The sequence below is a fragment of the Muscardinus avellanarius genome, assembly GCF_963383645.1.
Source record: "Muscardinus avellanarius genome assembly, chromosome: 22".
Classification (NCBI taxonomy): Eukaryota; Metazoa; Chordata; class Mammalia; order Rodentia; family Gliridae; genus Muscardinus; species Muscardinus avellanarius.
The window spans coordinates 15,253,111-15,323,921 of NC_137808.1; the positions used below are offsets into that span (position 1 = coordinate 15,253,111).

The following is a 70,811-nucleotide window of genomic DNA, read 5'->3' on the forward strand; positions in this document are numbered from 1 at the left end:
AGAAATAATAATGCAAAACATTAACCTCCACTAGAGGGCAGTCTAGTCACCGAGAAGATCCCCAAAGAAATTATAATGCTAAACATTAATGTCCACTAGAGGGCAGTCTCGACAATGAGATGACCCCCAAAGAAAATTAAATGTAATACATTAACCTCCACCTGAGGGCAGTCTTGTCACCGAGATGATCCCCAAAGAAAATTAAATGTTAGCCGGGCGTGGTGGCGCACGCTTGTCATCCCCGCGCTTGGGAAGCGGAGACAGGAGGATCGCGCAGGTTCGAAGCCAGCCGCGCGCTGGCTTAGGAGACCCTGTTTCCAAATAAAAATGTAAAAATAGGTCTGGGAGTGTAGCCCGGAGATAGAAGGGCTTCCAGGAACCCAGTACCACCAAAAAAAAAAAAAAAAAAGAAAATTAAATGCATTACATTAACCTCCACCAGAGGGCAGTCTCGTTCTCACTGAGTAGAAGCAAGCCTCTTCCTTCTGAAGCTCTGGAGTGGGGCCATTCCTAACAGAAGAGGCTGGTGGTCAGATCTGGGTCCCGAGAACCATCCTCCCCTGAGCATAAGAGAGGGGTACTGTAGCTTTTCCCTGATATGGCCTGGTTTCCATGTTTGCGTTGAGCTTTATGTTGTCCACATTTAGAAGGTGGAGATTTGGACAGTCCTATTCCCAGCCCTCTCTAAGGAAAGGGTGGTTTTAGCTGTTTTCAAAGCCCAGATTTGGGGCCGCATTCACTCTGGCTCTTAGTCTGATCCCATGTGAGAGGTTGTGACTTAAGTTGTGCCCAGAGCTTGTGAGACCGCCTGTGTAACCTTTGCTAAAGCATTCCCAAACAGGTGGGGACTGTCTCTAAAACCCTGAAGCTGCACTGTCCGAGTATACCAGGCAGCTTCCATGTTATCAGGATCAGATCACTCAAAAGCAAACAGGTATTATGAATTCATATGTAATGGGATGCAGAAAAAAACATCTTTAATGTCCAGCACAGTAAACCCTTTAGATCCACTTGGTATCTGAGTCAAAATAGTAAGTGGATCAGGAACTATCGCATGTAACAGAACGACGGCCCCAGCTGCCCTCAGGTCTTGAACCAGCTGATATTTCCCACTTGGTTTCCAACACTGGGAGGATGGGTTTGTTACGCAGACAGAAGCAGCGGACTAAAGGACCATATTTAAACCAGTCAGAAGCCGGGTGTGGTGGTGCGTGCTTGTAATTCCACTATGTGGGAGGCCGAGACAGGATGATCCAGGTTCGTGTCTAGCCTCAGCCACTTAGTGAGGCCTTCTGCAACTTAGTGAGACCCTGTTTTAAAATAAAAATTAGAAAAAAATGGTCTGAGTGTGTAGTTCAGAGATAGAATGCCCCTGGGTTCAATCCTCAGCAACACACACACACACACACACACACACACACACACACACAGTTGTGAGCATTTCAGTAGGGTGGTCTAACCCAGGTCATGACAAATGAAAACCATCTCATGGTTTCCTTGATAACAAAAGAAACACAGAAACCCAATATTTCAGAATGTCATGTTGTTTGACTTTCTTTCCTTTATACACTATCCACACATATCCAAATAAACAGGCCAAAGAGCAAAAACATGATTAATCGTTCTGAAGCCAGCAGGCTGGCTCATCTTAAGGGAACCTATCTATCGCCAAGTAATCAAATATCTACTGCCCTACCATGCAGCGACTTCAAAACATTGGTATGTTTTTCAGTACCGAGGAATACCAGTGGACTCATCGTGACATAGCTACGGACCACAAGAACCTGGATAAAATAAAATAGATCATCATTAACTGTAAGTAATGCGTAGGAGATACTGCCATCCAAAATGGAAACGACCACGGGGCAAGTCACGAGCACAGGATGGGCCAGGGGGCCCTTGGCTCCTGGAGAAAGGCCGGTGTGAAGATGCTGGGTCCGCCTCTTAGGCCCAGGTATCCACTGGAGAGAGCCATGAGTCCCGCCATGAAGGACCCCCTGGAGGTCAACCGTGTGGAAACGGGGTGCCGGAGGAGGTAACTCAGGGGTGAGGGAGAGCAGGATTCAGCGACGTCCATGAGATGGTCTGAAGTCAAATTGTGAGTAGCCATGATGGTGACTAAGAGGCCACTACTGAAGGATGTACGGAACGCCCATGGGAGAGGAACGCAACGCGGGCTGCGCTGTGAGGATGTCTGTTTGAACCTTGCAGAGGATGAGGGCCTGGAGGACGCAGGTACACACGGAGCGGCCCCGCATCGACCTATGTATGTGGACATCTGATCTACATGTCGTGTCACCCGCCTCTGCCCCGGAGACGTGAAGATGTCCGTATGTCTAAACGCATAGACTAGGAGCATGGCCAGGTGGATCAGGGCCAAGAGACCGATGGGCAGCTGGTGGGTTTGGGCTTGTGCCCGAGGAAAGACGACAGAACGTGGAAGAGAAGGAGGACGGTGTGGGCCAGGATTCCCAGGCCAAATTCGGTGTGTATCATTCCTCCTAGGTTAGTAACACTGGACAGTTTGTTGTTTTGACTCATCTTATGGGGTAAAACACATATAGTTAACGTCTGAGGAGGAAAGCAAGAAAAAATGTCTTTACAAATGTGACCTTCACCAATCTCAACACGACTTGCAACTAGAGAAATATGCGGGTCCATCCGGATGCACGCCCCATAGAATCTTAATTCCGCCGGGCGTGGTGGCGCGCGCTTGTCATCCCCGCGCTTGGGAGGCGGAGACAGGAGGATGGCGCAGGTTCGAAGCCAGCCGCGCTGGCTTAAGAGACCCTGTTTCCAAATAAAAATGTAAAAATAGGTCTGGGAGTGTAGCCCGGAGGGAGAAGGGCTTCCAGGAACCCCAGTACCACAAAAATAAATAAATAAACAAACAAACAAACAAATAAAAATAGGGCAGGGGGTGTAGCTTGGAGGTTGAATGCCCCTGGGTTCCTAAAAAAATAGGGTTTAGATGCCGGGCATGGTGGCCACACTTGTCATCCCCGCGCTTGGGAGTCAGAGACAAGAGGATGGCGCAGGTTCGAAGCCAGCCGCGCGCGCTGGCTTAGGAGACCCTGTTTCCAAATAAAAATGTAAAAATAGGTCTGGGAGTGTAGCCCGGAGGTAGAAGGGCTTCCAGGAACCCCAGTACCACCAAAAAAACAAACAAACAAACAAACAAACAAAAAAAAACAGAGAGAGAGAGAGAGAGAGAGAAAGAAGAATCTTAATTCCAGGCCGCGTCATCCCGAGTCCATCCCTTCCCTCAACCCTCCATCTCGGCTGGGCGAGGCTGTCAATGGCCTCGCCATGGCGCGCTCAGCGGCACACCGCTGTCTTGTTCATTCTCATAGGAAACGCTTCCCTCCTGTCACCTCACGGCTGAGATTTTCTGAGATTTCCGTCTGCCTCATCTTCGTTGTCAGGTGCATATTACTATCGCCACATCTCCGGTGGGTGTGAATGCGGCTTATTGCAGGAAGGTGTAAATGTGATCCTCCTGTGGTAGAAATGGCCACCGATATTTCTACCGATATGTTTACCCTGTTGTATTTATTTCTACATAAAATATTATTAGTATACTAACATAGCAAATACTGAGGGATGTCAGCTGTGAAGCCACACTTAACTGAATTTCCAGGCAAGTCCCCCAAGCTCCGTCTCATCCAGCCTCGCAGTCCCGGCCCAGTGCCATCTTGGGGATGTGGCGGGAGCGACGTGCTCTGCTGACCACAGAATGGTCAGGAGGTCCTCAGGGGTCACCCTCAGGGGTGGTGCACGGAGGTGGTATTTGCAAGCCTATTTGTACCATGCATTTTATTTTTAAAATCGCATTTTTTAAATTTTTTATGGTGCTGGAGGTGGAATCCAGGGGCCTTCTGTCTCTGAGCTGTGCCTCCAGACCTATTTTCTATTGTATTAGGAAACAGGGTCTAAGTTGCTGAGCGCCTCACTCAGTAGCCGAGGCTGGCTTCGAACCTGCGATCCTCCCGTCTCAGCCTCCAGAGTACAAGCGTGCGCCACCACGCCCGGATAAAGTCACATTTTCTACACTAGAAAAAAAAAAAAAAAACATCCTGTCTTCAGAAAGACTTGGCATTTTGTATATAACGGTGGGAATCTGAAAAAAGATATTTATGAACATAGGTTTGTGGAAAAGGTCTCACTTAGGAAGGCTCACAGAGTGGACAAACGAGGAAAAACAAATTATTTATGGAGTTAAAATGCAAAAGGGGAACCGACCGCAGCCTTCCTTCGTTAGAGTTGGGCGTGGAGGCTACGCTCAGAAGGATAACGCGGTCACGACGCCTTCGTCTTCTTTACTAATGCAGATTAAGGTCTAGTTGTGTTAGAATTTGTTCCAGTTCTACAATTTCAGGCCCCGCGGACCATCCTGTGAGACATAACATCATTAGATTAGCCCCGAAGTAATCATGGCAGATTAGAACCGGGCACTTGGGCTGTGATCTTTCTGTATAAAAAGGATAGTAAGTACAGCTTCAGTTTTATTCGGCTGGGAGAATATTTACCGTTGTTTCGGAATAAATCTTCAGAAATATTAAGAGAAGAGAAAGTCCTTTTTAACTTATGGAAACAGGAAATCTCAGAGATGTTACATTTCATTACCGGGAAACCCACACACTGGAGGAGAACCTCTTTCCCTCCTCAACCCCAGGGGGAAACAAGGGGCAGGCCTGGTTCTCTTGTTCAGTAGCTTTGGCCTTTTTTGCTTATATTATTTTCTGTATCTTAGCAGCAAGAAAAATTGCTGAAATAATAAAAAGAGAAAGTTTGGAGTTTTCTAAAGGAAAAAAAAAAAAAAAAGCTAACCGGAGACCAGAGAGAACAGGGTTCAATAGCCCTCCATAAAGAAAGATCTGGAGACTGTTTTAAGTGTGATTCTATTTCCTGCCTCGGTTCACAAGCTCAAAGAGGAACAATAACAACCCCACACACACACACAAAAAAAAAACCCGCCTAAACAAACGATGTTCCTGCTAGATCTGATAACCGCACTTTTATAACATAGGTGAGATATTCTGCCATGACCATCAAACCATGTCAGCTACACTGAGTGGTTCAAAGACCGAAAATTCCTTCTAATTTTTGTAATTTGTATCCACTCTATTTCAAGCAAAGACAGCGCTTTATCAACTACGAAAACAACTGCATCAATTCCCCGAGTCACATACGGGAGGAACTTAATGATAGGAAAAATAGTTATCAACATTTCTATAGCAATCATTTTGGGGGTTTTGGGGTGGTGTGTGTGTGTGTGTGTGTGTGTGTGTGTGTGGTACTGGGGGTGGAACCCAGAGGCTTTCAACCTCCGGACTACACTCCCAGACCTATTTTATACTTTATTTGGAAACAGGGTCTCACTAAGTTGCTGAGCGCCTCACTCAGTAGCTGAGGCTGGCTTCGAACCTGCGCCATCCTCCTGTCTCCGCCTCCCCAGCGCGGGGATGACGAGCGTGCCCACCGCGCCCGGCAGTGCACATGTGCCTTTGGTTTAAATAAAATACGGAATTATGCTTTTGATGTTTAACCTACTGACTGTTATAGGAATGCATGAGAAAACATGGAAAATTAAAGCCCGCGTCTGTCCGAGGTACCATGAAGGTGTTCTCCGTGGGTCCTCAAGAGTGCCACGTGAGGTGGCTTTCATTTGCCATGGTCTGGCGACCCTACTTTAAAAATGTGATGACTTATAATGCTTTCCAGTGATTCAATTTCTCACTGGAATGTATTTTCCCAAAATAGACGTATAGCTATTTATGATCACAGAATATCATCACGTAAACCAATAAACACAGACACACAGAAACCAGAAAAGGACCTCGTGTGGCGAATCAAACATTTCTGTGTACGCCAATGCCCATAAATATTTGGATTAAAAAAAAAATATATTGGAAGACAGCATCCCTCAGGAAATGTGGGCCTGCACGCAGGGCCTGGGGCGCAGCCGCGGCCTCTGGCGCCACCGTGTGGTTGGAGGAGGAAACGGCGCCATTGAGCTCAGGGAAGGAGGCGCAGGGGCAGGATGGAGGGAGCTGTCTTGTGGTTTTGGAATCGTTCCGAATGGCCATTACGGTTTTAGCCACCTCCGCGGGCTGGCGGGGGAGCATCCACCCTCCCTGTCTGAGGGAGACTGAGCCTCCCGCTCCCGGGGGCGCCGTGGACCGCGAGGGGCGGGCGATGCTGCTCCCACCTGCATCCTCTGACTCCAGGACCCCCTGGTCCTCAGGCGGCCCGCCTCGCGCCTGCGCAGTGGGCGCTGCGCGCCGGCGCCCTCGTGCGGTCACGCTGGGCACGGCAGGCGGCGGCCCGGAGTCCCAGCTCCCTGAAGACGCCTGGGGACTTCTGAGGACCCTGGAGGTTTTAAGCATCAGAGGCCAGGCCTACGTCCCAGAGAGCCTGAGCTTCGGATAAGGCCGGTGTGGGCTGCAGAGAGGGACTGAGTAACAAGAATCGAAGCCAGATTGTGCTGCCATCCCGGCGCTTGGGAGGCCGAGACAGGAGGATAGTAGTGGGGTCAAGGCCGGCCTCCGACTCTGGTGGGCACCTTGGATACCAAGAAGCAGAAAGGCAAGAGGCCTGCCTCTCAGAGCCAGTGCTTGGGAGGCTGAGACAGGAGGATGGCAGGTTCAGGGCCAACCTCCGCAACTCGGCACCGTAGCAAGACCTCGTTTCAAAATTAAAGAAAAAAAGAGAAAAAAAGGAGCCGGGCGTGGCGGTGGCGCACGCTCGTCATCCCCGCGCCTGGGAGGCGGAGACAGGAGGATGGCGCAGGTTCGAAGCCAGCCGCGCTGGCTTAGGAGACCCTGTTTCCAAATGAAATATAAAAAATGGGTCTGGGAGTGTAGCCCGGAGGGAGAAGGGCTTCCAGGAACCCCAGTACCACCAAAAAAAAAAAAAAAAAAAAAAAAAATTACAAACATGTATTCGTTCACAGTTTCTGGGAGCGGAGTGGGGGGTCACACTGGGCGGATTTGGCCAAAAGTCTCTGGGGGGAGCTGGAGCCGCCGGCCCAGGGCGGGCTTGGCCTCAGCAGAGTCCAGGCGAACACCTGAGCTTCCTGCTGACCGGACGGTGGACTTCAGCCCTGCCCCGTGGGCGTCCTGAGCGGGCTCCTGACACGATGGCTTCCTCCCCCAGGGCAGGAGGCCAAGAGCCGCGAGCCTCACCGGGCCCTGGGCTCATTCTTACTTTTTACTTGGTCCTGGGGGTTGAACCCCGGGACGTTCTGTCTCTGAGCTTCACCCTCAGCCTGTTTTGTTTTTAATTTGGAGACAGGGTCTCACTAAGTTGCTGAGAGCCTCACTAAGCGGCCGAGGCTGGCCTTGAAGCCGCGACCCTTCTGTCTCGCCGCCGGGCACTGGGATCCAGGCGTGCGCCATGGCGCCCGGCTGCTGGTCCACGCTGGCCGCGGACCCACCATGGGGGCTCCAAGACGCGGTTCCCAAGACGGGGGTCCCACACGGAGCCTCCACAGCAGGTCCACAGGAGCCCTCGTCCAGCTGCCCGTCTGCCCACTAAGGCCTGGATCCCACGGAGGCGCATCTGTAAGAGGAGGCCTCGACGCGACCCCACTCGCCGCGCAGGAGCCTGGAGCCCCGCCAGGGCCTTTCTACCTTCACACCCAGCCCTATTTTATTTCTCGTTTAAAAACAGGGTCTCAGTTGTTGAGGCTGGCCTTACACCTCCGATCCTCCTGTCTCGGCCTCCCAAGTACTGAGTTACGCGCGTGCAGTACCACGCTACCGTGAAATAGCTTGTGCCTAGAAAACATTTTTCCCAGTTTGAAAAGAGACTGCACACAAGAAGTATGGCATTGAAGACTGTATTTTAATGTGACTGGAAGTGAACATATAAAAGAAACACGCGGATTGGCTCTCAGGGGAGACGCTCCCGTGTGCAGCGGCACTGGGGACGTTCAAGGCTTCGGCTCGGCGAGTGCCCGGACTGAGCCTGGGACGGCGGTGACTGGGGCCCGAGCCAGACGCCACCACAGCCGTGCCTCCAGGGCCACCTCCGGAAAACGCCACCTGAGAGCCAACCTGGCACCGAAAAGGTGTTTGGCGGGGCAGATGTGCCAGCACCTGGAGGGTGCAGGGCGTCGGGGCGTGGAGCCTGGCGCGGCGTCGGCCCTGGCTCCCCTCGCGGCTGCGAGCCAGGGCGTCAGGGAGGCAGGCGGGCACCTGCCGCCGCTCAGGTCGGCGCACGGACGCGGGGCCTCGGCCCGGGGCTAGCCTCAGCAGCCCTTCTGGGTGATATCCAGGCCCGACGACTTGCTGATCTCCAAGGAGGTGAAGACCTGGCGGGGAAGATGGCGGGGAGGCACGGTGGGCCGCTGGAACCACAGCCTGCAGCCAGCCAGCCCGCGCCCGCCAGCCCTGCACCCGGAGGCTGAGACAGGAGGGTCGCAAGGCTGTCAGCAACCTGGCGAGGCCTTCTCAAAAGAAAAAATGAGAAGGGCTGGGGTGTACACCGCTCAGAGGTAGGATCAACCCCCAGGAGCAGCCAGTCAGCCAATCAATAAAAATGTACAGTACAGCCGGGCGCGGCGGCGCACGCTTGTCAAGCCAGGACTCGGGAGGCTGAGACGGGAGGATCGCAGGTTCGCGGCCAGCCTCAGCTACTTAGTGAGGCCCTCCGCAACTCAGTGAGATTCTGTTTGAAAATAAAAAGTAAAAGGGCTGGGGGTGTAGCTTGGAGGTAGAATGCCCCTGGGTTCCATCCCCAGCACCAAAAATAAATGCGTAAATAATGCATAATACAGTTCTCAGTAAAAGGAAAAGCCGCGCCGTGCCTGCGCATGGCCGCCCGCCGCCTACCTCCCCGCAGGTGGGGTGGATGCCCACTGTGCTGTCCAGCTGCTGCTTCGTGAGCCCACACTTCATGGCAGCCGCGAAGCCCTGCGTGATCTCGCCCGCATTCGGCCCCAGCACGTGAAAGCCCAGCACTCGATCCTTAACAAAGGGCAGAAACAGAGAGAAGGGGTGAGCGGGCCGAACAGGAAGGAAACGTCGACGGCGTTCCGGAGGGCGCGGTGGCAGGGGCCTGGAATCCCAGGACTCGGGAGGCTGAGTCAGGAGGATCACGGATTGGAGGCCAGCCTCAGCGGCTGGGGAGACCCTGTTTTGAATCTTAAAAGAAAAATGCTGAGTGTGGAAGCGCATGCCTGTAATCCCAGTGCTTAGGAGGCTAAGACAGGAGGACTGGAGGCTCGAGGCCAGCCTCAACAATTCCTGTTTCAAAATAAAAAATAAAATCGGTGTGGGGATGCAGCTCAGAGGCAGAATGTCCCTGGGTTCAACCCCTAGTGCGAGGGAGGGCGGGAGGGAGGCCGAGGGACGAGGACCACAGGTTCAAAACCAGCCTCAGCAACTTGGTGAGCCCCCATTTCGAAATAAAAATAGTAGTAACTTCTTAAAACGGGCCTGGGTGTAGTCTGAAGGTTACACACTCCTGGGTTCAGTCCTCACATAAAGGGTTCAACCCCAGGAGCACAAAACAAATAAGTGAATTAATTCATTAGATTCACAGCAGCTCCGGCGGGAAAGGGCTCGGCTGTGGCGCGGAGCAGGCGACGTGCCGTGACGGGCCGCTGGGCGGACCCGCTACACGAGCCGGGAAACGCTCGTCGGAGCTGCTTCCACTCGGATTTCTCAGAACAAGCGATTCACCCGCTGCAAGAGGGAGTTCGCTAGTCTGACGGAAATTCCTGACTTGTGCGGATCTGGATTACGGCGCAACCTGGGAATAATCCTAAGGCTTCAGGTCGAACTGGAAATGTGGACGCAGCCCAGGAAGGCCCCAAGGTCGCGCCCGTCATCCCCACACTTGGGAGGCGGAGGCAGGAGGATGGCAGGATTGAGGCCAGCCTCGGCGACTTAGCGAGACCCTGCTTCCAAGTGAGAAATAAAGAAAGGGCCGGCGTGCAGCTTGGAGAGAAGGCGCCCGGGTCCAGTCAGATGAAGCGACAGCGGCTCGGCTCCCGGCCCCCCACATACGCGGTCCAGCTTGTTGCAGATTATCTTTGCGTAACAAGTATTGTTGTCTCGGCCAGCGACTGTCCACTCGAGAGGCCAGAACAGGGTGTGGTACACCTGCGAGTTGAGAGGGGAGGGGCCGAGGTCAGTGTCTGCGGAGCCATCCAGAAAACAAAATTCTCTAAAGGCGAGTCTTCGTAAGGTTCCAGGAATTTAGAGTCTGAGGGTCCGACGTGATCGCCTGGAGGGGAGGGAGCGCTGGAGCCGAAGCTCCTGGGAGGGAGCTGCAATTCCAGTGGGCATGGCTCTGTTTTGCTCTATCATTAGTTAAAAAATAAATATATAAATAAAACTTTTACCGGAGCGGGGCACGGTGGCGCACACCTGCCATGCAGGACCTGCGAGGCCGAGCAGGGCGACCGCAGGGTCACGGCCGGCCCGGGGAAGGTACGGAGCCCCCGCTCCGGAGGCACAAGGCCCCGAGTTCAATCCCCAGCACCACAAAAAATAAAGTCAGGATGGCCTTTCAATTCCTCGTTCTTGCTTTGACCCGTTTCTGCTCCCTCCGTTCCCCAGGATCTTGGAAGGCCTTGTGCCCCGTGTACACATCTGGATTCTTGTGGAATAAAGTTCTAACTTATACCTACTACTTCTCTCGTTCCCCGACTGTATTCTTCTTCATTTGCTAGACAGACAGAATTTAATCTTTCTTTCTTTCTTTCCTCCTTTCTTTCTTTCTCTCTCTCTTTCTTTCTTTCTTTCTTTCTTTCTTTCTTTCTTTCTTTCTTTTTTTTGTGGTACTGGGGGTGGAACCCAGAGGCTTTTCTCCCTCCGGGCTACACTCCCAGACCTATTTTTATATTTTATTTGGAAACAGGGTCTCACTGAGTTGCCGAGAGCCTCGCTAAGTAGCTGAGGCTGGCTTCGAACCCGCGCGATCCTCCTGTCTCCGCCTCCCGAGCGCGGGGATGACAAGCGTGCGCCACCACGCCCAGCTGAATTTAATACCTTCCGTTCACATCTTTTGTTGGTGCCCTGTAACCCCCAGCACGAGGCTCACGGGGGCAGCATCCTCCCTCCTGGGCCTCCCGCCCCAGCCTCCCCTCTCCCGCTCTCACTGATCCGAAGCCCCTGCGTTTGCTCTCTTCCCTGCGCCCCTTCCCTTTCTCGGCCTGACGATCCCAGAGCACCTTCTCTAGAGCCTCCCATCTCCTGCCTTCTTGCTGGCTAAGGACGGTTCCAGGTGTGTTCGCAGCACGGCTGCTTTATCCCCGGCTGTGGACAGACACCGAGCGGGTCCCAGCCCGTCCTCCTGGAGGACCCTCTGCACCCGCCCACCGCCCTCACATCCTCGCCCGCAGCCAATCAGCAGCCTCCATTCTCCCCAGCCGGGAATCCAGCTTCCTAGACTAAAAAAAACCCTTGGAGTGCCGTGCAAAAAAGCAAAATAAAAAAAATGACCTCAAAGATCAACGGTTGGCGAGAAGGGCAGTCTTCAAAACGCCCAGGAAGCAATGTTACCTCGAGGTTCTCCTTTTTAAACACGGCGATGGCTTTCTCTTCGGAAAATCCACAGCAGCCGTATTCCAGAGGGGTGAACACCGTGGTGGGAATGTTAACGTAGTCACACTGGAACGCAACGGGTTACAGTCCTTGATTTACTGAGACCTTTTTTGTGGGGAGGGGGTGCTGGGGATCGAACACTGGCAGGGGCGGTCGACCTCCGAGCTACACCCCAGCCCGTTCTGTTTTCTATTTTGAAAGTTGTTGAGGCTGGCCTCCAACCTGCCGTCCTCCTAGTTGCTACACGCATGGAGACCGGTGGGTGCCACCCACCGGCTGGTCACCAGCCAGGGCAGGCACCCAGCCCAGGCTCCCGAGGCTCAACACCAGGGGCGGCAAGCGTCCCAGCTGTCCAGAAGGCTGTCTCCACCCAGCCGCGCATGGGCGCAGCCCCCGTGATCCCAGTACGTGGGAGGCTGAGCTGCAGGATTTTAGTTTGGAGGCCAGTCTCAGCAACTTAGCAGGACCCTCGGCAACTTTGTAAGATCCTGTCTCCAAATAAAAAATAAAAAGGGCTGGGGTGTAGCTTGGAGGTAGAAGGCCCCGGTGCCAAAGAAGAAAAAGGAAAGTCATCGTTTCCCTGGCCCCAAAGCAACTGTCTAGAACATTCTTTGGAGCCTAATTATAGTCGTGATTCATCTGTGCCTGTCTGACTCATGGCCTCCGCCCATCTGTACGGCCCCGGGGTGGGAACGGGCCATCCCTGATCTCGCCCGGCATAGCATCTTCTGAATGACAGAATATTTCTATCAGAAAGATGTATTCAGCCGAACGTGGCGGCAAATGCTTGATATCCCGGTACTTGGGAGACGGAGACCAGAGGATATTGGTTCGAGGACAGCCTCGGCCAGTTATTCTTTTCAAAAATAGAATAGAAAATAGTGCTGGGGGTGTAGCTCGGAGGTAGAATGCCCCAGTACCGGAAAAAAAAAAAGATATATTCACAATAATTGTTAAATAGTGAAATAGTGCCGGGAGGCTCATGCTTATAATCTTAGTACTTGGGAGGCTGAAACAGGAGGATCACAGGTTCAAGGATGGCCTCAGCAACTTAGGGAGGACCTGTTCCAAAACAAAATATAAAACAGGATGGGGGTATAGATCAGAGGTAGGATGCCCCTGGGGTCCATCCCAGTACCAAAAAAATATATATAATAATTATTATTAAATAGTAAGTTAACTGCAAATTGTAACTTTGAGCAATCTTTAGTTGGGAAAATGAGAACACAAATGCTACTTGTACTGATATTTTTCTCTCTTTCCGTGGTACTGGGGATTGAGCTCAGTGGCAATCTACCTCTTTTTTGTTGTTGTTGTTGTTGTTGTTTGTTTTTTGTACCTTGAACCTGGGATCCTCCTGCCTCAGCCCGCCAAGTACTGAGATGACAGGTGTGTGCCACATGCCCAATTGTATGGATTTTGATATTATCTCAGGGCTAGTGATACAGCTCAGTGGGACAGCACATGCTTAGCACACATGTGGCCCAGGGTTTAAACCCCAATACTGGAACCAGCAAGGCCGGGATCGGAGCTTGCCATGAGGCAAGGCCGGTGCTGGGGCCTCCCAGGCCGGGATCAGAGCCTGCTGAGGGGTCAGGCCGGTGCCAGGGCCAGCAAGGCCGGGATCGGACCCTGCCGTGAGGCAAGGCCGGTGCTGGGACCTCTGAGGCCGGGATCAGAGCCTGCCGAGGGGTGAGGACGGTGCTGGGGCCAGCGTGGCCGGGATTGGGGCCTGCCATGAGGCAAGGCCAGTGCTGGAGCCAGCAAGGCCAGGATCAGAGTCTGCCAGGGGGCAAGGCCAGTGCCAGGGCCGTCAAGAGTGGGATCAGAACTTGCAATGCGCCATACACCGAGACATATCATAGAAAATAAAAAACCAGATGCTTTCCCTAATACGCAAAAACTAGGAATAAATAGGTAATGGAAGGAGATCTAATTGTAGAAAGGGCCCTAGAGAGGAGCAATTAAGGTGACCAATCAGAGGGGGTGGGAGGCGGGAGGATGGAGCCTCTTTAAAACTCATGATGTGCGTAAACAAATGTATCAAAGTTAATCACCAAACAAGCATGGGATCGAGGGAGGGGGAGGGAATGGGATGGGGGCTGGATGGGGGCTGATTGGATGATGTGTGCTTGTATATCCTCTCAGGTCTTGTATTCCAATGTGATGTATGATTACAATGCACCAATAAAAATATATATATAAAGAGAAATATATATGTGCAAAGAAATAAAAAATAAACCCCAATACCACACACACACACACACACACACGATGATATATCAAGCCAGGTATGGTGCGCACGCCTGTAGTCACAATATTTGGGAGGCTGAGACGGGAGGATGACAGTTCGAGGACAGCCTCAGCAAGTAGTGAGACTTTCATCAACCTAGTGAGACCCTGTTTCCAAATAAAAATTAAAAATAGGGCTGGGGGTAGAACACCGCTTGGATCAATCCCCAATAACACACACGCTCACACACGCCGGTGGATCAGCACAGTGGGCGCGTACCTTCTCTAGGGAGGCCCCAAAGAGCCTGCGCGCCAGCAGCTTGCCTGCTTGTATGGCGACCGGAGTGAGCTCGGGCTTTCCCTCCAGGACATCCCCGATGGCGTAGATGTGGGGCACGCTGGTCTGCTCCGAATCATTGACTGGTATTTTGCCACTCCTAGTAGTGTTGAGGAAATATATATATTACACAGACACACACATATCATGACTAAGGGCAGTGCTGGCCAGCACTATCCTAAGACTGACCACATGTTGGAAAAGCCTCCTTCTAAGAACTCACGCACCACAGATTATCCGAATGTCTAAAATCGGTGTCTCAAAATAAAAAATAAAATAGGGCTGGAGAGCTCGGTGGAGTGGGTACACGCCTAGAATCCCAGGACTAGGGAGGCCGAGGCTGGAGGGTCGCAGGTTCAAGGCCAGCCTCAGCAACTTAGTGAGCCCTCGGCAACTCAATGAGACCCTGATTCAAAATAAAAAATAAAGCCGGGCATTGTGGCACGGGCTTGTAATTCCAGCATTTGGGAGGCTGAGACAGGAGGATCACAGTTTGAGGACAACCTTGGCTACTACTTAGTGAGGCCCTTTGCAACTATTTCAAATTAACGAATAAAAAATTGGCCCAGGGTGTACCTCAGAGGGTAGAATGCCCCTGGGTTCCATCCTTAGTACTGCAAACAAACAAACAAACAAACAAACAAACAAACAAATAATAAAAAGGGCCAGCAGTGTCGCTCAGAGGTAGAATGCCTCTGGGTTCATTCCTCAGTAACATAAAATAAAATAAAATAAAATAAAATAAAATAAAATAAAATAAAATAAAATAAAATAAAATAATATGGGCTCCTGCAGTTCATAACGATTTATCTTTCTGGTAAAAGCATGAATATTTCTTGGACACCTCGTGTTCTCTCCAGACAAGAAGAGGAGGAGAAAAAGGAGGAGGAGCCTTGGAATTGTTCTCTGTGCCTGACCAAGGACATAAAAATTCACCCCAAGCCACAGGTGTGGGTGGAGACACGCCACAGTTCTGCTTGGACCGCTGTGCGTGCAGGAGCTCCTTAGGGCAACAGTCAGAGCCCTGGAGGACGGATGGAATGACTGACTCAGAGCTGGCACCCACTTCTCTACGAAAAACTTAAAGCATTAAGATTTTTTTAATTTTTTATTTATTTGTTTTTTATTGTGGTACTGGGGGAGGAACCCAGGGTCTCTGCTACCTCTGGGCTATATTCCCTTTCAAAAACATGACACCCATTTTCCATAGTACCAGCTTTCTATAGGATATGGAAATTCAAGATTAATTGCTCAAAGAGTTGCAATTACATGTAGATAACTTGTTTTTTTTGTGGCACCGGGGATAGAATCCAGGGGCTTTCTACCTCTGGGCTACACCCTTAAACCTATTTTATACTTTAATTGGAAACAGGGTCTCACTAGGTTGCTGAGAGCCTCACTAAGTAGCTGAGGCTGGCTTTGAACCTGCGCCATCCTCCTGTCTCTGCCTCCCAAGCGCGGGGATGACAAGCGTGCCCACCACGCCCGGCAACCTGTTTTAAAATAATAAATAAAAATGTCTGGCATGTATAGCCTGGATGTAGAATACCACAGGATTCAGTCCCCGGCAACACACACATGCGCGCGAGTTTCCTGCCCCGGGCTGCCCTGTCTTGCTCTGTGCGGCAGCTCGCAACACCCACACCACTTACTTCTCGTTGATTTTGACACCGATCTTCTCCAGGCCGATTTTCCTGGTACAGGCATCCCGGCCAATGGCCAACAAAACCTGTTTAGAGAGAGATCAAAATCACCAATTAGCCGGGCACGGTGGCGCACGCTCGTCATCCCCGCGCTGGGGAGGCGGAGACAGGAGGATCGCGCAGGTTCGAAGCCAGCCGCGCGCGCTGGCTTAGGAGACCCTGTTTCCAAATAAAAATGTAAAAATAGGTCTGGGAGTGTAGCCCGGAGGTAGAAGGGCTTCCAGGAACCCCAGTGCCACCAAAATAAATAAATAAATAAATAAATAAATAAATAAATAAATAATAAAATATAAAATAGGTCTGGGAGCGTAGCCCGGAGGTAGAAGGGCTTCCAGGAACCCCAGTACCACCAAAAAGAAAAAAAAAATCACCAATTATTCACATGAAGAATGAAACAGGGGCCATCACTACAGACCCTGTGGACGTTAAAAGGGCAGTAATGGGACACGAGGAGCAGCCCGTGTGTGTGTGTGTGTGTGTGTGTGTGTGTGTTTTGCTGGGGACTGAACCAAGGGGTATTCTACCTCCAAGATACACCCTCAGACCTAGTTATTTATTTATTTATTTATTTTGGTGGTACTAGGGGTGGAACCCAGGGGCTTTCTACCTCCGGGCTATCCTCCCAGACCTATTTTATACTTTATTTGGAAACAGGGTCTCACTAAGTCGCTGAGAGCCTCACTCAGTAGCTGAGGCTGGCTTTGAACCCGCGCGATCCTCCTGTCTCAGCCTCCCAAGAGCGGGGATTACAGGTATGTACCACCATGCCCAGCTCTTTGGCAGTAAGTTTAACATTTAACAGTATAGTCCTTTATTTTTTTTTTTTTTTTTTTTGTGTGTGTGTGTGTGTGTGTGTGTCTGTGCACACACATGCATGCCATTAGGGAGTAAACCAGAGGTGTTCCACCTCTGAGGTACACCACAAGCCCTATTTTATTTATTTTCAAGCAGGGTCTATGCTGGCATAGGTCTGGCCAAGTTGCTGAGGCTGTCCTCAAACCTGTGATCCTAAAGCCGGGCGTGGTGGCGCACGCTTGTCATCCCCGCGCTTGGGAGGCGGAGACAGGAGGATCGCGCGGGTTCGAAGCCAGCCTCAGATCCTGAGTGAGGCTCTCAGCAAATTGGTGAGACCCTGTTTCCAAATAAAATATAAAATAGGTCTGGGAGTGTAGCCCGAAGGTTTAAAAAAAAAAAAAGCCCTGGGTTTCACCCCCAGTACCACCAAAAATAAAAATTAAAAATTTTAAATTAAAAATAAAAAAGACTGCCAGGGCGTGGTGGGCACGCTTGTCATCCCCGCGCTTGGGAGGCGGAGACAGGAGGATCGCGCGGGTTCGAAGCCAGCCGCGCTGGCGTAAGAGACCCTGTTTCAAAAATATAAAATAGGTCTGGGAGTGTAGCCCGGAGGTAGAAGGGCTTCCAGGGACCCCAGTACCACCAAAACAAAACAAACAAACAAACAAAAACCCTGTGATCCTCCTGTCTCAGCCTCCCACGTACCGGGATTACAGAAGGCATGACCACCACCACCCCGGCTAACAGCAAGGTCCTTGAAAACTACCATGCGACTCTCACAAAGCTGACTAGGACTATCCCATGAACCCAAAGGTGTTCCCAGGTCTGCACGTCGAGGTCCTAACACAAAGTGGAGCCGACTGCAACAGGATTTGGAGGGAGGGTCTACAATAGAGGTGATTTAGCAGGCCATGATGGCGCACACCTGTAACCCCAGAATTTGGAGGCCGAAGCAGGAAGACCACAGGTTGGAGGCCAGCTTCCCCAATGTGGTGAGACTCTCGACCACTTAGTGAGACACTGCTTCAAAATAAATAAATAAAAAAAATAGGGCTGGGGGTGTAGCTCAGAGGTAGAATGCCCCTGGGTTTAATCACCAGTACCAAAAAATAAGAATAAAAAAATAAAATAGGGCTGGAGGTGTAGCTCAAAGGTAGAATGTCCTCGGGTTCAATCTCCAGTTCCAAGAAGCGAACAGAGCCGGGCGTGGTGGCGCACGCTTGTCATCCCCGCACCCAAGAGGCTGAGACAGGAGGATTGCACGGGTTCAAAGCCAGCCTCGGTTACTTAGTGAGGCCCTCAGCAACTCAGTGAGACCCTGTTTCCAAATAAAGAATAAAAAATAGGGCTGGGGGTGTAGCTTGGAGGTAGAATGCCCCTGGGCTCCATCCCCAGTACCGCAAAAAAAAAAAGGCTGGGAGTGTAGCCTGGTGGTAGAACTCCGGGTTCGATCCCTGGTATCAATCAATCAATCAATCAATCAATAGTGCAGAGACCCCCAGCTAAACAGTCAAGTGATTCCAACAAGGTACCAAGGCTCATTCAGTCTTGCCTTTCTGACAGACGGTACTGGATCCAGAAAAAATAAAAAGAATCTCATTTCTGACATGGTGCCATACATTAAAATTAATTCCGGGAGGGCTGCAGACGAAAACATGAAAGGGAGACTATAAAGCTCCGGGAAGAAATCGCAGAGAGCTCTGCGTGGCCTGTGGGGAAGCAAAGACTTCTCAGCGCGGCCGTGAGTACTAGCCAGAAAAGAAAAATCTGGGAAACTGGACTTCATAAAAATCTTAAAACTCCTACTCATCAAAGAGGCTATTAAAAAATAAATAGGCGAGCTGCGGATAGAAAGAAAATATTCCCAATACACACATCTGAAAAAGGAATCTATTCAAGATTCAGACAACACTCCTGCCGTTCAAGAGCAAGGCTCAGAGGCTAAGACCAGAGGATTGCAGGTTCGAGGCCAGCCTCAGCACGATCGCATCAATAGCCATGAACACAGGGCCGCCAGAGCCTTCCACAAGCCGTGAGCTCCAATAGCCCTGACGCTGAAACCTGAAAAGCCCAATGTGGGAAAGAAAAATTAGGAGCCAATACGACTCATAAATACAGGTGTAAAAAATCAGAACCAGCCGGGCGTGGAGGCGCACGCTTGCAATCCCAGCATCTGGGAGGCTGAGACGGGAGGATCGCGGTTCGCGGCCAGCCTCAGCCACTTAGTGAGGCCCTCTGCAACTCAGTGAGACCCTGTTTCAAAATAAAGAATAAAAAAATAGGGCTGAGGGTGTAGCTCAGAGGTAGAATGCCCCTGGCTTCCAACCCCAGTATCGCATAAAAAAAAAAAAATCAGAACGAAGTTGGGGTTATACCGGGAATACATAGGAGATTAAACACTGAAAAACTGCTGGGTGTGGTGGTGCAGGCCTAGAATCCCAGTCCTTGGGAGGCTGACATGGGAGGATTGCAGGTTGGAGGCCAGCCTCAGCAACTTACTGAGGCTCTCTGCAACTTAGCAAAACCCTATTTCAAAATTTAAAAAATAAATAAATAAATAAAAAGGGCTGGGGCCGTAGCTGAGAAGCGGAATGTTTCTGGGTATGGTCAACCACTCCCTCCCAGAAGCGCGTACTGTATTGTACGTGTCTTCAACGGTCTCCGGTCCTTCTGTGGATTTGGCCAGTACTTTAAGCTTCCCGGGCGAGCCCTTCTCCAGCTGTTGAACCTACGGAGGAGAAGTCATGTCACGAGTCCGTCCAGCGTGACCGAAGGGCCAGCTGTGGCACACAGCTGTCATCCTAGTCCTGGGGAGGCTGAGACGGGAGGAGTCCAGCTCTGAGGCTGGCCCCAGCTACTTACCAAGGCCGTATTTCAAAAGAAAAATAAAACTGGCCTGGGGCGTAGCTCAGAGGTAGAATGCCCCCAGGGTTCTATCCTCACGACAAATAAATAAATAAATAAATAAATAAATACTTTTTTTTTTTGCAGTACTGGGGATGGAACCCAGGGGCATTCTGCCTCTGAGCTACACCCTCAGCCCTATTTTTTTTTATTCTTTATTTTAAAACAGATCTCACTAACTTGCAGGTCTCACTAAATAACTAAAGCTGGCCGGGCGTGGTGGCGCACGCTTGTAACCCCAGCATTCAAGAGGCGGTGACCGGAGAATCACGGTTCGCGGCCAGCCCCAGCCACTCAGCAAGGCCCTTCGCAACTCAGTGAGACCCTGTTTCTGTTTTCTTTCTTTCTTTTTTTTTTTTTTTTTTTTGTGGGTCTGGGGATGGAACCCAGGGGCATTCGACCTCCGAGCTATACCCCCGTCCTATTTTTTATTCTTTATTTTGAAACCGGGTCTCACTGAGTTGCCGAGGGCCTTGCTAAATAGCCGAGGCTGTCCGCGAACCGCGATCCTCCCGTCTCAGCCTCCCGAATGCTGGGATGACGAGCGAGCGCCACCGCGCCCGGCTCAGAGAGACCCTGTTTCAAAAATAAAAAGACTTAAAAGTAGGGCTGGGGTGTAGCTCAGAGGTACAGTGCCCCCTGGGGTCCACCCCCAGTGCTACAAAAATAAAAAAAAAAAAAGAAAAGAAAGAAAAAAACTAAAGTTGGCCATGAACCTAGGATCCTCCTGTCTCATCCTCCCGAGTTCCGGATGACAAGTGTGCGCCACCATGCCCGGCCTAAATAAAAAGTTAAATAAAGTGACAGAAGACAAAAGAATCGGAGGATGTGCGCGTGTGTGTCTGAGTGCAGTGAGGCCTTTGGGCCAGGCAGAGAGAGGAGGCCAATCAGCACGGCCTTCCGAGGCTGAAATGAATTAATGGGCCACTTGAGACTGGAGAGGGCATAAAAGAAATGAACCCTTCCTCCAGTTCTGCACATCCGTTAGTGCAAGACGGGCCCCAACGAGTAGGAGGCGAGGCACAAAATACTGATTTTGCCTTGTTAAAATGTTTAGTGTGTGTGTGGCACTAGGGATTATGCCCCTCACATTCTACCCCTGAGCTACACCTCCAGCCCTTTTTTATTTTTTTTTATCTTTGAAACAGGGTCTCAGTAAGTTGCCGAGGCTGACCTCAAACCTGCGACCCTCCTGTCTCAGCCTCCAAGTCCTGGGCTGGCCAGCGGCACACCAGGCCCTGCTATTTTTTGCACTATTTGCAGGCGGACTAATTTATTTAGTGAGAGGCGTAGAATTAAAAAGCTGAGGAACTGGGCCTGGTGGCGCACGCTCGTCATCCCAGCATCTGGGAGGCTGAGACCGGAGGATCGCGGTTCGCGGCCAGCCTCGGCTACTTAGTGAGGCCCTCGGCAACTCAGTGAGACCCGGTTTCAAAAAAAGAATAAAAAAATAGGGCAGAGGGTGTAGCTCGGAGGTCTAATGCCCCTGGGTCCCAGCCCAGACCCGCAAAAAAAAAAAAAAAAAAAAGTTAAGGAGAGAAGAGAAGGGGTTCAAAGGCCACCAGCCTCACCGTCACAGGCACAAATCTTCTCAGGATCTTCACCCCGTGCTGCTCCATGTAGGCGCCCACTTTCTCGGCCATTTCTTGGTCGAAGCCGCGGAGAAGGACCGAGCGCGCCATGAGCGTGACGTCCAGGCCCAGGCCGGCCAGGAAGCCCGCGCACTCCAGGCCCACGTAGGACGCGCCCACCACCAGCGTCTTGCCGGGGCAGTACCGCAGAGAGAAGAGGTCGTCGCTGGAAGACCGACAGAAACGGGCATCGCACACCAGCGACCTGGGTTTCTATGGACGACGATCTCCCCCTGACTGAAATGCAGTTAGAGCCGGGCGCGGCAGTGCATGCAGCTGATCCCAGTGCTTCGGAGGCCGAGACAGGAGGACCGCAGGTTTGAGGCCAGCCTCAGCAATAGTGAGACTCTCGCCAACCTAGTGAGACCGTTTCAAAATAAAAATAAAATAGAAGCCGGGCGTGGCGGCGCACGCTTGTAATCCCAGCATTTGGGAGGCTGAGACAGAAGGATCGCGGTTCGCAGACAGACTCAGCTACTTAAGCCCTTTGCAACTCAGTGAGACCCTGTTTCAAGAATAAAAAAATAGGGCTGGGTGTAGCTTGGAGGTAGAGGCCCCTGGACTCAATCCCCAGTGCCACACACACACACACACACACACACACACACACACAAACCAATCGCAGTCAGGACCAGGAGGAAGCGGAAGGGGCCTGGGGGTCAGGAGCAAAAGAAAAAGCACTTGAGGATGGGAACAGACAAAAGGGTATTACTGTGATTCTCACAGCGAATCAAGGCAGATCCTCACAGCAATACCACTTTGCCATTGATCTGTGACTCCGTGGCAGCAGGCGGGGTCACTGCGTCTCACAGCCGCGCAGGAAACACCGGAACAAAGGCCGCCTGCCCCGGGGCTGGAGTCAGAACACAGCCGGGGGCATCCATCCACGTGAGAGGACGTGCGTGAGGGACCCCAGCCCTCCCAGGGCCAACGGGATCGTAAGCAGTTATTTAAAAAATAGACGCAATGGAGCACGCCTGCGATTCTAGGGCGTGAGGGTTAGTGCCCAGCAGGACGGCCCTTTTTTCTTTTCTTTTCTTTTTGGTACTGAGGGTTAAAGCAGAAGCATTCCACCTCTGAGGACACCCCCAGTGTGTGTGCGTGTGTGTGTGTTGTTGGGCATGGAACCCAGGGGTGTTCCACTTCAAACTGATAAGTCGGGTCCCTCCCTTCGCCCACGTGATCTTGTAGCAGGAACAGGAGGCGGAACCCTGGGAGCCAGAAGCGGAGATATCACGAGACGTACTTGAGACTCCAGATATCGCGAGAGAATCGGGGTGCCTAGGAAACATCGGTGCCTCCGATCCACCACGTGACTCAGCCGGCCAATCAGGACTCTGCGCCGCTCTCCAGACGCATGACCCGTCAGTCCTTTCCCCAAGGCCACTGACTCCCCAGAGGGTGCCAGGTTCGGTCCGAATAAAGCAGCGGCCTCTGATAACCCAGTTGTTGTTTTTACCTCCCTCCTAAACCCCCAACTCTATTTTCAACCTTTCACAAAACCTTTCACCCTTTTTATATTTTTTATCTCGAAACGGTCTCCCTGAGTGGCTGAGGCCACCTCCAATCTGCCATTCTCCCGCCTCAGCCTCCCAAGACTGGGATTGCAGGTGTGCAACGCCACGCCAGCTTGGCTTTGAGCTTCTGAGGTTGCGTGCGCTCTCGTTTGTCATCGATGCAAATCTCTTGCGGCTGTCAGAGAGCGTCACCTGGACGCACACGCACGGCCTGTCCGCGTCGCCAGGCCGATCTGCGCTCACCTGGTGATACAGTGCTCTCTGTCTCCTGGGATCCCGAGGTACCGCGGCCTTCCACCTGTGGCCACGACAAACTGCGCAGCGGTGTAGTAAGTCTCCTGTCCTTTTTTATTGGTTGCCTTCAAAGAAGAAAAGAGTCGACTTATTCAGTGCACGCTGCTGGGTCTCAGGCCCAGGACAAGGCAGGACTCGCGCTGGAGGGGAGAGGGGAGAGGGCAGAGGGGAGAGGGCAGAGGGCAGAGGGGAGAGGGGAGAAGGCAGAGAGGAGAGGGCAGAGGGGAGAGGGGAAAGGGGAGAAGGCAGAGGGGAGAGGGCAGAGGACAGAGGGAAGAGGGGAGAGGGCAGAGGGGAGAGGGCAGAGGGCAGAGGGCAGAGGGGAGAGGGCAGAGGGCAGAGGGCAGAGGGCAGAGGCCACAGCCACGGCAGTGATGCTGGTGGCAGCAGTGGGAGCCACAAGCACCCAGCAGACAGGAGATTTTGCCACAGGCAACCGAGGCACCAAGGCACTGAAGAAACTCGGAGGCTGAGGCAGGAGGATTGCAGGTTCCAGGTCAGCCTCAGCCACTTAGCAAGCCCTGTTTCCAGGTAAGAAATAAGAAGGGCTGGGGTGTGGCTCGGAGGTGGAGTGCCCGGGCTCATTCCCAGGCCCGGGGAAGCGCACAGGCCGGGAGGGGCTTGGTGTGGAGAAGCAGGTGTCTGTCTGCAACCAGGGCGCACAGAGCCGGGTTGTGGGAGGTAATAAGTGGACAGAGCCGGCCTCTTGAGGCCTGCGGCCATCATCCTGGGCAGCAGCCACGGTTGCGGAGCATTTAGAATTACACGAGCCGGGCGCGGTGGTGCACGCTTGCAATTCCAGCATTTGGGAGGCTGAGACGGGAGGATCGCGGTTCGCGGCCAGCCTCAGCTACTTAGTGAGCCCCTCCCCGCAAATTCATGAGACCCTGTTTCAAATGAAAGAATAAAAAATAGGACAGAGAGTGTAGCATGGAGGCCGAATGCCCCTGGGTTCCAACCCAGACCTGGAAAAAAAAAAGATTCAGACAAATAATTCAGTATCTGTTTTCACACCAAAAACTCAAATACCAGTGAAGGAGTTTGACAAGCGCCTGGGCTGGAACGCTGGGCGGTGCAGAGGCCGGGGCTGCCTGGGGGCTCCCCAAAATGAGCAGCAAGCCAGGCAGAGGGCAGAGGGCAGAGGCGGAGGGCAGAGTGCAGAGTGCAGAGGGCAGAGTGCAGAGTGCAGAGGCGGAGGGCAGAGTGCAGAGGGCAGAGGCGGAGGGCAGAGTGCAGAGGGCAGAGGCGGAGGGCAGAGGCGGAGGGCAGAGGGCAGAGGCGGAGGGCAGAGTGCAGAGTGCAGAGGGCAGAGGCGGAGGGCAGAGTGCAGAGGGCAGAGGCGGAGGGCAGAGTGCAGAGGCAGAGGGCAGAGGGCAGGGGCAGAGTGCAGAGGGCAGAGGGCAGAGGCGGAGGGCGGAGGGCAGAGGGCAGAGGCGGAGGGTGGAAGGCGGCTCCAGTGTCGCCTCAGCCTCAGCCTCTGGGTTGAGAAATGGCTGGCTACTCTGCCATCTGACTTGGGAGGCTCATGAGCCAAGAAATACACTCTCCTGTTTTTCAACAGTGTGCCATGTGAACAATCTAATTCAAATTGACCCAAGTAAGGTCGTTTCTGTTTTGTAGATAGATGTATTTTTTTAGTGTGTGTGTGTGTTACTGGGGATTGGACCCAGAGGCATTCAACCTCTGAGCTATTCCCCCATCCCCTTTTTATTGTTTTGTTTAGTAACGGGGTCTAAGTTGCTGAGACTGACCTCAAACTTGGGAACTTTGTGTCTCAGCCTCTCAAGTCCTGGGATCCCGTGTGCGCACCACGCCCGGCCATGTTTCTGTGTTTGTGGCAGCCCAGCAAGCGCCCCACTGCTGAGCTGCTCCCCAGCCCTCGTGCGAGGTCCTAAGGGGCAGTTTTAGCATCCGACACCCTTCTCAACTGGAACAAGAGCTCCTAAGCAAGGCGGAATCGAGGGCGTCACCCTGTGTCACCAAACGCAAAATAAGCCGCCTGTTGTGACCTTAAAGGCTGGCTGCCTTTCACGCCCCAACTTGAGATCTTTGTGTTCCCCAAAGACACCCCGCTGTCCTCCCGCGCTGATCTAGTGACCCACGAACATTCCCAGCGTCGACAGAACACATCGGCTCTGAGGCTGCTTCGGTGAACGACACGTATCGAGTTTTTCAAAATATTTTCCTGGTACATCACATAGTCTCACATGTTACGTACCTCGGAGCGTTGGTGGCGCCCATGCACAGCACCTGGGTTTGGATTTTTTAATTAAGGTTTCATGTTTTGTTTTGTTTTGTTTTGTTTTGTTTTTTGTGGTACTGGGGGTAGAGAACCCAGGGGCTTTCCACCTCCGGGCCACACCTAAGCCCTATTTTATAATTTATTTGGAAACAGGGTCTCACTAAGTTGCTGAGGCTGGCCTCGAACCCGCGCCATCCTCCCGTCTCCGCCTCCCCAGCGCGGGGATGACAAGCGTGCCTACCGCGCCCGGCTTAGGTTTCATGTTTTAAAAGGATTCCACTGCTCAAATCCTGATCTTTTTACTCCTTTGAACTTTGAACGGTTTAATCATTTTCTCTTAAGATGACAAGAAAACCTAAAGCAATCATTTAAATAAAGTTTGCCGGGGAACCGGACGGTACCTTGATCTTATGATGCTCAGTGAACTCCGCGCGGGCGTTGACGTAGGCGACGCCGCTCTCCCGCAGAAACAGCCGGTGGCCCCAGCTGAGGGAGCCCACGTGGTTCTGCACGGCCTCCACCACCGTCTCCCAGCTGTGCCTCACTGCGGAGGGAGGAGGACCGGCCAAGCTCAGGGCCGCCGGCCTGCTGATTGCCTCGTCCTGGGGCCCAAGCCAGGGCATTCTGCCGGGCGACATCCCAGCCCTTTTTATGTTTAATTTCAAAACAGGTCAGTTGCTGAGGCAGTCCTTTCTTCCTCCGGCTCACATTTTTTCCTCGCAATCTCTACTTTATTTATTTATTTGTATTTATTTGTTTGTTTGTTTATTTATTTTACGGGTCTGGTGATGGAACCCAGGGACATTCTACCTCTGAGCTACACCCCCAGCCCTATTTTTTATTCTTTAATTTGAAACAGGGCCACACTAAGTTGTGAGGACCTCACTAAGTAGCCGAGGCTGGCCGCGAACCTCCAACTGGTCTCAGCCTCCCGAACGCTGCGGTAACAACCATGCATCGATCTCTGCTTTATCTACCGCCGCTCACCGTGCTGATTATACTCCCAGCCGAATTTCCTGGCGTCCCGTAAGGCCTGCCCTAAAAGGGCAGCCTGGTGCATCAATTTCTTAGGAATACAGCCGACATTCACACAAGTACCGCCAAGGCCTGAGAAAGAAAATATCAGCTTAATGTTTTTTGTTTTGTTTTGTTTTGTTTTTGTTTTTGTTTTTGTTTTGTGTGTGTGTGTGTAGTTTCACATAGTGTTGTTATCATTAAAACATGTGGAAAGTAGCCGGGCACAATGGCCCACACCAGTAATCCCAGTACGTAGGAGGCTTAGCCAGGAGGATAAGAGATTGGAGGCCAGCCTCACCAATTTAGTAAAGCCCTCAGCCAGTAAGACCCTGTTTCAAAAAAAAAAAAAAAAAAAAGAATTAAAAGGACTAGAAATGTAGCAAATGTAGCTGGGAGACAGAACAGCCCTGGGTTCCATTCCCAGTAGGACAAAAAATAAAATAAAAATAAAAATCAGCAGGAAAACACATGAAGGGGCCACGGCAAATGCAGAAGACAAGGACACTGTGTACCTCCAGAGGCGACGGCAGCGTGACAATCTTAGCACTCGTGTACAAAAACCCATGGCACAAGTGCTGGGAACTCAGGCCATGGCATTTTTTTTCCCTTTTGAAAAATTTTTTCTAAGCTCTCCTCCGTTATCTTCCTGGGGTCGCCACTTGCACCCGCGACCTGCGTCTCCGCGTTTATGGAACCAGCTACTTAGCCCCCCGAGGTGCTGTGTGGGTGAAAGGGATTCTACACGCAAACGGCTCACGTCGAGGCCAAGGGCAACAAGCGGGCAGCTCACCCCAGGACGTGCCCTGCGGCGAGGGCACCACGAAGTCCAGGACCATGACTTTCTTTCCCAGAATGGCGGCTTCCTAGAAAACAGCAAAGGCTACATCCAAAGCTCTCGTCTTTTTCTCGCCCCTATGTGTCCTCTCCCTTTAATGAAAACGGTCTGATATTGTATAATGACACGGTTATTAAACCAGGGGAAATTAAACCAAGGGAAAGCAGGTGTGGTGGGACACGCTTGTCAGCCCAGGACTTGGGAGGCTGAGACAGGAGGATCACAGGTTCGAGGCCAGCTTGAGCTACTTTGTGAGGCCCTTGCAACTTGATAAGACCCTGTTTCAAAATCGACAACAGGAGCCGGGCGTGATGGCGCACGCTTGTCATCCCCGCGCTTGGGAGGCGGAGACAGGAGGATCGCGCAGGTTTGAAGCCAGCCGCGCTGGCGTAAGAGACCCTGTTTCCAAATTAAGAAAAATATAAAAAATAGGTCTGGGAGTGTAGCCCGGAGGTAGAAGGGCTTCCAGGAACCCCAGTGCCACCCAAGCTCCAGCTTGGAGATAGAATGCACCTGGGTTCAACCCCCAGGGCCACCATCAAAAGAGAGAGAGAGAGAGAGAGAGAGAGAGGGATATGACGGTGACGGTGCTGGCCACGAAAACCGTCCGCTCGTCCCACGAGCCCGCGTGCCCGCACCTTGGCACACGAGAGGCCGCCGGAGCCGCCGCCGATGACGATGAGGTCGTATTCCTGGGCCGAGTCCTCCTGCAGAAGCTTCTGTAACAAGCCGCTCTGGTGCGCCTGCGGGCCACCGAAAGGAGAGAGTGTTCCGAGTTGATTTTGAAATTCCTTTATTTCAATTCATTTGGGGTTTTTATGTTTTCTGGTTTTTTTTTTGGGGGGGGGGTGGTACTGGGAGTGGAACCCAGGGGCTTTTCTACCTCCGGGCTATACTCCCAGGCCTATTTTAAACTTTATTTGGAAACAGGGTCTCACTGAGTTGCCGAGAGCCTCGCTAAGTAGCTGAGGCTGGCTTCGAACCTGCGCCATCCTCCTGTGTCAGCCTCCCAAGCGCGGGGATGACAAGCGTGCGCCACCACGCCCAGCTTCGTTTCATTTTGGTACTGGAGATTGAATCCAGGGCCACTCAACCTCTGAGCTACATCTCCCCCCAACCCGTTCTCTTAATTTCACTCTTTGATTTTTGAAGCAGGGTCTAGCTAAGTTGCTGAGGCTGGCCTCGAACCGCGATCCTCCTGTCTCAGCCTCCCGAGTGCTGTGATTACAAGCGTGCGCCGCCACGCCCCGCTTCATAAACATGACTTTTAACCAGGTGTTGAGGCACACGCATGGAATTCCAGTACTTGGGAGGCTGAGGTGGATGGATCCCAGGCTCAAGGGCAGCCTTAGAAAGTCAGCAAAATCCAGTTTCAAGATAAAAATAAAACAGGGCGAGGGGCAGAGCTCAGAGGCTGACTGTCCTTGGTGCAAGCCACAGGACCAATAGGTAAACGAACAAACCCAACTCCTGAAAGCCATTTCTGCCCTTCAGTATCTCGTGCATCGGAACCGAGGGAGACGCGGCCACGGAGCACCGTTACCTGGTAGGCTCGGTCGCACCCGCCCACGTGCACTTTATTCACGAAGATATTGGGCACCGTTCTCTGATTGGTGATCTCAGACAGCACCTCCTGGACGCTGGCCCCATCGTCTAAAGAGGAAACAGTTACAGAAAGACCCTGAGCAGAGGGAAAATGGGCCCACACTCAGCACACAAGCCCGTCGTACTGAGCGAATGGATAACGTGTTTAGACCTTTAAGAAATGAGGGGGCGCCGGGCGTGGCGGGCACGCTCGTCATCCCCGCGCTGGGGAGGCGGAGACAGGAGGATCGCGCAGGTTCGAAGCCAGCCGCGCTGGCTTAGGAGACCCTGTTTCCAAATAAAAATATAAAATAGGTCTGGGAGTGTAGCCCGGAGGTAGAAGGGCTTCCGGGAACCCCAGGACCACCAAAAAAAAAAAAGAAGAAGAAGAAGAAGAAGAAAAAGAAAGAATGAAAGAAAAGAAAAGAAAGAAAGAAACCCTGTTTCCAAATAAAAATATAAAAAATAGGTCTGGGAGTGGAGCCCAGAGGTAGAAGGGCTTCCAGGAACCCTAGTACCACAATAAATAAATAAATAAATAAATAAATAAATAAATAAATAAATAAATAAATAAAATAAGCCGGACATAGTGGCATACACTTGTAATCCCCAGCATTCGGGAGGCTGAGACCAGAGGATTGTGGTTCGCGGCCAGCCTCAGCTACTTAGCGAGGCCTTCTGCAACTCGGTTGAGACCCTGTTTCAAAATAAGAATAAAAAATAGGGCAGGGGCTGTAGCTCGGAGGTCGAATGCTCCTGGGTTCCATTCCCCAGACCCACAAAATAGGTCTGGGCATGTAGCTCAGAGGTAGAATGCCCTAGAACCAATCCTCAGTACTGTGCACGCGCGTGCACGCACACACACAGACCATCTCGTTTGGTATACCCTGTAGGGAAGCCTAAAGATTCAAGAAAGTGATTTCACCTCCTAAGGTGGCCTGGATAAAACAGACCAGCACCGTCAAGGCAGAGATCAAGCGTTCCTGGTGACCACTACGTCCCCACGCCTCTGGGTTCAAGGAATTAGGATGTCCAGGATCCCAAAGCATAACACTATAAACTCACTATGGCCGGGCGTGGCGGCGCACGCTTGTCATCCCAGCACTCGGGAGGCCGACACGGGAGGATCGCGGTTCGCAGCCAGCCTCAGCTACTTGGTGAGGCCCTCGGCAACTCAGTGAGCCCCTGTTTCCAAATAAAGAAAAACTAGGGCTGGAGGTGTACTCGGAGGTAGGATGCTCCCTGGCTTCCATCCCCACTACCACAAAAAAATAAAATCAACTCACTGTGCTGACCCCTGTGGGTAACACAGGCAGGGGTGTGTTTCTCTCATTTATTATAGCTTAGTCTATTTGCCAGAAAGCTGACGGATACAACTGAAATGCGTCAAACACGTCAAAGTTAGCGGCTTACACATCTTCTTCCCACTCCTCTCAGACGTGAAGAACATATACGAGAACCTCCAGCAAAGAATTTGCCAGATGAGGGTTCGTTTTCTGCACGGTTGGGTACAAAACGAAACGGGCTCGTGGGACCCAGAGAGACAGGAGAAAACTGGCTGAAGGGAGGAGACGGCGAGGAGGTCACGTGGCCGCAGTCGGTGCAACGCTCCGTCCGGGCCGCCCGCTTACCCACTTGGTCCAGCTCCAAGATCTTACAGTCCACTCCCAGAGAAGAGAAGAGTTCTTTAGCCTGCAACGAAGATGTGAAATACAAAACGTGGGCACAGAGATGAGGGCCGTTCAAAGTAAATGTTCTTTAGGAATATGGATTCTGATCTGCACGTTTTTTTTTCCGCAGAACAATCATAATCTCTCTCTCTTTCTTCTTTATTTGTATTTTATTTATTTATTTATTTATTTATTTATTTATTTATTTATTTATTCTTGGTCCTGAGGATCGAAGCCCATGGACTGAAGGCTGAAATCTTGAGCCAAATAAACTTTTCCTCCTCTAAGCTGGGCTCGTCGGGTGTGTTGATCAGAGCACTGACAGAGCTGACTGATACAGCATCCAGTTATGAAAGGATTATTTCTGTTCACAGGCAACACGATCTTATACGTAGAAAACCCTAAAGATGCCGGGCGTGGTGGCGCATGCTTGGAATCCCAGCATTCGGGAGGCTGAGACAGGAGGATCGGGGTTCGAGGCCAGCCTCAGCTACTTAGCGAGGCCCTCTGCAACTCAGCGAGACCCTGTTTCCAAATAAAGAATAAAAAATAGGGCAGGGGGTGTCGCTCAGAGGTAGAATGCCCCTGGGTTCCATCTCCAGTACCGCAAAAAAGAAAAAAGGCCTAAAGATTCCACAGATCACAACTGTTAGAACAAACAAATTCAGCAAAGTTGCAGGATACAAAAAAAAACCATTAAAATCAATTGCTCTTCTATATACCAACAATGGATGATTCTAAAGGAAATTAAGACGAAAATTTCACTAACGACAGCACTGATGAGAAATAAATTGCTTAGGAATAAACTTAACCGAAGAAGCAAAAAACTTGCGCATCAAAAATCTTGCTGAAAGGAATAAAGAAGATACCAATAAACGAAAAGAAAAATGGACTGGGAGACCATATTGTTAAGATTCCAGGAACAATAAAAGCAGCTTACAGATTCAGTGTAATCCCTGACAAAACCCCAGTAATGTTTCTTGGAGAAAGAGAAGAATCCTTCCTAAAATTCAGATCGAATCTCAGAGACCTATCTAGCCAAAAAAAAAGTTGGAGATCTTGGGTTTCCTGATGTCCAAGGTCACTACAAAGGTACAATAGTCAAAACTCAACAAAGCGGTGCTGGCATACTTAGAGTTAAACAGACCAATGGAAGAGAAGAGAGAGAAAGCTTTGCATATATGGTCAAGTCACTGGTTTTTTTTTTTTTTTGTGGTAATGGGGATGGAAGCCAGGGGGGTTCTACCTCTGAGCTCCACCCCCAGCCCTGTTTTTTATTCTTTATTTGGAAACAGGGTCTCACTGAGTTGCAGAGGGCCTCGCTAAGTAGCTGAGGCTGGTTGCGAACCGCGATCCTCCTGTCTCGGCCTCCCGAATGCCGGGATGACGAGCGTGCGCCATTGCGCCCGGCTGTCAAGTAACTTTTGACAGGGTGCCAAGACCATCCAAGGGGGGAGAATAGCCTGGAACGCTGGCTATGCAACTGCCAGAGAGAAGCCTGGGCCCTTACCTAGTACCGCTGACAGAAACCATCTCAAGCTGAAGCGGAGGAACCAAGCTCAAGGCTAGCCTGAGCAACCCAGCAAGACCTGTCTTCAAATAAAAGACAAAAAGAGCTGGGAATGGCAGGGCGCGGCGGCGCGCGCTTGTCATCCCAGCATTCGGGAGGCTGAGACCGGAGGATCGCGGTTCGCGGACAGCCTCGGCTACTTAGTGAGGCCCTCGGCAACTCAGTGAGACCCGGTTTCAAAATAAAGAATAAAAAATAGGGCAGGGGGTGCATCTCAGAGGTCGAATGGCCCTGGGTTCCATCCCCAGACCCGCAAAATAAATAAATAAATAAATAAATAAATAAATAAATAAATGGTACAATGCCCCTGGGTTCTAGCCCCAGAACTAAAAAAAAAAAAAAAAAAAAAAAAAAAAAAAAAAAAAAAAAGAGCTGGAAGCATAGCTCAGTGTTAGCACCTTTCTGGGTTCAATAACTGGTACCACACAAGCAAAACAAAACAAAACAAAACAAAACAAAAAACCTATGGTATATGACTCACCCTAGAAAATATCACAGTAATAAAAATTAATAAACCACAGCTACAGGTATCAACATGCATGATACTCTAAAACATAAGCTGAAAAAAAAACTGCAAAATATATACAATTAAATCCATTTATATAAATTCCCAAACGGGCCAAAACACACAATATATCTATCCCAGCAGCCAGTGTGTCAAGGGCTGCGACTCCTGAGCCACTGGGGGGATAAATATGTCAACAGATTGATTTGGTAAGACTGTAAAAAAGAGTAGGGAATTTTGGACAGTGATTAATCATGGAGGGGAGAGAGAAGACACGCCCCGGGATGCTTTCAGGCTACTAGTGTAATTAGTCTTTAAAACACATAAGAACGCCAGCAAGCTGGCCGAGTGTGGTGGTTCCCACCCAGCACCCAGCACCTGGAGGCTAAAATCAGAGAACTGCTGGTTCGAGGCCAGCCTCAGCAACTTAGTGAGGCTCTTTGTAACTTATCGAGACCCTGTTTCCAAATAAGAAATAAAAAGGGCTGAGGGTAGAATGCCCCTGGGTTTAATCCCTAGTACCAAAAGAACAAAAAATACAAATCTGAAAAACGTAGCTTCTATTTTTTGTGTGTGTATGTGTGGTAGTGGGGTTCCTGGAAGCCCTTCTCCCTCCGGGCTACACTCCCAGACCTGTTTTTACATTTTTATTTGGAAACAGGGTCTCCTAAGCCAGTGCATGGCTGGCTTCGAACCTGCGCCATCCTCCTGCCTCCGCCTCCCCAGCGCGGGGATGATGAGCGTGCGCCACCGCGCCTGCAACATAGCTTCTATTTTCATGAACCTGACCCAACAGCACGTGCTGACATATATGATCTTCCTTCCACGTGGCACGATTTCACCTAAGAATGTGAAGTAAATTTCAAAATATTCCAAGTCCCTGTCTTACAGGTGGGTAATCTAAGGTTTACTTCTACCTGTGTGTGTGTGTGGCGGGGGGTGGTATTGGGGATTGAACCCAGAGGCATTCTATCTCTGAGCCACACCCCAGCCCTCTTTATTTTTATTTTTATTTTTTACTTTGTTTTGGAACAGGGCCTCTCTAGGTTGCTGAGAGTCAGCTATGTTGCTGAGACTGGCCTTGAACTTGTCATCCTCCTGTTTTAGGCTCCCAAATCCTGGGCTTGCAGGTGTGCAGCTGAATACCCGTGTCCTCAAGGCGGTGCGCAACCGCGGGCAGCGTTGCCCACGGCTTCGTGCCATCCTCTCGGCCTTCCATGCTTTCATTTCACAAGCCGTGGGAACCAAGGTTCCTGGCACTCCTCTTTTAACCAAAGACACAATGTTTACAAACTTTTTGGCCGGCCATGGTGTTGCACGCTTTTAATCCTAGTACAGGAGGATCTCGGATTCGAGGGCAGCCTCTGCAACTTAGTGAGGCCCTGTTTCAAAATAAGAACATAAAATAAGAAACAAAAAAGGAAAAGAAAATAGGGCTGGGGGTGTAGCTCAAAGGTAGAATGTCCCTGGAGTCAGTCCCCAGTACCACACACAAAAAAAAATAAATAAAATAAAAACTTCTTTTTCTGTCTTGATAAACTTTCAGGTTGCATCAGCATCAGAGCCAGGAGAGCCTGGGCAGGCTGACCCAGGGGGCCCGGGCCCGAGACCGGGGGGCGGGGTCTGGGCGGTCCCGCTGCACCCCGGAGGCTGGGCGCCGGGATCCCGCAGGCTCCGGAACCCCAAGCGGGACGGATGGCGCCGGCCCGGGATCCCGGGGAGGCTCGCGAACCGGGCCCGGCAGGTGCTGCGAGGAAGGGGTTCCGGGCAGAAGGGGCCTCGCGCTTGGCCTGCCCTCAGCGCGCCTCAGGCCCCGCCCCCACGACCCCGCCCCCAGCTCCGCCAGGCTCCGCCCACGGGATGGCCCCGCCCACAGCACCTCAAAGGCCACGCCCCCTCCCAGCCCCGCCCTCCCGCTTGCCGAGCGGGCAGCAGCTCTTGCTGAAGCTCCTCCCTCGGGTGCTCTCGATGGCTCCGCCCCCGCTGTGGCTCCGCCCACAACACCTCAAAGGCCCCGCCCTCCCGCTGGCCGAGTGGGCAGCAGCTCTTGCTTCTCACTCGGTGCTCTTGGTGGCTCCTCCTCCCGATATGGCTCCGCCCACAGCACCTCAAAGGCCCCGCCCCCGCCCAGCCCCGCCCTCCCGGCAGCAGCTCTTGCTGAAGCTCCTCCCTCGGGTGCTCTCGGTGGCTCCGCCCCCGCTGTGGCTCCGCCCCCAGCACCTCGAAGGCCCCGCCCCGCCCCGCCTACCCGCGTGCTGTGCGGACAGTAGCTCTTGCTGAAGATGACCACTCGGTTGCCCTCGATGAGCCCCCGGAGGCGGCGCCGCAGCTCCTCGCGCGCCTCGGGGGGCTGGCGGCTGGTCCCCGGGGACGACAGGCGGGCGCGGCGCCCGGGCGGCGAGGACTTGGGCAGGTCGCGGACGTTGGCCAGGCGGCGGTTGGGGACGACGCCCCCCTTTCCCAGCCCGGGCGAGGTCTGAGCCGGCGGCGGCGGCGGCGGGGACGGCGGCTGCTCCAGGGCTTCGCCTCGGCTCCGGGCCCGGCCGGGCCCGCTCAGGGACGAGAGGCGGCGGCGGCGACAGCGGGACTGCGGCTGACTGCCCGGTCGCTGGCCACGCCCCTCGCCGGCCCGAGCCCAGGGAGGCCACGCCCCAGAGGCGCCCGCCCCGCCCAGGGAGGCCACGCCCCCGGGAGGTCACGCCCATAGACGCGCCCGCCCAGCCCTAGGGAGGCCACGCCCACAGAGGCGTCGGCCCCAGCCCTGGGAAGCCACGCCCTCAGGCGCGCGCGCCCCTCCCTAGATAGACCACGCCCCTGCGAGGCCACGCCCATAGATGCGCCCGCCCCAGCCCTAGGGAGGCCACGCCCACAGAGGCATTGGCCCCAGCCCTTGGAAGCCACGCCCCCAGACGTGCCCGCCCCTCCCTAGGTAGACCACGCCCCTGTGAGGCCACGCCCATAGACGCACCCGCCCCGGCCCTAGGAAGCCACGCCCACAGAGGCGTCGGCCCCAGCCCTGGGAAGCCACCCCCCCCCAGGCGCGCCCGCCCCTCCCAAGGCAGACCACGCCCCTTTGAGGCCACGCCCACAGACGCACCCGCCCCAGCCCTGGGAAGCCACGCCCAGAGGCGCTCACCCCAGCTCTGTGGAGGCCACGCCCACAGAGGCTCCTGTCTGTTCCAAGGGAAGCCACGCCCACATAGGCGTCCGCCCCTGTCCTAGGGAAGCCACGCCCCCATGGAGGCCACGCCCCCAGGGGCACCCCGCCTCCAGCGCCTCCTGGCTTCTGCGAATTAGGTCACCTGCGGGCCTGCGGCAAGGGAGTTGCAACTCTTGACAAACTGGCTGGTGTCAAGCCTCATCCTAATATTTTGTCGTCCTGGGCACGTCCCGGGATGCTCGCTGGCCACGCCCCTCACCGGCCCGAGCCGGTGATGGCCTCTGGGCAGCACCTGCCGCTCGAGCTACACCTGCCCCCTCGAGCTGCTCAGGGGCGATCTACCTCCAAGCTACGCCCCAGCCTTGTTTTATTTATTTTTAATGTGGAAACAAGGGTCTCGCCAAGTTGCCGAGAGGCTCCCTAAATTGCTGAGGCTAGCCTCGAACCCGCGGTTTTCCTGTCTCAGCCTCCCAAATACTGGGATTACTGGCGTGCACCAGCGCACCCAGCTAAACCACCTCCTGACGAGAACAGTGACAGAGAAGTTGTGGTCATGCCGGTAAGACTGCGACACAGCGTGGCCTACTCTGTCTATATAGGAGACTATTCTAGTTTGTAATTTACACTTGAAATTTGGAAACCACCCATGCACGTCTGGGAGGGCTGCAAAGTTTGTAGTCAAACTTTTATTGCAAGGTGAAGCCACGGAAGACTAAATAAATGTCCCCGAAAGCACGGAATGGAGAAGGAAGGAAACTGGGTCTTTGGGGACATCACTGAGCCATTGAGAAACCTCAGTTGAAAGCTGTCCTGTCTCCAGACTGTCGTCGTCGTCCAAAAATCCCGTTCATAAATCCAGATTGAGTTTTATTTCCTGTTACTTACAACCCCAAATCCTTGAATCCTTGTGGGTGGGGGCACTGGGGATTGAACCCAGGGATATTCTACCTCTGAGCTACACCCCCAGCCCAATTTTATTTTTATTTTGAAACAGGGTCTTGCTAGGTTAATAAGAGTCTCCCTGCCGGGCGCGGTGGCGCACGCTTGTCAATAATATATAAATATTATATATAATATAATATATAATATATAATATATAATATAATATATAAAAATATAATAAATAAATAAATAAATAATATATATATAAATAAAATATATAATATATAAATATTATATATAATATAATATATAATATATAATATAATATATATAAATATAATAAATAAATAAATTATAAATATGTATAAATAAATAAAAATATATAATATATAAATATTATATATAATATAATATATAATATAATATATAATATAATATATAATATATAAATATAATAAATTATATATATATATTAGGTCTGAGAGTGTAGCCCGGAGGTAGAAGGGCTTCCAGGAACCCCAGTATCACACACACAAAAAAAGTCTCCCTGTTTGCTGAGGCTATCTTCAAACCTGCAATCCTCCTGTCTCAGCCCCTCAAGTACTGGGATTACAAGAGTGTGACCCCATGCCAGGCTACAACCAAAAATCTTAACAAATATTAATGTTCGAGACTACAGTGTTAGGTGCAGAACAATCCTTGGCGCATAATTTTCCAATGGTGAATATCTCTTATAAAATCTGTTTCTTGGTCCTTGGTAATGCTTCTGTCCTTAGATTGTATATTTTATCCAGCCAGGAATGGTGGCTCAGACAGGAGGATTGCGGGTTGGAGACCAGCCTCAGCAACTTAGTGAGGCTCTCAGCAACCGAGTAAAACCTTCTTTCAAAACAAAAAATTAAAAAAAAAGGTCTAGGGGAGATAGCTCAGAGGTAGAATGCCTCTGGGTTCAATCCCTAGTACCCCCCCCCAAAAAAATAAAATGAAATAGTACCTATCTTTTTGTACAGATATTTGTGCATTCCCTTTGGATACACGCCCATACACAGAACTGCTGAGTCAGAGGATGTAGTGTTTCACGTTGCTATTTGAAATTTCTTAGCCAGGTATGGTGGTGCATGCTTGTAATCTCAATATGGAGGCTGAGACAGGAGGGTTGTAGGTTTGAGGCCTTCCACAACTTAGTAAGACCCTATTTAAAAAAAAAAAGGGGGGGTGGGTGGGATGTAGCTCAGAGGTAGAATGCCCCTGGGTTCAATCCCCAGTACATAAATAAACAAATTAATGAATTAATAAAATTTCTTATATTTGCCAGCAGGGTGGCACACACCTGTAATCCCAATACTTGGGAGGCTGAGACACGAGGATAACAGGTTGGAGACCAGGCAGAAATTGAGTGATGCCCTCAGCAACTTAGTGAGACCCTGTTTCAAAATAAAAAATAAGATAAGGCTGGGGGGTATTCTGCCTCACCTTGGGCCCAAAGCTATGAAGCCAGCCAGCCATGGACCGAAACCTCTAAAACTGAGCCACAATAAAGCCTTTCAGCCTGCGAGTTATTTGTCTCTGGTGTCTGGATCCATCACAGCAATGAAAAGCTAAGATAGTGTATCAGTTAGCTATGGCGGCATAACAAAACGCTCTTAAGATTTAGTAGCTTCAAGCCGGGCGCGATGGCGCACGCTTGTCATCCCGGCATTCGGGAGGCTGACACCGGAGGATGGCGGTTCGCGGCCAGCCTCAGCTACTTAGTGAGGCCCTCTGCAACTCAGTGAGACCCTGTTTCAAAATAAAGAATAAAAAATAGGGCTGGGGGTGGAGCTCAGAGGTCGAATGCCCCTGGGTTCCATCCCCAGACCCACACACACACACACACAAAAAAAAAATTGGTAGCTTCAAATAATGACCACGCAGGATTGCTCATGAGTTTGTTTGGTGGATGGTTCTGCCAACCTGAGCTGGGCATGGATGGACGTGGCTGGCTTGGGCTCTCTAGCTAAGGTCTAGAGACTGAGCCCAGACAACTGGGCTGACCCCTTTAGCGCCAACGCTGTCTCCCCCCACAGCGCCAGCCCAGACGTAAAGCACACCCGGCCCCTGGAGACCAAACCTTCGCACCAGAATCTTCTGCCGACCACAGTAAGTCACGAGGCCAGCTCCGCTCCAGGGGGTGGGAAATAAACCCCGCAGATTACTGGGAGATGGTCCAAGGCCACATCCCTGCGGACACAGTACAAGACGCAAGGCAAATTTGGGGCCACGTTCGCAATCCATCTACGGGGATGGGGGGGGAGAAAATCGGAATTTGCTGAAAGGTGGCCAAAAAAAAAAAAAAAAAAAGTAGCCCTCTTCCTATGTGTGAAGTGGGGTTTGTTTGTTTGTTTATTTATTTATTTGGTGGTACTGGGGCTCCTGGAAGCCCTTCTACCTCCGGGCTACACTCCCACGGGCTACACTCCCAGACCTATTTATTTGTTTATTTATTTATTTATTTATTTATTTTGGTGGTACTGGGGTTCCTGGAAGCCCTTCTACCTCCGGGCTACACTCCCAGACCTATTTTTTTATCTATTTATTTATTTATTTGGTGGTACTGGGGTTCCTGGAAGCCCTTCTACCTCCGGGCTACACTCCCAGACCTATTTATTTATTTATTTATTTATTTATTTATTTATTTATTTATTTATTTTGGTGGTACTGGGGCTCCTGGAAGCCCTTCTACCTCCGGGCTACACTCCCAGACCTATTTATTTATTTATTTATTTATTTATTTGGTGGTACTGGGGTTCCTGGAAGCCCTTCTACCTCCGGGCTACACTCCCAGACCTATTTTTTATTTATTTATTTATTTGGTGGTACTGGGGTTCCTGGAAGCCCTTCTACCTCCGGGCTACACTCCCACGGGCTACACTCCCAGACCTATTTTTTAACCTTTTCATTTGGAAACAGGGTCTCTTAAGCCAGGGGATGACGAGCGTGCGCCACCACCACGCCCGGCTCCCGTGGGGTTTAGACAATCGCCAAAGACACAGAGAAGAAGCCTCTGGGTGGCCCCAGTGGGCCTCCCCTGAGCTCACGGATGGCACCAGACCCGGATCCAGGGCCCCGTGGGCGACAGCCTCCCTCTGAGAGGCGTGGAGGCGGCAGAGGCCAAGGCGGGGGCTCGCAGGGGACGAAGGCACCAGCTCTGCCTTCCTGGCAGGGCTGATCTTTGCAGAAAGCAGCCTGGGAGCTCCTGAGGGTAATAGGAGCGGCCGCTCAGGCAGAACGTTAGAATTACGCCAGCTGCTCCCCTGTCTGTAAATGGAGACCTTAAGTCACCTTGGAACAGATTTCCCTTATTACGGCTCAAGTCTCCTTAAGTTATATAAATGGAAGGCACGGTGGCCCTGCTGTTTGGGGGAGCGGATGCAAATGGGACCTGGCTTTCTCTGGCTTGGCGATGATGTCCTCAAGAAGCAGAGCTGAGGGGAAGACATCCATGGCGCGTTCTGTACCAGGGACAGGGCCTGCTGGGTCGAAAGCGGTCCTCAGGACTCTGGCCGGTCCTCTCTTGGACCAGAGCTCTTGTAGAAACTTGCAGGGTGGCGACAGCCTCAAAGGGGCAGGGCCTGGCTGTGGGTGGCTAGTACATTCCGTGCCAGCCTCAGGTTCTTGTGGTTCCGAGGCTTGAACCCCAGGGGCGTTCTACCTCTACCTTACACCCCAAACCTTATCTTATTTGTGTGTGTGTGTGTTCACACGGGCTCTCGCTAAGTTGCTAGAAAAGTTTCAGAGGCTGGTCTTGAATCTGTGATCCTCCCGTCTCAGCCTCCCCCAGGCACACGGGGGTTGGGGGGGGGCTGCCTCAAAGTCTTATTCTGGCTGTGGCTTGGGCCTTGCACAAAAGCCAAGCAAAGGGCTGTCAACTCGGGGTCCAGGGGCAAACGCCCCCTCCTGCCCACTGCACGGGGCTCAATGTCTGTCACTGCAGCCATTCGCGGGTCAAGTGACCTTCGGGGTCAGCTCTCCCGGGAGGTCTCCTGCACCCCTTAGAAGCCAGGCGGGCCTCTACTCCTCGGCTGCACCCCGCAGTCATTCTGCTCCCCATTGCAGGGCGCGGGGCCTGACATCAATCGGAGGATTCCGGCGTGCATTGAATGCCTTGGGAGGCCGCCTCGAAAGCCCATTTCCACTCTCAGCAGAGTAGCCCAGCAGGGAAGGGCTTTGAGGCGGCGGGTGGGCTGGAGGGGCCGCCCCCCCCCCCCCCCCCCGCCGGGGAGCCCTGCGGGCCGCCAGCGTGCGCTCCTCACGGCGGCCGCTAGGTGGCGCGCGGGCTCCTCGGGACGCCAACAAAGGGTCAGCCCGGCGCTGCCCCTGGTCCAGAGCGACTGGGGGGAACCTGCGTTCCCGTGGCGACGCCACCTCTCCTGCTCTTGATTTCCTCTTAAAATGGGAAGGATGACACCGATTCCTGGCGATGCATCAGAAGGCACGCTGTGCGCCATAAAGGCGGGGGCAGAAATGCCAGAGCACACAGGAATCAGAAGACAGGGTCTTTTTTTTTTTTTTTTTTTGCATTGGGAATTGAAATAAGGGGCATTCTACCTCTGAGCTAAAGCCCCAGCCTATTTATTTATTTATTTATTTATTTATTTATTTATTTATTTATATCTTTGTTTAGAAAAAGGGTCTCACTAAGTTGCTGAGGGCCCCGTTAAATTGCTGAGGCTGGCCTCGAACCTGGGATCCTCTCGTCTCAGTCACCCAAGCACAAGGATTACCTACCACGCCTAGCTAGATGATCTGTGGTGGCTCTGGACCACCGATCTGGGCCCCAAAGCCTGCGAGCCTGACCTGCTGGCTCGGAGAGCATCCTTGTTACAGAAGGAACCCTCAAAACGGCGAGCTCCCGGGAAAATGGGAGACAGGAGGATCGCAGGTTCGAGGCCAGCTCCCAGCAGTTTAGCAAGACTCCCAGAAAAAACCTAGGGAGAGCCTAAAACCCTGTTCCAGACCAAAAAAAGAGAGAGAGAGAGAGAGCGAGCTGGGGATGTAGCTCAGAGATAGAATGCCCCTGATTCAATCCCCAGTATTAAACACACACACACACACACGCACACGCACACACACACACACACACACACACACACACACACACACGGAAAAATGCCAAGTCATAGCAATTGGAGCCAAGATTGGTTTCTGCAAGGCCCAGTATCTGGATTCAGAGCCGAAGCTGGGCCTGCTTTGAGAGACTGCAGTCGATTGTTGAATTCCTGGTGACTTTGAGTATGCGTCTATTTATTTATCTTCCAGCAGTATTTATGCTTCTGATCCTTAAGCCGCAAAGGATGGAACAGCTGAGAATTTCCTGAGACAGGAGGTCCGAGTATGCTTCCTCCTGCCGCTGTCTTCTTTCTTCTCTTAAAAGCTCCAGGAATGGCCGGGCGCGGTGGGCACGCTTGTCATCCCCGCGCTTGGGAGGCAGGGACAGGAGGATCGCGCAGGTTCGAAGGCTTAGGAGACCCTGCTTCCAAATAAAAATGTAAAAACAGGTCTGGGAGTGTAGCCTGGAGGTAGAAGGGCTTCCAGGAACCCCAGTGCCACCAAAACAAAACAAAACAAAAACAAAACAAAAAAACTCCAAGAATTAGTGTCAAAATCAGCTCAACCAACAGGCGAGCGCACACGCTGCGGCTTTAGGAGTTTGCCGGATGGTAGCAATGGCTTCACCCCTGTAGCAGGGAAAGAGATGGCGAACCGACCTCAAAGCGTCTCTCTGTTGGCGGTTCCGATGATGGGTCTCTGAGCCGGGGGAAGAGAACCCGGCCAGCCGGGGAGAGGGGGTGCGTTTCCCAGGTCTGCCAGACAAGCTGTTTGTAACGCACGCGAGTTATACCCCCAGCCCTATTTTTTTATTCTTTATTTTGATTGTTTGTTCGTTTGTTGGTACTGGGGATGGAACCCTTCTACCTCCAGGCTACACTCCCAGACCTATTTTAAATATTTTATTTGGAAACAGGGTCTCTTAAGCCAGAGAGGCTGGCTTCGAACCTGCGCCATCCTCCTGTCGCCACCTCCCAAGCGCGGGGATTACAAGCGTGCGCCACCACGCCTGGCTTATTTTTTATTTTTTATTTATTTTTTATTTTTTATTTTTTGGTGGTACTGGGGTTCCTGGAAGCCCTTCTACCTCCGGGCTACACTCCCAGACCTATTTTTACATTTTTTTAATTTGGAAACAGGGTCTCCTAAACCAGCGCACGTGGCTGGCTTCGAACCTGCGCGATCCTCCTGTCTCTGCCTCCCAAGCGCGGGGATTACAAGCGTGCGCCACCACGCCCGGCTTATTTTTTATTTTGAAACAGGGTCTCACTGAGTTGCGGAGGGCCTCACTAAGTAGCTGAGGCTGTCCTCGAACTGCTATCCTCCCATCTCCGCCTCCCAGATGCTGGGATGACAAGCGTGCGCCACCAGGCCCAGCTTCATAGGGTCTTTTAAATATAACCGTAATTATACTTTTGGTATTGGGGACTGACCCTAGGGGCATTCTACCTCCCAGCTACACCCCAGTCTGTTTTATTTTTTATTTGGAAACGCTGTGACTAGGTAGCTGAAGGTCTCACCAGGCTGCGGAGGCTTGGTCCTGAACCTGCGGCCTCCTGTCTCAGCCCCTGGTGCCCCAGCCCGCTGCCCATGCACCCCTGCCGGGCACTGTCTTCAGGTTATCTCGGCTGGCAGCCCGGTCCTGACTTTTCCATTTGCAGTCTGTTTCCCGATGTTGTAGCTATTACAGTATAATGTTATTTCCTTAAAAGTTCGCATGCGCCTTTAATGAGTTCATAAAACTCAAACTGTGAGGGCCTCGTGGTGGGAAGGTGGGGTCCTTGAGACCTCACGCTTGAGCTGAGCTGGGGCCGGGCAGAAACCACCGCGGCCCTGGGGACTGGGGTGCCCGGGAGCCCCTGAGAGGCCCCGCTCAGGCCTGGTGCCACAACTGACGGTCTGGGCTAGAGGGGTGCGAAGCTGGACTGGAGTCCCCTTTTTCTCCATGCTGTGTCCACCCCATTCCTGGGCTCTAAAGGTCATAGACTGACCTGGTAGCTAAAGCCAGGCTGACATCACTCCCTGACTTCTTTACTTATTATTATTATTATTATTATTATTATTATTGTTGTTGTTGTTGTTATTATTATTATTATTATTATTTATTATTATTATTATTATTATTGTGTATGTATGTATGTACATGAGTGGCACTGGGGATTGAACCCAGGGCATTCTATCTCTAAGCTAGACTCCCAGCCCTAGTTTATTTTTACTTTGAAACAGGGTCTCACTAGGTTAATGCTGTCCTCACACCTGCAATCCTCCTATTTCAGCCTCCCAAGAACGGGGATTACAAAGGTGCCTCACCACACCTGGTTTATCATGCTACACTTGTAGCAACGAACCAATCAGGGCCCAGAAATCAGGGATTGAAAACGGACCAATGAGGGCTCAGATCTAAGGACCAATCAGCGCCCAGATTTAAGGACCAATCAGAAGAGTTACCAGGCTATATAAGTCAGAGTCCCAGAGCAAAGGCAGCCACAAAGAACAGGAAGAGAGGAGGTGTGGGGACACCCGTGCGTCTCAAGGTAGCCATTAAGCAGGCTACCTTGTCCTAGCTCCAAGCTATACACCCAAGAGCCAGGCAGGCTGTACTCTAAGAAGCCACAAGGGGCCTTAGCAAAGGGTCCATTTTCAGGACTAGAGAGACCAGGGTTCAAATCCTGACTCTGCCTTCTAGCCATGCACTCTCAGGTGAGTGGGCTTCCCAGCTATACCACAGAAGTCATAACTGGGCGGCTGGCTGAGGATGATCTTATCCTGATGCTGATGTGCTGGTAGGAGCATTCTACCTCGGAGCTAAATTGGACCCGCTGTCTATTTTATTTTTATTTTTTAAATTTTATTTATCTTGAGGGTCAGGGGATGGAACCCAGGGGCATTCGACCTCCAAGCTATATATCTCAGCCCTATTTTTTTTTTTTATTCTTTATTTTGAAACAGGGCCTCACTAAGTAGCCGAGGCTGTCCGCAAACTGCAATCCCCCGGTCTCAGCCTCCCAAATGCTGGGATTACGTGCGTGCGCCACCACGCCTGGCTTTATTTTTTATTTGGAAATAGGGTCTCACTAAGTTGCCGAGAGCCTCACCAAGTTCCTGAGGCTGGCTTTGAATCTGTGATCCTCCTGTCACAGCCTCCTGAGTCCTGGGATTACAAACCACACCACCACACCTGGCTAACCCTTTTTTTTTTTTTTTTTTTTTTTTTTTTGCGGTACTGGGTGTGGGACCCAGGGACATTCTACCTCCGAGCTACACCCCCAGCCCTATTTGTTTACCTATTTGTTTATTCTTTATTTTGAAACAGGGTCTTACTGAGATGCAGAGGGCCTCATTAAGTAGCTAAGGCTGTCTGTGAACCGTGTCAGCCTCCCGAATGCTGGGATGACAAGCGTATACAACCGCACCCAGCTAATCCTATTTATAATTGTTTCCTCTTTGATAGGTATTGCTCTGAGTCTTGATTTTGTGTGTGGAGGTAGTGTATGGGGTGGTTACTGGGGATTGAACCCAGGCACGTTCTGCTTCTAAGCTACACCCGCAGCTTATTTTATTTTATAGGGTTTTTTTTTTTATGGTACTGGGGATTAAACCCAGGAGCTTTCTGCCTCTGAGCTACACCCCCAACCCTTTTTTATTTTTACTTTGAAAGAGTAAGTTGCTGAGGGCCTCACTAAGTTGTTGAGGCTAGCCTTCAACCTGTGATCCTCCTGTCTCAGCCTCCCAAGGACTTAGATTACAGGTATGCTCCATCGCACCCGGCAACTTCTCTCTTTCCTGGGCCATCTACGTCCCCCACGGCAGCCCCGCTCCGTAGAGGTGTGTGGCAAGGGGGGTCCTCTCTTGTGAAGTTCCAGGAGAGGCTGCTGGCGCCCACAGAAGCCTGGCTATCCCTCCCGCGAAGCATCCAGCCGCAGAAAGAGAAGAAGGCGGAGTTGAAGAGGCTGGGGGGCAGGAGAGGAAGTTGGGGCCCAGGACGCAGAGGCTGACTTTCTGTCTGAGCCACTTCTGCTCCCTGCAACTCCCTCCTTCTGCTGCCTTCGTCTCCCTCTGAGAATTTCCTGGCTTTCGGGAGAGCAGGTGGGGCCTGGAGCCCAGGGCTTTGGAACAATGGGCCGCGGGGCTCATTGTCTGGGCATGCTGGCTCGCTCCCTTTCTGTGACACACGCACACACTCACACACACAATCATCTTGCACACCCACCGCACACACGGGGAACAGGAAGAGAAGTCCTGGCAGGAACAGATCTGCAGAAGAAGCTGGAATAATGGGCTGTTTACGAAGGTGTGGGCAGGGCTGGTTGTGCAGGGATCGAATCCTGTAGGTCGAAAGTGCCTCAGCCATGCGGCGGGCACCCTTGGCCAGGACCTGCACCAGGCCTGGCCGTGTGGCCGTGACCAGCCAGTGTGACTCACAGACGGCGGGTGGCTTCTGAGAAAGAATTCCTTTGTGTCTGGAGAGAGATCCGCCTGAGGACAAAGTCCTGAGACTGAGCCCATGGGAGTTATACTTCCAAGAAACACTTCCAGCCCTATGTAGTTTTTTATTTGGAAACAGGGTCTCACACTAAGTTGCAGAGGGACTTGCTATGTTGCTGAGGCTGGCCTCGAACCTGCAATTCTCCTGTCTCAGCCTGCCCAAGTACTGGGATCGAAGTCAAGGTTGTGAATCTAGCCCGTGGCGCTTCTCCAACTCAATGCTTGGCGCACTGTGCTCCGTACAGAGCGTGCACGCTCTTTGGACAACATCTCCTAAACAATCTCTGTTTTCTTAAGTACTTTAAGGAAAAAAAAAAAAAAAATCCAAGCTCTGATTCTGTCTTACAGACCCTACATGACCCGGGGGTCCTCCTGCTCCTCTGACCTCAGCCTCTCCTGTTCCCTTCTTTCCTTCCAGCCCTGTGATGGTCCCCGTTTTTCTCCCAATACGCTTTCATGCTTTTCCGGGGCCCCGCGGGCCCACAGCGGCTCAGCCCGGGCTAGAAAACTACAATCCCCAGAAGCCCGCGCGCACCAGCGCCTGCTGATTGGCTGAACCCCCCTCGGCGGCAGCCAATCGGCCGAGCCCTTGTTGGCGCGTGGCGCCGCGGCGTCCGGCCGGTTGCTGTGGAGCGGCTCGAGTGGCGGATGTGCCCGCCCGCCTCCTGTCATGGGGAGCACGGAGAGCAGCGAGGGCCGCAGGGTGTCCTTCTGTATGGACGAGGAGGAGCGGGTCCGGGTGCTGCAGGGCATCCGGGTGAGCGGCGCGGCGGGCCGGGCGGGGTGAGGGCGCCGAGCCCCTCGCATGGGGCCTGCGGAGCCGGCGCCGGCCTCAGGTGGATCGCGGGCCCGGGGGGAGGAGGGAGGAGGGAGGAGGGGGGAGGGAGGAGGAGGGCGGAGGAGGATGGAGGACGAGGACGGAGGAGGAGGGAGGACGGAGGACAGAGGACGGAGGAGGAGGACGGAGGACAGAGGACGGAGGAGGAGGGAGGACGGAGGAGGACGGAGGAGGAGGAGGAGGACGGAGGAGGAGGAGGAGGAGGACGGAGGAGGAGGAGGAGGGAGGAGGAGGAGGAGGAGGGAGGAGGAGGACGGAGGACAGAGGAGGGAGGAGGAGGGAGGAGGAGGAGGAGGACGGAGGACGGAGGAGGAGGACGGAGGAGGAGGAGGAGGACGGAGGAGGAGGAGGAAGGAGGAGGACGGAGGACAGAGGAGGGAGGAGGAGGACGGAGGACAGAGGAGGGAGGAGGAGGAGGAGGACGGAGGAGGGAGGAGGAGGAGGAGGAGGAGGACGGAGGAGGCCGCTGGCCGAGGCCCCGTGACTCTCCCTGCTGGGTTCGTGCCCCCTCCCGCCCCGCGTGCGCGACTGGCCGGGCCCAGGGACAGCGGCCCTCCCATGGCGCCCACCGCACAGGCGGCTCCGCCAGGGCGCCCCAGAGACGCGGAGGACGGCGATCGAGCCCACGCCCGACCCCAGGGCCCGGGAGGCCGAGCAGAGGGATCCCAGGACCAGAAGGCAGCTCAGCCAGTAGTGAGACTCTCATCAACCTAGCCAGACCCGGCGTCACACTCTTAATATGAAACTCAGAAAGAGGGGTGGGGGTGCAGCTCGGAGGTAGAATGCCCCCTGAGTTCAATTTCCAGTCACACACACGCACACGCACGCACGCACGCACACACACTTTTTAAACTCGTAAGTCAAGCCCGCCGTGGTGGTGCACGCTCGTAATCCCAGCATTTGGGAGGCTGAGACAGGAGGATCGCCGTCCTCCGACAGCCTCAGCCACTTAGGCCCTTTGCAATTTAGTGAGACCCTGTTTCAGAATAAAGAATTTAAAAATAGGGCAGGGGGTGTAGCTCAGAGGTAGAATGCCCCTGGGTTCCATCCCCAGACCCGCAAAAAAAAAAAATAAATAAAATAAAATAAATAAAAATAAATAAATAAAAAATTAAAAATAAATAAAATAGAAAATTGTAAGTCAAGCTGGAGGTGGTGGGGCACACGTCAGGAACTTGGGATGCTGATGAGACAGGAGGATCCCAGGTTCAAGTTTAGCAATTTAGCGAGACCCTGTTTTCAAATAAAAAATAAAAAGGAATGAGGGCTTAACTTGGGAATAGAATAGAACGCCCTTGGGTTCAATCCCCAGTACCACAGACAAACAACCAAACAGTCCCACATCAGATCATGTACACTTCCCCGTGCTTAAAACTCACCAGTCGATTTCTGGTGCATTCAAGATGGGGAAAAGCCTCCCCTGGGTTTACAAATTTGTCCTGAGGCGTCTTGACATCAGACCACATCCCAGGTCAGTTTCCAAAATCCCACTCCCCATCCCTCCACTTATTAATTATCCTGCTCGTTCTTCCTGAAAGATACCGATTACTCCAGGAACAGCACCTGTGTGTTTGCTGATTTTTTGTATGTGTGTGTTACATTCTGAGATCTTTTTTTAAAAAAAAAAAACAAAAAAACTTGGAGACAGGGTCTCACTAAGTTGTGGAGGCCCTCACTAAGTAGCTGCGGCTGGCCACGAACCTGCGATCCTCCTGTGTCAGCCTTCCAGGTATTGTGATTATAAACACGTACTTTCACAACCGGCTGTGTTTACCATTTTCTGTCCCTTAGCTTTCTTTATACCTGGCTCTTGTCCTGTTGTAGCTCATGTGACATCCAAGAATTCTTTCCCAATCACTAATCAAAGTAGCTTTCTGCCCCACATTATTATTATTATTATTATTATTATTATTATTATTTATTATTATTATTATTATTATTATTATTATTATTACTTGTTGGTACTGAGGATTGGACCCAGGAGCATTCTACCCCCAGCCCTATTTTATTTTTTATTTTGAGAGAGGGTCTCAAGTTTCTTAGGAACCCTAAATTGCTTGGCTCTCAATAAGCTGCTGAGGCTGGCCTTGAACCTATGATCCTCCTATCTCCGCCTCCCAAGTACTGGGATCACAGGCATGTGCCACGACACCCGGCTACATTTATTATTTTCATAAGACTCATTACAAGTTTGAAGCTTGCACTGATAATTGTATTTACTTGGGTTCATTTGTTTGTTTATTCCCCACTAGAATGAATCAACAGACATGAGAAAATTGGAGTGTGTGTGTGTGTGTGTGTGTGTGTGTGTGTGTGTGTTACTAGTGATTGAACCTGGGACATTCTACCTCTGAGCTATACCCCAGTCCTATTTTATTTTTTATTTTGAAACAGGGTCTTACTAAATTGTAGTGAGACTAGCTAAATTACTGAGGCTGACCTCAAACCTGTGATCCTCTTGTCTCAGCCTCCCCAAGTGCTAGAATTAATTACAAGTGTGGCCACCATGCCCCGCTGGAATTCTTTTAGCTATGGATTAGGAACTGAGGTGAAATGTGAAGGTAACGTAGCGTGTGCACAGGGTTTTAGCAAGTAGGAGAACTGGGCTTGACGGAGGTTAACTCCAGGGCTGTTCACTGAACCACAGCGCTCGACTTGGTCACCTCTTATGAATGGCACGCAGAAAGTTCTTTGCCGGCACTTGTTGAGAGATAAAATCGATGGGGCCAGTGACAAGGGCCAAATTGAAATACGCAGTGTTGGGTGTAGGAGAAAAAATAGGGGAGGTGGTTTGCTGTGGTTTTCTGCTCCCGTGAGGCGGGTTGTGAACCACCGCGGAGAGGAAAGCCGAGAAGGACGTGGTCAGATACGCAGGACAGGCCTGAGTCGTGTCAGCGCTGGGGAGGCTGGATGGCAGAGCGCCGGACCGGAACTTCCGGTTACTCACAGTTGTGGCAAATATGATGTGCGGGACACAAGTGTTAGGATTAGATAAAGAATGTCCCCTGAAAAGGGCTCCTGAACTGAAGTTCAGAGTTGATGTAGTTAAGTCCATGAGGTAAATCAGTGTCATCAGTGGGTAAACCCATGGATTTACTGGGTGGTAACCTAGGCAGGTGGGGTGTGGCCTCAGGGACTGTGCACGTCCTTGAATCCCCTTTCTTGCTGTCTTGCTTCTGGCCTCCGATTTAAGAGCAGAGCCTGTGCTGCTCTCCTTATGCCTCCTGCTCCCGTGCCGTGAGCTCCACCGATGTATCTGGCCTAACATGGACTGGACCCCTGAAATCTCCAGAACTGCGAGCAAAGATGTTCCTCTACGATGTTGGTCAGGTGTTTAGAATCATAGCGATGAGAATGCTGACTGGAACCCTAGGCATGGCCTTTCGCAAATGATAAGAAGTGAAGCCAAGCTCCCGGCCATCCTGGAGACGCCAGCCTAATAGGGAGAATGGGCCCACAAGAAAAAAGAGTTGGGCGGTGGCACCGCCTGTAACCTCAGTACTTAAGAGGCCGAAGCGGGAGGACCGCAGGTTCTAGGCTAGTCTCAGCAGGTTATCCGAGCAACTTAGGAGACCCTGTTTCAAAATAAAATAGGGTTTGTAGCTCAGAGGTAGAACGCCAGTACCGCACACACAAAAGGAAAAGGTGAAAAGATAAAAATTGCAGGTACTTAAGGAGGAAATAAAGAAGGGCGTAGGAGGAGTGGGGTGCAATGGGATGGCGAGTGAGCATCGCTCTGAGGAGGTGACGAGTGATCTGCCCGAGCCCGACCGTGGACAGCACGTGTTTACTTTGCTGTCCACTGTGCCAAGTGTGTTCATATGACTATTTCAGGCATTTCACCTGCTGGCGTTGGAGACACTGGCCTCATAGGTGAGATGTTCCCACCTCAAAAGTGAGGATTTGACGACGTAAAGTAGCCCAAGGTCACAGAGTGAGTTAGCGGAAGCCCTGCAAGCTCAGTCTGCCTGCTTGACCACCAGAGGGGTTAGGGTTTTATTTGTTTACTTATTTGTTTTGTGGCACTGGGGGTTGAATCCATGGGCACTCTAACTCTGAGCTATACTCCCAGCCCTGTTTTATTTTTTTGATTTTGAAACAGGGTCTCATTAAGTTGCTGGGAGTCTTGCTGTATGGCTGAGGCTGGCCTCAACCCTGCAATTCTCCCATTTCAGCCTCCCAAGTACTGGGATGACAGGTGTGTGCACCATACCAAGGTTTTACTACATTACTGGGAGTCTCACTAAGTTGCTGAGGCTGGGCTCAAACCTGCGATCCTCCTGTCTCAGCCTCCCGGGTGCTAGGATGACAGCTATGTGTCACCATGCCCGGCTGATTCATGTATCTTTCGTTTGCTTTACTATACTTAGCATACTTGGGTTTGTTTGTTTGTTTGTTTGTTTGGTTTTTGTGGTGCTGGGGATAGAACCTAGGGCCTCTAGGCCCGTGCTCTGCTCCTGGACTCGTTCGCTATAATGTTTTTGATGTTGGTTCCTGGATATTGCCTACGTCAGTAGTGGGTTCCTTCCTGCCTCGGAAGAGTCCCCTTTTGTATGGCTCATAGGCTGCGTTTTCTGTTTCCATTACCCACTGATACACATCTGAACCATTTCCAGTTGTCAGCTTTTAGGAATAATGCTGGGACAGGCGTGTTTCTTTTATAGACATAAGTTTTCATTCTCATAGATAGCGTCATGGTTGAGATCCAGAATGTTGTCCAAAACACTCGTGTTGAAAGCGTGGTTCCTGAGGCAGCAAGATTCAGAGGTGGCTTTAATATCGTTGTTGTTGTTGTTGTTGTTGTTGTTGTTGTTGTTGTTGATACTGGGTATTGAATCCAGGAGGATTCTATCTCTGAGGTATACTCCCCCCACTTTTTATTTATTTAATTTTTTTTTTTTTGGTGGTACTGGGGGTGGAACCCAGGGGCTTTCTACCTCCAGGCCGTACTCCCAGACCTATTTTCTATTTTATTTGGAAACAGGGTCTCACTAAGTTGCCGAGAGCCTCACCAAGCAGCTGAGGCTGGCTTCGAACCTGTGCGATCCTCCTGTCTCAGCCTCCCAAGCGCGGGGATGACAAGCGTGCGCCACCACACCCATCTTTGTATTTTGAAGCAGGGTCACACTAAGTTGCTGAGGGCCTCACTAAGTTGCTGGGGCTGGGGCTGGCCTCGAACCGGCATTCCTCCTGTGTCAACCTCCAAGATACTGAAGTTACAGGCGTGTGCCAACACACCTGGCTTGTCTATTTTGTTATAGCAATTCAAGTTGTGAAAGGGTATCTTATTGTGGTTTGAGTTTGCATTTCTCCAATAGCTAATGACATTGCATATCTTTTTATATTGTGCATTTGCTAACCATATGTATTCTTTGATAAAATGTATATCGAAATCCTTTGCCCAGTTTTAATTGGACTGTTTGTCTTTTTAGCCTTATAAAGTTATAAGATTTCTTTGTGATGGATATGAACCCTTCATTACATTCTCATTTGGAAATATTTCCTTCTAATATGTGGCTTTGGTGGGGGTCTGGGGGTTGAACCCAGGGGCATTCTACCTCTGAGTGACATGCCCAGCCCTTTTCATTTTATTTTACTTATTTGTTTGTGGTGCTGAGGATGGAACCCAGGGGCATTCTACCTCTAAGCTACACTCCCAGCCCTATATTCTTTTTATTTTGAAACAGGGTCATGCTAGGTTGATGAGAGTCTCACTACTTGCTGAGGCTGTCCTCAAACCTGCGATCCTCCTGACTCTGCCTCTCAAGTACAGGAATTACAAATGTGCCCTATTGTGCCCGACTTTCTCTTTATTTTTTATTTTGAAACAGGGTCTGGCTAAATTGCTCAGGCTAGCCTCGAATGTGTGATCCTCCTGTCTCAGCCTCCCAAGTCCTGGGGTCACAGGCACTCACCCTCATGCCTGGGCAATATGCAGCTTTCAGGATGGTGTCTTCAGAGCACTACTGTTTATAATTTTGATGAAGTTTATTTGTTTCTCAATTAATCATACTTTTTTTTTTCTGTACTGGGGTTTCTGGAAACCCTTCTACCTCTGAGTTACACTCCCAGACCTATTTTTTATATTTTTATTTGGAAACAGGGTCTCTTAAGCCAGCGCGGCTGGCTTCGAACCTGCGCCATCCTCCTGTCTCCGCCTCCCAAGCGCGGGGATGAAAAGCGTGCGCCACCATGCCCGGCTTAATCATACTTTTGATGTCATCCCCAAGAGATCTTTGGCTAACCCAAGGTCATGGAAATTCTCTTTATTCTTTTTTTTCCAGACTTCATAATTTGGGCTATTATGTTTAGGTCTGTGATCTGGTTTTTTATTTATTATTTTGTTTGTTTGTTTGTGGTACTGGGGGTGGAACCCAGAGGCTTTCTACCTCCGGACTATACTCCCAGACCTATTTTCTATTTTATTTGGAAACAGGGTCTCACTAGGTTTCTGAGAGCCTCACCAAGCAGCTGAGGCTGGCTTTGAACCTGTGCGATCCTCCTGTCTCAGCCTCCCAAGCACTGGGATTACAAGCGTGCGCTACCACGCCTGACTCTCTGTAATCTAAGTTCATTTTTAAAAATATTTTTATTGGTGCATTGTAATCATGCATCACATTGGAATACAAGATTTGAGAGGATATACAAGCACACATCATCCAAACAGCCCTCATCCAGCCCCATCCCATTCTCTCCCCCTCCCTCGATCCCATGCTTGATTGGTGATTATCTTTGATACATTTGTTTACACACCTCCTGAGTTTTAAAGAGGTTCCATCCTCCCCCATCCCATCCCCTCTGATTGGTCACCTTAATTGCTTCTCAATAAGACCCTTTCTACAACTTGACCTCCTCCTATTACCCCTTTCTTCCTAGTTTTTGCTAATTAAGGGAAGCATCTGATTTTTATTTTCTGTGATATTTCTCTGCGCATGTCCCATTGCAAATTCCGATCCCACTTTTGACGGCCCCAGTAGTGGCCTGGCACCTGGAAGACTCTGATCCCGAATTTGCTGGCTCCAGCACTGGCCTCGTCTCATGGGAGGCTCCAATCCTGGCCTCGCTGGCCCTGGCACCGGCCATACCCCTTGGCAGGCTTTGATTCCGGCCTCGGAGGCCCCAGCACAGGCCTTGACTCATGGCAGGCTCTGATCCTGGCCTCGCTGGCCCCGGCACCGGCCTAAACCCTCAGCAGGCTCCGATACCAGCCTCGGAGGCCCCAGCACTGGCCTTGCCTCACAGCAGGCTCCGATTCTGGCCTCGCTGGCCCCGGCACTGGCCTAACTCATCAGCAGGCTGCAATTCTGGCCTCGCTGGCCCTGGCACCTGCCTAACCCCTCCGCAGGCTCCAATCCCAGCCTTGGGGCCTTAGTAGCGGCCTTGCCTCATGGCAGGCTCCAATTCCAGCCTCACTGGCCCCGGCACCGACCTAACCCCTCAGCAGGCCCCGATTCCGGCCTTGGAGGCCCCAGCACTGGCCTTGCCTCATGGCAGGCTCTGATCCCGGCCTCGCTGGCCCCGGCACCGACCTAACCCCTTGGCAGGCTTCGATCCTGGCCTTGGAGGCCCCAGAACTCGCCTTGCCTCATGGCTGGCTCTGATCCCGGCCTCTCTGGCCCCGGCACCAGCCTAACCCCTCAGCAGGCTCTGATCCCAGCCTCGGAGGCCTCAGTGACAGCCTTACTTCACAGCAGGCTCCGATCCCGGCCTCGCTGACCCTGGCACCGGCCTAACCTTTTGGCAGGCTCTAATCCTGGCTTTGGAGGCCCCAGGACCGGCCTTACCTCATGGCAGGTTCCGATCCCAGCCTTGCTGGCCCTGGCACTGGCCTAACCCCTTGGCAGGCTCCGATCCCAGCCTCGGAGGCCCCAAAACCGGCCTTGCCTCATGGCAGGCTTCGATCCCAGCCTCGCTGGCCCTGGCATCGGCCTAACCCATCAGCAGGCTCCGATCCCAGCCTCGGAGGCCTCAGTAGTGGCCTTGCCTCACGGCAGGCTCCAATCCCAGCCTCGCCGGCCCCAGCACCGCCTAACCCCTTGGCAGGCTCTGATCCCGGCCTCAGAGGCCCCAGCACCAGCCTTGCCTCACGGCAGGCTCTGATCCCGGCCTCGCTAACCCTGGCACCAGCCTAACCCCTTGGCAGGGTCCAATCCCGGCCTCAGAGGCCCCAACCAGCCTCGCCTCATGGCAGGCTCCGATCCTGGCCTCGCTGGCCCCGACACCACCCTAACCCCTCAGCAGACTCTGATCCCGGCCTCGGAGGCCTCAGAACTGGCCTTGCCTCAAGGCAGGCTCGGATCCCGGCTTCGCTGGCCCAGCACCGGCCTAACCCCTCGGCAGGTTCCAATCCTGGCCTCGGAGGCCCCAGCACTGGCCTTGCCTCACAGCAGGCTCCGATCTCAGCCTTGGTGATCCCGGCACTAGCCTCACCCCTCGACAGGCTCCGATCCTGGCCTTGGAGGCCCCAGCACGGGCCTTGCCTCATGGCAGGCTCTAATCCCAGCTTTGCTGTCCCCATCACCTGCCTCACCCCTCGGCAGGCTCTGATCCGAGCACCCTCTTCACCCAGCAAGTTGTCCCACATTCCCGAGGGTGCGTGGTGGTAGCATTCTGCCTCTGGGGTTATTTCTTCAAAAGTTCCAGGTTATTGCATCAGATCTCTGCCTCCCCTGAGTCCTGGCCGCTGCCATTGCCGCTGCCTCCACCATTTCAAATCTTTCCCAAGCTCTTTTCCCACTCTGCATGTTGCCCAGCGTTCCAAAGCCTGCACGACGGTAGCATTCCACCTTTGGGGTAATTTCTTCAGAAGACCAGGGTGGGTTGGATCAGATCTCTGCCTCTCCCCAATACAAGCCTCCGCCTTCCAAGAGCAGAGTCCAATAGCCTCACCGCGCAGAGCAGAATCTGCTGTTCTAAGCGCACCATGGCCTGGCCCAGCACAGCAGTGCCGGGTTCCTCTGTATCTGCGGCTGAGCCTCCTGTTTGGTACTGGGCCTCCCGGAACTCGGGCTCGGCCTCCTGCCACGCACTATGCTTTCCCAGGGGTAGGCCGTGCTGCCCGCCCCCGCCTGGGGCACCGGGCCTCCGGTCCTTCTGAGAGTCCAGCGTGCCCACACAACCCCCTCCCGGGGCCGGGGCCTTGCTGCCCGGGCCTCCAGTCCTTCCAGGGGTCCGGCATGTCCCGCGCGACTCCCACCCGGGGCCTGGGGCCACAAGGCCCCGGGCCTACGATCCTTCTGGGGGTCTGGTGTGCCCCGCGTGACACCCGCCCAGGGCCCGGGCTGCAACCTGGGCCTCCGGTCCTTCCGGGGGTCCGGCGTGCCCCATGCAATCCCCGCCATGGCAATCTAAGTTCATTTTTGTGTGTATTCTGAAGTAAGGCTGTAAGCTAGAACTTGAGATTTTTCTATGAAAACCCAGTTAGGAAATACTTTGGGCTTTTTAGCTAGGAAGTCCTGACAGTCATGACTAGTCAGTTTTGCCATTGCTGAAAAAGCAGCCAGAGAGGAGGAGGTGGTGGTGGTGGTGGTGATGGGTGTGTTAGTGAGGGGGAGTGATTGTATTCTAATAAAAAAGTATCAGCCAGGTGTGGTGGTGCACACTTGCAATCTCATACTTGAGAGTCTCAGACAGGAGGATCACAGATTTGAGGCCAGCCTCAGCAGCTTATTGAGGCCCTCAGCAACTTACGGAGACTCTGCTTCCAAAAATAAAATTAGGCTGGGGTGGTAGCTTAGAGATAGAACAGCTCTGGGATAGCCGGGCGTGGTGGCGCACGCTTGCAATCCCAGCATTTGGGAGGCTGAAGATCACGGTTCACAGACAGCCTCAGCTACTTAGCGAGGCCCTCTGCAACTCGGTGAGACCCTGTTTCAAAATAAAGAATAAAAAATAGGGCAGGGGGTGTAACTTGGAGATCGAATGCCCCTGGGTTCCATCCCCAGATCTGGGGGGGGGGGGAGAACAGCTCTGGATTCAATCCCCAGTGTCACCAAACAAATAAATAAGTACATTGCGAAATCAAGTAGTTGAACTTGGCTCAGGAGCTCGAGTTTTCTCAATCCTGATCTAAATACATCTTCATTGCGTAGCCCAGTTTTTCCAAACTCTATTTTTTGAGGAGACTCTTCTTTTCCTGGTTGAATTACTTTGGAACCTGTGTGGAAGTCCAAGGAGTATCCACGTAATGGTTTATTTCTGGGCATCCATTCTGTTCCACTGATCTCCGTTGTCTGTCCTTCTGCTAGGACCACGCTCAGGAATGATGATCGCTGCTGCAGCTCTATAATTGGGAAGGGAAAACACCTCAGCGCTGACCCTTTGCAAGACTGTTTTAGCAATTCCGAGTCCTCGCATTTCCTTAAGCAGGTGAAGATCAGCTTGTCAACTTGTATAAACAAGCTTGCTGGGCTTTTCATAGGATTTGTGTCGAATCTATAGATTCTGGAAGAATTGTCATTCGAACATACGCAGCCTTCCGGTCTGAAGAGGGAATAGCCCCGGATTCACTAGATCTTACTTATTTTTCGCAGAATGTTCTGCCTTTCCGTGTACAAGTCTCGCATCTCTCTCCTTAAATTTATTCCCAACCGTTTTGTTCTTTTTTAAATTATCTTGAATAAAATCATTTATTATCTTTAATGAATCATCATTGTTAGTATGTAGAAATAGAGTATGTGTGCGTGCGCGTGTTGTGTGTGCGCATGCGCGCGCGCGTACGCCACTGGGTATTGAACCCAGGAGAATTCTGCCTCTGAGCTACGGCCCAGCCCTATTTTATTTTTTCATTCTGGAACTGGGTCTCACTGAATTACTGAGGGTCTCGCTAAATTGCCAAAGCTGGCCTCCAACCTGCCATCCTCCTGCCTCGACCTTCCAGGTACTGAGGTCACAGGTGTAGGCCACCGTGCCCAGCTACAGTAGGTATATGTATATATATCTTGTGTCTTGCAACAGGTTTGCTCTCATTTATCAGTCCTAGTAGCTTTCTACTAGATAGAAAAATTAGAAACATTATTTTTCCACTAGATAAAATATTCCTTAGAATATTTTATATATTAAATATAAAATATATTTTATAAAATATATTAAAATATTATTTTAAAAAATATTCCTTAGAATATTTTATAGGTACAGTTGTGTTGTCTGCAAAGAAAGACGTCTCTTCTTCCTTTTAACATGGATGCCATTTCACTTTTCTTGTCTTATTGCAATGGTTCTGTGTGTGTGCGCGCGCGCATGCGCGCGCCTTACTGGGGATGGAACCCGGGGGCCTTCTACCTCCAAGCTGCACCCCCAGCCCCATTTTATATTCTTTCTTTTGAAGCAGGGTCCCGCTGAGTTGCAAAGGGCCTTCCTAAGTAGCTGAGGCTGGCCTCCAACCGCCATCCTCCTGTCTCAGCCTCCCCTTGTGGCATAGTTCTACTTGTTGATTCCTTAGGACATTTTATAGGTGCAACTGTGTTAGATGCAAATAAAGACGGTTTCACTTCTTCCTTTCCAACGTGGGTGTCATTTCCTTTTCCTGCCTTATTGCGTTGACCAGCAGCAGCTGTGCAGTCTTGAGCGCAAGTGGTGAAAGCGATGTCCTTGCCCGAGCTTAGGGAGGAGGCTGTCAGCCTTCTGCCACCAAACATGCGGCGGCGCACGCTCGTCATCCCAGCACCCGGGAGGCCGAGTCTCCGTCGCCGCCCACCCCCTGCGGGCACCTGTATTTGCCACGCTCGGTGTAGGAGGTCTCCGAGCGCTTATCCTGACATTCTGGGATTCGGATCTGAGGCGAGCAGCCGGTGGGGCTGATTTCAGCTCATAGAAAACCGAGGGCCGAGAAGCAAACCGTCCACGGCAGCAGCCTGAGGCAGGGAGAGGAGGGAGGCTTGCACAGAGTGGGCAGCTCCTCTGTGGGAGGCGGGTGTCGGGACACCACCAGCCCACACACGGAGACTCCCGGCAGCCTACCCGTCCCTCTTTCTTTCTTTCTTTCTTTCTTTCTTTCTTTCTTTCTTTCTTTCTTTCTTTTTTGTGTGTGGTACTGGGGTTCCTGGAAGCCCTTCTACCTCCGGGCTACACTCCCAGACCTATTTTTACATTTTTATTTGGAAACAGGGTCTCCTAAGCCAGCGCGCGTGGCTGGCTTCGAACCTGCGCCATCCTCCCGTCTCCGCCTCCCCAGCGCGGGGATGACAAGCGTGCGCCGCCGCGCCCGGCCTTATTCTTTAGTGGCATTCTACCTCCGAGTTACACCCCCAGGCCTATTTTTTATTCTTTATTTTGAATCAGGGTCTCACTGAGTTGTAAAGGGCCTCACTAAGTAGTAGTCGAGGCTGTCCTCGAACCGCGGTCCTCAGGTCTCAGCCTCCTGAATGCTGGGATTACAAGCGCGTGCCACCACGCCCGGCTGAGACCCTGTTGTAAAATAAAATTGCCGGGCATGGTGGAGCACACTTGTCATCCCCGCACATGGGAAGCTGAGACAGGAGGATCGCACAGGTTCGAAGCCAGCCTCAGCTACTTAGTGAGGCTCTCAGCAACTCAGTGAGACCCTGTTTCCAAATAAAATAGAAAATAGGTCTGGGAGTAGACCCCGGAGGTAGAAAGCCTCTGGGTTCCATTCCCAGCACAAAAATAAATTAATTAATTAATCAAGCAAGTCAATTAATTTAATTAAAATTTAAAAGGCTGAGGGTGTAGGCCCTAGGTAGAAGGCCCCTGGGTTCAAGGTCCAGTCCCCAGTACACACGACGCCATCTGCCGTCCACGACGGTGGGCCAGTGGTTCAGCCTCCCTGCCTCCATGGCCAGGGTGAGGCGCGGGGCGTGCGGAGGCCGGCCTATGGCGTGTGCCCAGGGACCATCGGGTCACACTTGGTCCGTAGCGTGGTCTGGGCGCCCTGCCTCCCGCAGGCTGGGCTTCTCTGCGGTGGGTGGAGCGCCCCGGGACCCGCGCAGGGCCCTGCGCATGCGCACAGGCAGGCCCGCGCAGCTCGCCCCCTCCCCAGCGGGCCGGGCGGGCCGGCGCCGTCAGCTCTCTCCGGTCGGTTATTCTACGGCTTTCCCTTCTCGCAGAGGCGGCTTATTTTCAAATGCCCACTGTCCCAGTGCCTCCCGAATCCTTTCAGACTTTCTTCTCTCCTGCACATGGCAGCACACTCGTTCCTTTTTTATTGCACCGCGCTGCCAGGGGCTGCTCTCTGCCCTGGCCGGAGCACCCCCCCCGAGGGCCCCGGCCTCGCCAATCCCCCAGCCTCACTGCCTCCGGCCTCCCTTTCCTGCCCTTCAACCCCGAGGCTAATCTATTTGCTTTTTTGATTTGATTTTTGAAGTGTCTTTGGCCACCTCCCTCCGCTCCCTTTGTGGTCCCAATCCGTCCTCTAGCTCTGCAGACTGTCACGGGCAAGGAGAGCGCCCCGCCTCCACCCTGCTCAGGAACCATCCATGGCTCCCACTTGCCTGCGGAAGAAGTTACAGCCGTTATAATCTGTCCTTCAAAGCCCTCAACTGAGAACCCCACTGACCCTTTCTATCTAGTTGTTGTTGTTGTTGTTGTTGTTGTTGTTATTATATTTTGGGTGGAATTAGGGGTTGAACCCAGGGCCATTCTACCTCCAAGCCGCACTCCCACCCCATACTGAAACAGAGTCTCGCTAACTTGTTGAGAGTCTCCTAGGTGCCGAGGCTGGCCTCGAACCTGCGACCCTCCTATCTGAGCCTCCCAAGTCTGGGATGACAGGCGTGCGCCACTGTGCCCCGCCGGCCCTCTGGCATCTCACTTTCCTTATGGCCCTGCGTCTGCTCCGTCCGGCTGCATGAGCCTCAGGACGCCGATGTCTCACCCACCCATGCCCCGGCTCATGCCAGGACGACACCAGCGGCGCCCACCCGTTCTCTGCGACTGTCCCTAAATTTAGGCCCTGCGCCTTCTAGCCAGACCGGAGGGTTCGCGTACGGACGGTCCCGGGACCCGTGAGCGCGGCCGTTCTCGTCCAGGTGCTTTGTGGCACATATTCAGTCCGTCTTAACTGTCTCATTTAACCACAACCCCTGAGCGTAGAGCTGATGGCTGTTGGTTTGTGTGGGGGGGAGGACTAGGGGTTGAACCCAGGGGCGTTCTACCTCCGAGCGACACCCCCCAGCCCTATTTCATTATTTTTACTTAGAAACAGGGTCTCACTAAGTTGCTGGGGGTCTCACTAAATCGCTGAGGCTGGCCTCGACTCTGCGATCCTCTCGCCTCAGCCTCCCAGGCACTGAGATCCCGGGTACCCGCCACCATGCCAGGCTTCGGCCTCGTGCGCGCTCCCGGGGCCACGGGCGCTCTCTTCCGACCAGTTACCGATCAAGCCCCTGTGGCGTGTGAGAGCGGCTCTCCCAGCCTTTCCCGTGGGGAGGCCGCACGACTCGCCGTGGGCTCTCCCGCCTTGGGGGACGGGCCTCTGCTCACGGCTGCCTTGGGTGATGGCGGGCTTTGGCACCTGGGTTTCCCCAGAGTGTGCTGAACGCAGGAAAGCGTGTCTGTGTGTCTATAGAACCCAGGCCCGTTCTACCTCCGAGCGACACCCCCTTCTCCCCTTTTTTATTATTTTGAAACAGGGTCTCACTTAAGTTGCAGAGGGTCTGGCCAAGTTGCTGAGGCCGGCCTCGAACCTGCGATCCTCCCGTCTCAGCCTCCCAGGTACTGGGATTCCAGGCGTGCGCCACTGGGCCCGGCCAATAGTAACTGTTCTTGTCGACCCGCTCCCAGGTTCTCACGGGCCCGGCGTGCGTCTGGCGTGGATCGTAATATCTGCACCGCGCCTTGCGGTGTCACGTAACAGCTGCTTCCTACAGCTCATTCCCTTTAATATGCGTGCTAATTCTTTCCACGTCACAGACGAAGAAACTGACTTAGAAGCACCGAGCCCCCTGCCCAAGACCACGCGGCTAGTAAACACCTCCGCCGGGATTCGAACTTGGGCTCGGGACTCCAGAGTACTGAGTCCCCGAGCCGTTCTGCGGCTAGCCCAGCGTTGGGTGAGGAAGGCGAGGGCCCGAGAGGCCCAGGGACCGGTCACAGGGCGGGGAGGAGGCCGCTTGGCCTTCCCCGCGGTGCCCCGGGCCGCCGCCCGCGGGCATCTCTGGCCATCTCTGGCGGCCCGTGGCAGCGAGCAGCCGGCCCCGCCTGGCTCTGGGGCCGCCATTCTGGCTGCGTTCCTACGGGGAGCCCTGCCCAGATGGTGTTTACTGTAGCATCACTACTGTGTGTGTGTATGTATATTTGTTGATGAAAAATATTACTCGCTGTATTTTGTGGCAACATTAAAAAATATTACAAACCTCTCACTGCCAACAAGAACCGTGCCAATGTTTTCCTTAACCCTTCCCTCGCCGAGCCGAGGGCTTCAGCCGCTGCCCCCAGGCTGGACCAGCTGAGTCCGCCCGGGACGCACCTGTGCCGACCCCAACACCGCGTCCTCTGCCCCGGGCCAGATTCGAACCGCCTACCCAGGTCCGCCCGGGGTCTCGCCTGCGCCTGCCCCTCTGGCCCGCTCATCTGGCCCTTCCTCCTCTCCCTCCGCGCCACACAGGCCTTCTGTCCAATCTTGGCTGCGCCGGACACATTTCCCAGGCCCGTGTGTTTACTCTGCCCACTGCTCAGAGCTAGCTTTTGTTTTTTTGTTTTTTTGTTTTTTATTTTTTTATGGCACTTGGGATTAAACTCAAGGGCATCCTGAGTTCACCCCTAGCCCTATTTTATTATTTTTATTTTGAAACAAGGTCCCACTACGATGCGGAGGCTAGCCTCGAACCTGTGATCCTCCTGTCTCAGCCTCCCCAGTCGTAGAATGACGGGTGCGCACCACCATACGCGGCTGAACATCAGCTCCGTGAGCCCGTCCTGGCATCCAGTCAGGATGCTCGGGTCTTTCCATCCAGGCCGTGCGCCCTCTGGAGCTCTGGCTCGGGCTCCTCTCGCCTGGAAAGACATCCCACCCTATAGTTGCTACCACGCCACACCCGGCCAGGTCCAACGCTGACCCTCTGCGTGTGGCCGATTCCAGCAGGACCAGGCCCTGGGCTGTGCTTTGTGCTTGAGAGTTTATTCTTCATTTTTCCAACCTGCCAGCCCATCACAGTACTTAGTCACTACAGCTCAAGCAAGAGGCAAACTGGTAAGCCAGGCACGGCGGCGCACGCCTGCCATTCCAGTACTTGGGAGGCTGAGACCGGAGGATCACAGGCTTGAGGCCAGCTTCAGCATGTAGCGAGATTTTTTTTTTTTAGCAACCCAGCAAGCCTGTTTCTAAACACAAAAAGAAAAAAAGACTGGAGGTATAGCTCAGAGGTAGAAATGTCTCTGGGTTCAAGCCCTAGTCCCACAAAAAAAATAAAATAGAAGCAGCCGCAAACTGGTGAAGTCCTGAAGGCTCTTTAAGGCTCTTTTCCTTTCTAATCTGAGGTTTTTTTTATGTCTATAACGAAACCAATGTGCTACATTCTCAAAATAGTTTCCCTTTTCTTAATATCCCCTCTCCGGCATCCTCGCCCAAGGTCTTGCACTAACTTGGGATCAAAACTCCTTTCTCTTCGGAGTCTGTGCTCTCAGCCAGCCTCCAGCCACGGCAGCGGCCGCGCAGAGCCCGCCGGCGTTCGCCTTCATCGCCCCACAACCAGGGGCGCGCTCCCCGCTCCGCCGCCCCCGAGGGCATTCTCACTGCTGTGATCCAAAAACCCTGACCACGCAACTTAGAGGGAGGAAGATTTATTTGCTCACAGTTCTGGGGATTTCATGGGTTCACTCCTCTCAGGCTGGTTACATCTGCAGAGCTCAGGGCATGACAGCAGGAGTCAGAAAGAAGGAGAGGGCAGTGCTGTAAGCAAGAGAGTCAGCAAAAGGAGGGTTAGGGTTAGGGTTAGGGTTAGGGTACCCTGTATAATCCCAAGGCCACGCCCCAGGGGCCCCTCCTCGCAACCCAGCCCCACCTCCATCATGGGTGCCCTGTTCTCATGAGGCGTGGGGGAGCATCGTAAATTAAAACCGTAACACTCCACTTCTGTCCCCCAAGACCCCCACAGCCACCTCACAATGCAAAACTGTGTTTAGCCCATCTTTAACAGTTCCAGCATTGCTTAAAAGTCCAAAGCCTTCTCTGAGATGAGTGCACACCCTGCCCTTGGTGCCTCCAGGGATGTGCCACCGAGAAACGCCAAAGACAGAAACCGAGCAGCCAGATGGGCTGTCACTGAGAGTCAGCAAAGCCCTCGCAAAAATAAGAAGCAACCCGCATCCAACGTACCATGGCACAGAGTAAACGTTTGCATTTGAATAAAGGAGGAACGGGACCCAAAGTGGATCAGAATACAGCAGGGCAGGCATTGAGTCCTGCAGCTCCACTTCCGGTACGCAGGGCACATGGTGGTGAGATGTGATCTCAGAGGGGCCTCGGCAGCCCCACCCCCATTGCCCGGTTGATTGCAATTGGCAGGGGACTCACTCGTCTTAGTCTGGCTCCATGGCACAGAGTTGCTCCTTTCCCTGCGGTCATGGCACATTTCTTGCTCTGCTCAATTTCAGGAGTATTCTTTACATCCTGGGCTTCTCAAATTGCCCGTTGGGATTCCAACCCAGACACGCGTTGTCTGGCTTTGCAGGCCTTCTTTTGAAATCTGGGGGGGGGGGGGCTCCATGACCCCTTTCCTCCAGCCAAGGCAGCAGACTGACTACCAGCAGGAAAGGTGGTTTAATCGTGGCTGCTTGGGGTCACCTCCATCATGGCCGCCACCGGGCCCTGCCTCAGTCATGGCCGCCACCCAGCCCTCGTTTCCGTGCTTACCAACTGCCCCGCCAACATTCCTTTCTTGGTTTCTATGCAAAGCATTTGACTTCACTCATCTTACTTCCTTTTGCAACACCATCTCCCTGGGCCCCAGCTGTACTTACCCCTTCCTGGCCCAGCTGCAAATCCATACAGTCTCTGCTTTGCTTTCTGCTCCCAACGTCAGTCTACAAAGACATTAATATTCATAATGCAGTTTGCATATTTGACTGTTTTGAGATTTCCTCCGCCAACTTAATCATCTTTAAATTCGGCCTCACACATCGGCCGGGCGTGGTGGCGCACGCTCGTCATCCCCGCGCTTGGGAGGCAGAGACAGGAGGATGGCGCAGGTTCGAAGCCAGCCGCGCACGCTGGCTTAGGAGACCCTGTTTCCAAATAAAAATGTAAAAATAGGTCTGGGAGTGTAGCCCGGAGGGAGAAGGGCTTCCAGGAACCCCAGTACCACCAAAAAAATAAAAAAAATAAATAAATAAATTAGGCCTCACACAAAATTTTAGAACACTAGCAAAATGCCAATAAGTTCTTGGCCAGAAGGTAACACTTGCGGCCTCTGCCCCATTTTCCCGTGGAGTACTCTGTGCCTTCTGGAATCTCCTGAGCACCGTCTCTACCGTCTGTCTTTCTTTCCGTATTCGGGCCCTTCCAACTTCCTCTCACAAACCAGTTCCGAAGACTCACAAAACACAGGGTCAGACTTAAATACAGCAGCAGCAGCAGCAGCAGCAGCCCCATTCCTCTGTTTTGGTCAGCATTCTCACTGCTGTGGTCAAAAGAGAGCTGACCACAAAAAAGAAAGATTGACTGGCTCATAGTTCTGGAGATTTAGGGGGCCAATCCATGTCAGGCCAGGTCTGTGGAGCTCAGGGCATGGCGGCAAGAAGGGGAGAGAGAGCGAGAGCGAGAGCGAGAGCGAGCGAGAGCGAGAGAGAGCGAGAGCGAGAGAGAGCGAGAGCGAGAGAGAGCGAGAGAGAGCGAGAGAGAGCGAGAGAGAGCGAGAGCGAGAGAGAGCGAGAGAGAGCGAGAGAGAGCGAGAGAGAGCGAGAGAGAGCGAGAGCGAGAGAGAGCGAGAGAGAGGGAGAGAGAGCGAGAGAGAGCGAGAGCGAGAGAGAGCGAGAGAGAGCGAGAGAGAGGGAGGAGAGAGAGCGAGAGAGGGCGAGAGAGGGCGAGAGCGAGCGAGAGAGAGCGAGAGAGAGGGAGAGAGAGAGAGCGAGAGAGAGCGAGAGCGAGCGAGAGAGCGAGAGAGAGCGAGAGCGAGAGAGAGCGAGAGAGAGAGCGAGAGAGAGAGTGAGAGAGGGAGAGAGAGAGCAAGAGAGAGAGAGAGAGGGAGGAGAGAGAGAGAGCGAGAGAGCGAGAGAGCGAGAGAGAGAGGGAGAGCGAGAGAGAGGGAGAGAGAGGGAGAGAGAGAGAGAGAGGGAGAGAGAGGGAGAGGGAGAGAGAGAGAGCGAGAGAGAGAGAGAGGGAGATCACATCTCGGAGGCCAGAAGCAAGAGAGGGAGCAGGGGGAGAAGAGGTCATATATGTGCCAAGGCCACGACCTCAGGGCCCCCTTCCTAGCAACCAAGCCCCGCCTCCAACATGGCTGCCCGTTTCCATGAGCGTTCAAAATTGAAGGCACGACAAGCACCCTTTTCTTGCATTTCTGCTTGTACCTCAGTGAGTTTCCTTCCACGTGCCTCTGCACACAGGGGAGTACTTTTCTCAGTTAGCTGTCTGGGAGTAGAATTGCCGATCACGCCTCGTGTCTGACAGTCATTTTTAACGTCTCGCCCTCCACTGTGCTTTATGACGCCTCGCGCATATTAGGCGCTTAATAAATATTTACTGAAGCGAACTCTTAAGGGTTTTTATTCTGGATCTATCCCTAGCTTGCTATTTCATCTCCGTAAACAGTTTTATGACACCCACATGCCTATTTCACTGCCGTGAGAATGAATAGACGTCTCGGTTATCCAGTCTTCATTAGGGGAACGAAGGCAAAATGAGTCAAGAAATACTTTGACCACCTGCTCTGTGAGGCGCTAGAGGGTCGACAGAGCTGAGGAGCCCGAGCCCTGAAGTGTGTATCGGCCACAGGCAGGGCAGGCAGTTCGTGCTTCCTGAGGGGTCCATGTGTGAGGAAGTCCTCAGGGGTGTGGAGACATGACACCACACCCGGATGCTTTCCTGGAGGTCCGTGCACGAGGGAACATTGAACTGCCCTTAAGCAAGGGTACGTGCCTGCGTATGCCTGTAATCCCGGCACTTGGGAGGCCAAGACAGGAGGATCTCAGGTCTGAGGCCAGCCTCCGCAACTTAACAAGACACTGCTTCAAAATAAATACAAAAGTGTGGCTCAAAAGTAGAATGGCCCTGGGTTCCATTCCCAGTACCAAAAAAAAAAAAAAAAAAGGATACTATTTGTATTTGTGAAGATATATCGGGGCAGGCAGAAAGGGGCTGGTGGTGGCTCAGAGGGATGAAATGTGTGAATTCAGAGGCACACCGGGGCTGGCTTGGTGTTAGCCTAGTAGGCGCTGTGCCCCCGCGAGGTCCGTGTGTGTGCGTGAGAGCACGTGCGCTACTGGGGGTTGAAGCCAGGGGAGTTCCGCCGCCAGGCGACACCCCTAGACCCTTTCAATTTTTTTTTTGGTGGTACTGGGGTTCCTGGAAGCCCTTCTACCTCCGGGCTACACTCCCAGACCTATTTTTTTATATTTTGAAACAGGGTCTCTTAAGCCAGCGCGGCTGGCTTCGAACCTGTGCGATCCTCCTGTCTCCGCCTCCCAAATGCGGGGATGACAAGCGTGTGCCGCCATGCCCGGCAGTCTTTTTTATTTTTAATTAAAAATTTTTAATTTTTTTTTTGTGGTACTGGGGGTGAAACCCAGGGCTTTTTTTTTTTTAACCTCCGGGCTATACTCCCAGACCTAATTTATATTTTATTTGGAAACAGGGTCTCACTAAGTTGCCGAGAGCCTCACTAAGTAGCTGAGGCTGGCTTCGAACCTGCGCGATCCTCCCGTCTCCGCCTCCCAAGCGCGGGGATGACGAGCGTGCGCCACCGCGCCCGGCGACCCTTTCAACTTTTTAAATTTGGAAACTGTCTCGCTAAGTTGGAGGGCTTCACTGAGCGGCCAAGGCTGGCCTCAAACCTCTTTTCTCAGCCTCCCAAGTACTAGAATTGCAGGTGTGTGCCAGCGTGGAGGAATTTGTGATGAAAACCCTGTTCTTGGAGAGGGCCCTGGGGCCTTCGGGAAGTCTGGGCCAGGAGTCAAGGGCCACCTGGATTTCCTGAAGTTTCTATGAAATAACTTTGTCCTGTCTCTCCCATAGCTGTCTGAAAATGTGGTCAACCTCATGAAGGGTTCCGGGCCGGCCCCTCCACCAGCAGGCGGCTCCACAGAGGCCCGCTCCCAAGCCCCACAGAGAGGTATGGCGGCAAAGATGTGTCACTACCCACTACTGAGAGACAGACAGACAGACAGAAGAGGGAGAGCTACTCCAAGCTCCCTAAGTAAAGAAGCCTTAAATTAAAAAGAAAAGTAAGAAGTTAACTAGAAACCGGGCGCGGTGGCGCCCGCTCGTCATCCCAGCATTCCCGAGGCTGAGACAGGAGGATCGCGGTTCGCGGCCAGCCTCAGCTACTTAGCGAGGCCCTCGGCAACTCAGTGAGACCCAGTTTCAAAATAAAGAATAAAAAATAGGGCTGGGGGTGTATCTCAGAGGTAGAATCCCCCTGGGTTCCATTCCCAGTACCTCAAAAAAAGAAAGAAAGAAAGAAAGAAAGAAAGAAAGAAAGAAAGAAAGAAATTAAAATAGGGGGCAATTTGAAAAAAAATGCTGAAGAATAAGTGATAAATAAGAAATATAACATTTGATAAAGTCTAATGATGTTTTGGGGGTACTAAGGCTTGAACTCAGGGATGGTCGACCTCTGAGTTACACTCAGCCCATTATTTATTTATTTATTTATTTATTGATTGATCTCCAAGCTACACTCCCTGCATATTTTATTTGGAAACAGGGCCTCTTAAGCCAGCGCGACTGGCTTTGAACCTGCGCGATCCTCCTGTCTCCGCCTCCCAAGCGCGGGGATGACAAGCGTGCCCACCGCGCCCGGCTGGATTGTTTATTTTGAAACAAGGCCTCACTAAGTGGCCAAGGCTGTCCGCAAACCTCAGTCCTCCACTCTTAGCCTCCCAAATACTGGGATTACTAGCGTGCACCACCACGCCTGGCTCCCGTTTTTATTTTTTATTTTCAAACAGGGTCTTGCTCAGTTGCTGAGGCTGGCCTCCAAACTGCAATCCTCCTGTCTCAGCCTCCGCTGAGACAGTACTGGGTGAGCACCACTGTGCCCAGCTCCCCAGCCCCCTTCTTGGGTGACCATGATGCCTCCGATGACCCTGTGGGTTGCTGACAGCCCTTTTCTTGTCTTTCCTTTACAGCATCCAAACTATCTAGGAAGGAGACCGGTGGCGGCCAGCAGCCCTTAGGGGTCAGTGAAGACCTAAAGAGGTGAGCCTGGGCCCTGCTCACCGCGGACGCGCCATGGAGGCCTCTGTCCTCCCCTGCCCCTCCCCTACACATTCATGGGCACACACACTTGCTCTCTCTCGTGTGTGTGTGTGTGTGTGTGTGTGTGTGTGTGTGTGTGTGTGTGAGGGGGTGCTGTGGATTGAACCAACACCTCCGAGCCACAGCCCCTGGCCCTATTTTATTTTGTATTTCAAAACAGTGCACGCTTGTAATCCCCACACTTGGGAGGCTGAGACAGGAGGATCGCACAGGTTCGAAGCCAGCCTCAGCTACTTAGTGAAGCTCTCAGCAACTTAGTGAGACCCTGTTTCCAAATAAAATAGAGAAAATAGGTCTGGGAGTATAGCCCGGAGGTAGAAAGCCTCTGGGTTCCACCCCCAGTACCACCAAAAACAAACAAACAAACAGAAACAACAAAAAAAAACAGGGTCTTGCTAAGTTGCCGAGGGCCTCACTAAGTTGCTGAGGCTGGCCTCTAACTGACAGGTTGGGTCCCGCGGGGCGGGACCTTAGAAAAGGAGGAGACTCTGCTGGGCGATATGGCGAGAGGGGCGGAGTTTCCACACATAACCCCACCCACAAGACGTAAAGTTTAAAAGGAAGGGCATTTCCGTTCCTGAGTTGGAGGAGCTCGGAGGTCTCCAGGAGCGGTCCAGCTCCTATCCCTAGAGGAGACCGCATTACAATTCTTTTTCTTTTGGTGCACCGGTCTCTCTAACCTTTATTATTGCGCCTAAAAACCTAACATCTGGTGCCGAAACCCGGGACTTTTACTTTATTTTAATTTAATTTAAAAATTTTTTAAAAATTTCTTGCTGCCGCTGCTGCGTCATGGTCTGGGCGGGCTTGGTGGAAAACTCCGCCTGGATCCGCCGGGGGGACCGCTCCCACCCCACCCGCCACTCCAGGACCGCCACGGCTCCAGGACCACCGCCGCCGCCACCCCGTGCCTGCCCTGACCGTAAGCCTTCTTTCCCAGCCCCCAGCCCCGCGCTCTCTGGGAGAGGCGGCGGCCTTCTTCTGGGCCCCTCACTCTGCTGAGAGCCGGCGGCCTTCTTCCTGCCCCAGGCTCTGCTGAGAGCCCGCGGTCATCTTTCTGGCCCAAGCTCTGGTGAGAGCCAGTGGCCTTCTTCTCGCCCTGGGCTCTGCTGAGAGCCGGTGGCCATGTTCCCCCGCCCCCATGCTTTCCGGGAGAGCCTGCAGCCATCTTTCCGCCCGGGCTCTGCTGAGAGCCTGCGGCCATCTTCTCCCGCCCATGGGCTCTCTTCCGGAGAGCCGGCGGCCATCTTTCCAGCCCGGGCTCTGCTTAAAACCGGCGGCCATCTTCTCCCACCCACAGGCTCTCTTCTGGAGAGCCTGCGGCCATCGCCCTGCACTCTGCTGAGAGCTGGAGGCCATCTCCCCAGCCCCGCGCTCTGCTGGGAGCCGGTGACCATCGCCCTAGCCCCGTGCTCGAGAGCCGGTGGCCACCTTCCCAGCCCCGAGCTCTGCTGAGAGCCGGCGGCCAGCTTTCCTGACACATGATCAGAGCCGGTGGCCATCTCACCACCCTGCCAAGCCCAGGCCATCTTAAACCTCATCCAGCCCTGACTCCACCCAGCAGCTCCACAGCGCGCCCTCCTGGCCCTGCA

The 70,811-nt window shown here is 52.5% G+C and overlaps 1 protein-coding gene across 1 annotated transcript; it reads right to left on the reverse strand.

Moving 5' to 3' along the window:
- Window positions 1–8,254: 8,254 nt before the first annotated feature.
- TXNRD3 (thioredoxin reductase 3) lies at window positions 8,255–39,919 on the reverse strand (the record flags this gene model as incomplete). Its single annotated transcript, XM_080718228.1, has 18 exons — window positions 8,255–8,317; window positions 8,838–8,972; window positions 10,017–10,112; window positions 11,517–11,624; window positions 14,071–14,227; window positions 15,780–15,856; window positions 19,261–19,353; window positions 21,101–21,326; window positions 22,921–23,036; window positions 25,615–25,757; window positions 26,201–26,320; window positions 27,021–27,093; window positions 27,704–27,808; window positions 28,609–28,718; window positions 30,281–30,341; window positions 34,643–34,981; window positions 38,632–38,710; window positions 39,858–39,919. 18 exons carry the CDS (start codon window positions 39,917–39,919, stop codon window positions 8,255–8,257), a joined length of 2,163 nt encoding a protein of 720 aa, XP_080574354.1.
- Between the last annotated feature and the right edge of the window lie 30,892 nt (window positions 39,920–70,811).